Raw genomic sequence first — 60,948 nt, forward strand, 5'->3', positions numbered from 1 at the left:
CATTACTTTGGACTTTGCTTTCAAACAAGTGATGCACTTGGAGCAATGCCTTTGGACATCTATTCTCATGTGTGGCCAGTAGAATTTAGCTTTTAAAAAGCTTAGGGTTTTATCAACCCCAAAATGGCCCATGAGTCCCCCTTCATGGCTTTCTTTGACCAAAAGCTTCCTAATGGATCCTTGGGGTATACAAAGTTTTCCCATTCTAAAGAGATACCCCTCAAGGAGGTAGAATCCATCAAAAGGCTTTTGGAGACACTTGGCATAAGTGGCTTGGAAATCTCCATCAAGCTCATACAATTCCTTTACATCATCAAAGCCAAGGATATGAGTTCCTAGGGTAGAAAGCAATGTGTGCCTTCTTGAAAGAGCATCAGCTACCACATTGCTCTTCCCCTTCTTATATTTGATGATGTAGGGGAATTGTTCAAGGTATTCCACCCACTTTGCATGTCTCTTGTTCAACTTCCCTTGCCCTCTAAGGTACTTGAGTGACTCATGATCTGTGTGAATGACAAATTCCTTAGTCACTAAGTAGTGCTCCCAAACTTGGAGAGCTCTTATGAGGGCATAGAGTTCTTTGTCATAGGTGGGATAGTTCAAGGTAGCCCCATGGAGTTTTTCACTAAAGTAAGCTATAGGGTGACCACCTTGAAGTAACACAACACCTATGCCAAGCCCAGATGCATCACATTCTAGCTCAAAGGTTTGTTCAAAATTAGGTAGAGCTAGAATGGGTGCATTGGTGAGTTGCTCTTTAAGGGTTTTAAAAGCTTTTTCTTGAGCTTCACCCCAAAGGAAAGGTACATCCTTCTTAACAAGCTCATTAAGAGGGGATGCAAGTGTGGAGAAATCTTTTACAAATCTTCTATAAAAGCTAGCCAAGCCATGAAAGCTTCTAATTTCTCCAACACTCTTTGGGGTGGGCCATTCTTGAATAGCCTTTATTTTCTCAGAGTCAACTTGGACTCCTTCTTTGCCAACAATGAATCCTAAAAACTTCACTTGTTCTTGACAAAATGTACATTTTTCAAGGTTGGCATAAAGGTGGTTGACTCTAAGAATTATTAAGACTCGCCTTAGATGTTCAAGATGTTCATCTAAGGTCTTACTATAGATAAGTATGTCATCAAAGTAGACGACAACAAACTTACCTATACAATCCCTAAGAACATGATTCATTAAACGCATGAATGTACTAGGGGCATTAGTGAGGCCAAAAGGCATCACTAACCATTCATATAAACCAAACTTGGTCTTAAAAGCGGTTTTCCATTCATCACCTTCTCTAATTCGAATTTGGTGATAGCCACTTTTAAGGTCAATTTTGGAAAATACAATTGCCCCATGCAATTCGTCTAACATATCATCTAGCCTAGGGATTGGGTGCCTATATTTTATTGTAATGTTATTGATGGCTCTACAATCAGTGCACATCCTCCATTTGCCATCTTTCTTAGGCACCAAAAGAACGGGGACAGCACAAGGGCTAAGGCTCTTTTGAACCCATCCCTTCTTCAACAAGTCATCAACTTGAGATTCTATCTCTTTGGTCTCTTGGGGATTAGTCCTATAGGCAGGCCTATTAGGAAGACTAGCCCCCGGAATAAGGTCTATTTGATGTTCTATCCCTCTTAAAGGTGGAAGTCCACTTGGAACTTCTTGAGGAAATAGATCATCAAATTCTTTTAGAAGTTGTTGAACCTTAGGAGGTAGAGACTCAAGTTCATGACTAGTGGCAGCAAGTGTCTCTTTGAAGTAGAGAAGGTATAAAGGTTGTTCACATAGAAGGGTTTGTTTAATGTCACTTTTAAGGGAAAAATGACTTCTATGTTCAACTTCCTTAGAGGGGACACTAGCCTCTAAGCTTGATACCTTCTCTTTTCTTTCTTCACTCTTTTGTTTTTGCTTTTGTTTTCTTTTTGTTTTTTCTTCTTCTTCTTTTTTGGCTTTCATTTTGACTTGGTCCTCATTCACTTGTGAAGGTGATAGAGGACACAAGACAATTTTCTTCCCTAGATGATGGAAACTTATCTTATTGGTGAGGCCATCATGGATGGTTTTCTTGTCAAATTGCCAAGGCCTCCCAAGTAAAATATGACTAGCATCCAATGGCACTATATCACATAGAATTTCATCCTTATACTTGCCAATGGAGATAGGTATATTTACTTGTTGGTTAACTACAATCCCTCCTTCCTCATTGATCCATTGCAATTTGTAAGGTTTAGGATGAGGGAGAGTAGTTAAGGCTAACTTGTTAACTAATCTAGAACTACAACAGTTACAACTAGATCCACTATCCACAATGAGAGAACAAGTGTTATCAAAAACTTTACATCTTGTGTGAAACAAGTTTTCTCTTTGGGATTGGTCTAAGTCACTAGATTGGTTACCAAGGAGCCTTCTTACCATTAATAAGTCTCCTTCACATGGGTAAGTTTCTTCCTCGGATGCTAAGACTTCTTCTTCATCACTTGAAGATGAGGAAGTAGCTTCATCAAGGCTACTATAGTGATCTTGACCTCTTAAAATCATGGTTTTCTTGGTGGGACATTGTGAAGCAATGTGCCCACGGCCAAGACACTTGAAGCACTTGATATCACTTGTCTTAGTGTCTTTGGAAGGTGCCTTTTGAGAAGTTTCTTTTTCTTTTTCTTTGGGAAAAGGTTTGGAAGAAAGACCCTCCTTCTTAAAATTCTTGGAATAAGATGGAGTGGAGTTTTTTTGAAAAGATTTTCTTTTTAGTTGATGCTCCACTCTTGAACAAAGTTGAACTAACTCATTCAAATCCCTATAAGGCAAAAGTTCAACTTTGTCCCTTGTTTCAAGGTTTAAACCACTTTGAAATCTAGAAATTGTGGTCTTTTCTTCTTCCCTTATCCCAGCTCTCATCATGAGTAGCTCCATAGAGTGCCTATATTCTTCCACACTTGATGACCCTTGTTTCAATCTTTGGAGTTTATCCATAAGCTCACGGTCATAGTATGGAGGAATATGCCTCCTTCTCAAGGCACTACGAAGCTCATTCCAATATTGAATTGGAGGCTCATGGTTTATTCTTCTTTCCTTTTCTAGGGAAGTCCACCAATACATGGCATGCCCTTGGAAGCTAAGGGTAGCCAAAGAAACTTTTCTCTCTTCTTTCACTCCATGGCAAGAGAATAATTGTTCTACTTTCATTTCCCAATCAAGATAATTTTCAACATTATCTTTGCCATGAAATAGAGGAAGAGTGATGTTGGTTTCTTTGGTGGAAGACTCCCTATGCCTATGGTGCCTAGGTGGTCTTTGATAGTAACCATCATTGTGATGACTACTATAAAAGACATCACTTGGAGGGGAGGTATGGTGCCCCTCCTCTTCGTGAATAGTTGAAGGGACCAAAGCCCCTTTGCCTTTTGAAGACTTAGGAGAAGTGACTCTTGGTTTAGAACCACTAGCCTCTCCTCCCACAACTAACCTAGTTAGCAACCTTCTTATTTCTTCATTATTTCTTTCTTGCTCTTTTTCTTTTCTTCTAATTTCTTCCTCTCTTTTTATATTTTCTTCCTCTTTTCTTCTTAGGTAATCTTTCAATTGCCTAAGCTCATCCCTAACACTAGACCTAGTGCTATGAGAATTATGACCATGTACACTAGAATGCTCACTCATCTTTGATCAAAAGGTTTTCACAAAATTTTCACAAAGAGTTAAAAAGGTTTTCACAAAGATTGAGTGATTAAAAGGTTTTCACAAAAAGTTTTAAAGGTGCAAGATAAGTAGAAAAGGCCTAAGTATACAAATTGAACCTTCAAGGGGAGGTGGACTACAAAGAATCACTTAATAACCAAGCCCTTTTCAAGTAAAAATCACTAAGCCCTTTTTACCTTTCTTACAAAAACAATTTTGACACTACCAAGTGTGTGTGTGCACGCACCCCTAGTAGGCAAAAGAATTAAGCCTTCTAAACGTTTTGGAAGCTAAAGTAAAAATCCTAGACAATTATACTAGTAAAACTATAAAGCATGCAATGGAAAGCAATTTAGAACATACACTAGTCGAGGTCCTAGTGAAGGTTTTCAAATCACCTTCTCTACACGAACTAAAAACCAAGTTGTAGAGGTTTAAAATGGCCAAAATTACAAACCAAAGGGAAGAAATGAATGGCCTAAAACAAAGAGGCCGAAAGCAAGTAAAACAAAGTAAAAGATGAAAGCAAGAAATTTTAAGTCTTCAAAACTCCTTCTCTTTGGCTCCTTCACAAATAGCAAACGTGTTAGCACCTCTCCAAAGTGTTTACTCTCCTTTTGGTTTAGTGAAAACCCTTCCAAAGGCTAGGTTGGGTTTTGGTTCACTCCTCCACTCAATCCACCAAAGGATTGCTACTTTGCTAGTTACGTGCTTCACCTACAAGTCAATGAGAACAACCAAGAGCAAGAGTTCCAAAAATAAAAACTGAAAAGGCTAATTATGAAAGGCTAAACTCAAATTGAATAAGATGAGACAAAACAAAAGAGGTCAAAAGAAAGACAAGCAAAAATTAAGACTCAATCAACAAAAGATAGCACTCAAAAGAATAAACCTAGAATGGCACTAGAATGGGTTTGTGTTTAAGTTTCACTTGTTTAAATCTTTTAGAATTTTCGGTCCAGCCAAGGTATAAGTCCCAAAATAAGTCCAAAATGGTCAAGTTCCAACTCCAATGCTAAGGTATTTGGTCCAAGTCCACAAGTCAAGCAACAAGTCCTTTTTGTCCAAGGTATATATTTTTTTTTGTTCTTGTTCTTTTTGGGTTCACGGCCTTTTGCTTTTAAATTGTCCTTGGGTCCAATTTTTTTTTAATTTTCAGTCCAAATAGTTGCTTAGGTTTTGCACTTGTGGTGGCACAAAAATTAGGTCAAAAATATGTAGCATAGGATCAAGACAAGTGGCGCATCCTTAGAGGTTCTTTAAGGAATATTTTGAGTGGAATTGGTTTTGTACTATTTAGGTCAAGTTGTTTTAGCACAAAAATATCCAGCACCTCTTAGATTCTTTTAGGGTTCTTGGCAAACAATAAATCAACTTAAACAAGTGAAAATGCAAGGGTAAGGTGGGCGGTTTTTTCTAGCATGTGCAAGAAGGTTCACACATGGAAAATCATGGCAACATAGAACATGCTAGAAGCTATTAGCATGCATGAATGACCTAGATAGGAATTCTATATGACACGCCCACTTAAGATGTATGCATCATGGTATTTTTCATGTTTTCATGCAAAGTGTTTGGGCACATATATGGAAAATATGTAAGACAAAATATAGGAAGTAAAAGTGACAAAACAATAGGTAGATTCAAAAAGAAAAATGCATGAACATGTAATATTCAACCTAGCATAGAAATATGACAACCTAACAATGGAACCTAAAACATGGAAGGTTCAAGGAAAACAAGTATGAACCACACAAAAAATATTCGGTCAAGAGAGGAGAAGAAGAGAAATGACCGAATACAAAAAATAGAGAACAAAGAAGACTCAAAGGGAAATAAGGAAGGAAAACATTTACCCTTGAAGAACCATGGCTCTAGATACCACTTGATGGAAGGTGGCTTAGTTCCATACACGCCCTTGATCTTGGTTCAACAAGGAGACTCCAAAATGGTGGTGATGTTGGCGGAAGCACAAATAGACGATGGTGAAGATGGTTTGCTCAAGGTAGTATCATCCAAGTGTAGGATGAGACCTAAGTAGGGTTTTGCTTTTATGGTGGAGATGGGAGGAGGTTAGCCAAAGGCAACCTAGAACTATGGAAAGGTTGGTGTTTAGGGTGGTTGAAGGTGGCGCACAAGGTGAAGGGAAGGTGTTTGGTGGAGGTGATGCTCCTTTTGGCTAGCTCACTTCACTAGGGTGGTGAAGGCCAACCAAGGAAGGCCAAGCTCACTCACTCACGGTGGTTTAGGGAGGAGGAGAAGGGAGGGGCCGTGGAGTTCCTAAGACTAAGGAGAATGACAATGAGGCAAGAATGCACACTCAATATCACTATAATCCAAAGTGTCTACAAGGAGCTAGACTAGGGGAATATATAGGAAGGCTTGCATTTAGGGTTGCATTTAGGGTGAGTGGCCGAATTTCACTAGGGAGAAATGCACCCTAAATGAAATGCCAAATGCAACCCTAGATGCTACTTGGTGGCCAAGTTTGGCATCTTTAAGGGTTTAGGTTGGCTACAACAAGGTGCATGATAAGTCCATGCATCCTTGGCCCTCCAATTGGGCCTAAGCCTACCTAACACCAAAAAAATGACCAAACAACACCACTAAGTGTGCGTCACCTCCTTAATGGATGCACCCTAGCCCAATTAAAATCCTAAGCATCTAAATTACCCCAAAATACAAGGGCAAAATGGGAAATACAAAGAAATAAACCCTAGGACTAAAATGCCCCAAAATACAAGGGTAAAAATGGAAAACAAAATAAATCCTAAACTAATGAAGCTTAGGAGAGTATTAGTACTCTATGATCATGAGGAGAGTGTCCCTTGGTGTGTGAACACCCTCTTCCTCTTCAACCCTCCTAGCCATGGACCTAGTCATGGGGCCCACATGAGTCTTCAAGGATGGTCCTCCATCACCACCAATGGGGGATAGGGAACTACCTGTGCATGGTTTTATTCGTAATGGCACATGGGATGAGAATCGGTTTACACGATACTTACCCTCCCATTTTTCTGCTGAGATCCTGGGCATAAAACCACCTATGGAGGAGCTTGGGTCTGATAGTTTAGTGTGGGATAAATAATTGGATGGCACCTTCTCTACTAAATTTACATTTGAGCTACTAGGTGATTTTGATGAAGAGGTGTGTGACAACTTTTGGAAGCAATTCTAGCTAGAAGGTCCCTTACATTTGAGGGATTCTACCTATATATATCTGGAAGTTACTTAATGATGGTGTACTTACTAATGGCTTTCTTGAATCTCGGGGGATTGTAGATAGTGCAACATGCACGGTCTTCTCTTCTCATGCAGAATCATCCCTACATATGGTGTTGGCTTATGGCTACTTAGATTTGTTTGCAATTGGCTCGTCGAGTGTTTGAATGGTAGAGTTTTGAGGGATTCTTTCTTCTTTGGAAGTTTGGTGGGGGCGTGGCTATAGATATTTGTGGATTGAGAGTGACAACACCTTGGTAATGCAGTTTGTGACTAATGGTGTGAGTGTCATGCACCCATATTTTTCAATGGTCTATGTTCTTACCTGAGATCGATGGGGAGACGATCTTCGGGCAAGATCAGTGAGCCTCTTCTGCTTGGTACGTCAGTTATTCCGAGACGGGGTTGGTACCTGCAAAAGAGACTCCAAAGCTTAAGTTAGTCTTTATGGGTGTGTAAGTCTCATATATATAATGCATGTACCTGGATGCAGATTAGGGTTTTTACTATAAGTGATAATGGAATCGATTATGATTTGATAAGATTAGGATCTTATCAGTTTATCTTATCAATTGGAGAGTGAGCCGACTTGATAAGTCGGTGTGGCCTGACTTCTCTGGTATTGAGGTGGGCCCCGATACCGATGTGGGTAGTACACTAGCCCCCGGAGCTCCGAGTGCTATTAGCCGAGGAGTTAGTGCCGATGTGGGTAATACACTAACCCACCAAGCTTTGAGTGCTATTACCCAAGGAGTTGATGTCGGTTCAGATAGTACACTAGCCCCTCCGAACTCCGAGTGCTATGAGCCGAGGAGTTAATGACAAGGCTAGATGAGGGATCATGGCTTTTCATTTCTGCCTTTAGGTCGAGTGCCACGCGTCGTCAAGGTGTTGCCTCGTTTCACGAAGCGGAGGTGGCTGTAATAAAGGGTGACGGATCATAATGATGGGACGCAACCTGTCATTATGACCCTCTATTTAATTCTCTTGCTTTTTGTCATTTTTTGTAGTCAACGTCAATTTCCCTCTTTATTCCTTATAAACTTTCAAACTTGTCTCTATATTCCTTCGTTTGTGAGTTGAGTTCCTTCGCTCCTTCGTTCTTTCCATCGTCTTCTCCGATAGTAGATTTGCTTTCTATCATCGCCATTTGCGAGTTTTCGGGGTCGTTATCCTAGGAATACCAGGTATTTCCTTCCCTTCATTTCCCTCTTCCCTTTTTCTTAGTCGTTTTGCGAGCGATGGCCGGTGAGGGAGAGTGAGGTTTTGTCCCTCCTGAGGTTACTTTTGGGAAGGCCAAGGGAAAGGCCAACGTGCATAGGGATGCAGTGGCGGCCGCCGGGGAAGTGGCCGTCGCTAGTGATGAGAAAAAGAAGAGGGGGGAACAACCCCAAGGATTCACACCCCACTATCTCCATTCCGGGCTACGAGTGGGTTAGAGGGGATGTGGGGGAATTTGAGAGTAGGTTTAGGACCTTTCTCGAGGTGAAGGCTCTATGGAAGTCGCTGACGATTTGGAAGTCAGCCGTTTCCAAGCTCATCCAGGTTGAGCCTTGCCAACCTGGTGAGCGTGTGTATATGGAGGGTACTTTAAATACTCTGTTCTTTTACATGTATTGATGCTTTTTTAGAGACCTCGGTGTTTGCTTTCCATTCACGGAGTTTGAGTGTGGTTTCTTTTCGTTTGTCAATGTGGCCCCCTGCCAATTGCACCCCAACAGTTGGGGTTTCTTGCGGGCCTTCCAAGTGTTGTGCTCGGCCCTGGGAATAGGTACATCGTTGTCTGTTTTTCTACATTTCTACCAACTTAAGTTGGGTGAACCCCCCTTGGGTTGGGTATCACTCAATGGGAGTAAAGTTGGGGGTTGTTCCAACTATACTCCCAATCATATAAAAAATTTAAGAAGGAATTCTTTCAAGTCCGACCTGTGAATACCGACCCGAGGATTGTCGAGGTCTTCCATCATGAGGGGGAGCCGAGATTCCCTTTCTTCTGGCAGAGAAGCCCAATGAAGTTCAATGGGTCGATCTGCCTTCATCTGTCGAATTTTGACAAAGATGACATCTCAAATTTGGTGGAGTTGTCGCGCCCGTTGGACTGCAAGCTTGTCTTGGCCCTCTCCGATTTGACAAACAAAGAAAAGGGTTTAGAGAGTGAGTATTTTAGCTATCTTACCTTTTGCGCTTGATGAGTGGGTGTTTTCGCCCTAACTATTTTCTTTGTGTCGTTTGTTTTGCAGAATTAATGGGAAGAGCAAGTGGCGTGAGTTGAAGGTGAGGTTTGATATCAAGGAGCTCGAGGTGCCCGATCCCGACGAGGAAGAGGTTGCTCCGTTGGAGACTCGCCGTAAGAGAAAAAGAGCGCGAAAATAGGTCGGCGAGACTTTGAATGCCCCAATTCTGGAGGAGGTGACGTCAACGGTCGTCGACCACGCCGCTACGATCGATCTGATTGAGAGTCCCCGAGCCGGAACGCCACCGAGGGAGCCTATGGTGAAGGCTACTCCAGAGGGAAAGGTTTTAACTTCATCTTTTTCTTTGGAGTTCCTTTTTCGTTGTTTGGGTATTTTGTAAAAAATATTGAGTTTTTAAATTTTTATCGTAGGTGGTTCCGACGCCTAACACGGTTGAGGCTCGTGGGAAGTGTCTAAGCTCCAAGATGCGGACATCGATCCCCTTGACCACAACTTTTCCTGACCCCGGGTGGGCTACTGCTTTGAAGTCAAGGTGCCTTCATCAGTATTTCGACGTAACTCGACCGTTGGCAAGGCTTGATCATGTTAGCATGTCGCTTGATGTCACATTGTTATGGAACCCTTATCTAACTGTCGAGAAGTTTTAAAAGGCGGATCCAACCTATGTGGCCGATAAGGCCATTATATAGAAGGTAGGACCGGTTGAGGGACTGGACTCGGTCAAGGTTTTCATGCAGAGGTTCATTGCCATAGTGGACCATTGGAGATGTCGGTGGCAGAAGCATCAGCCTGAGTTGGGGAAGGCACAGAAGGGTGAGGCCGAGCTGCAAGCTTTAAGGAGAGATTTCGCAAAGACTCAGAAGTCTTTGGAGATTTTTGTGAAGGCCTACGAGGCGTATGCCGCCGGTTGGTGAGTTGTTGGAAGTTTCCAAGTCCGCTAAGGCTAAGGCGGAGGCTGCCCAAGGTCGAGCTCAGACGTTGGAGGAGGAGAACGTTGCCCTGAAGGCCAAGTTGCGGGTGGCCGAGGAGAAACATCTTTGTGATGAAGTGCTTCTTGTTGGCCGAGGCGAGGAGATCAGTGCCTTGAAGATGGACCTCGAGGTGCTGACCTCTTCGAAGAAGGACGTGGAAAAGAGGCTTTATGGGACCGTGGTTGAGCACAAGAGGGGCTTCGCCAAAGCGGCTCGTCAGGCCTAAGCGATCGCGCTCGGAGTGAACTTTTCTGGGATGCACGTGAATAAAGACGTTCGGGATGGGCAGCTGGTGAATGAAGATGACTTATCCGAGAGTTCGAGCGAGAATATCGCTACTTAGTGATGGAGATGAGTAGAAGAAGTGAAACACAAACTCCTCCTAAGCTCCTCCTAGGCTCGGATCTTCTTCAATGGAGATTAAAACACAATTGAAGAACACGTTGAGATGAAGAACACTTGCGTAAATGGAAGAAGGAAGCATCCAAGCTCATGAACTCAAGGGATTGCACACTTCAAAAGGAAGGAAACTAGGTTTTCCTAAGGATTTTGAAGGCATTCTCTTAGGTTTTCTCTCTTGGAATTTTCGGTGACTCTTGAGGGAATTAGCCGAAAAAAATGTTCAAAAATTCTCATATATTCAAAAGTGTTGATACAAGGTGGTAGAAGTCACAATTATAGGAAGAAATTAGGTCAAAGTTGGCGGCAATTCAAACTAGCCATATTGGCGCCAAGTTTGAATTTCAAATTTTGAATTTCAAATTCAAACTTTGGCTTCCAACGTGATTAATTCAGATGCTACCATCATTTAGGTGTCATTTAGGAGTGATTTGAAGTGAATTTGAGCTCACATGGCCGGAACTACTACATGCCATCCATGTGACTCAAATTCAACTCAAATTACTTCTAAATGATGTATAAATGAAGCCTAATTCTCCTATTAATGTATTCTTCATATAATCCTAATCTAATTACCGAAATACATTGGTCTAATGAATACAATGAATAGGAAAAAATATAAGAAGAAGAATGAGCCTAATATTGGGTATCAAAAAGCCCAAAGCTTAAGAAGCCCAAAAATAAGCCCAAGCACAACAACCCTAATCTATGGTCAAAATACAAGACCAAAAATCAAAGTAACTTCCTATACTAAGTAATGCAATAAAACATGGTGTTTAATCAATCAAAGTCCAAGTGAGAAGCACCCTAGGCCCACCAAGCCCATTGGGCCCACTAAGCTCTGAAGCAGTCAAGTCTTCAAGTAATCTCCTGGCCATAGCTCTAGTGTTTGGGCCTTTAGCCCATGCTCTTCCATCATTCCCTCCCTCTTGAGAAGGATTCGTCCTCGAATCTAAAGACTCCTCCTCATCATCACTAGCACCTACAAAAGGTTTAAGATCACTAACATTAAAAGTAGTGCTAACTCCATAATCAGAGGGTAAATCAAGTCTATAAGCGTTATCATTGATACGCTGTAAGACCTGAAAGGGACCATCTCCTCTAGGACTGAGTTTGGACTTCCTTTAATTTGGAAAACGTTCTTTTCTTAAGTAAAGCCAAACCCAATCACCTTCCTCGAAGATCATAGACTTCTTGCCTTTACTTCCTTGTTTTGCATATTTCTCATTTTGATTTTGAATATGAGTTTTAATCCTTTCATGAAGTTTCTTAACAAAATCAGCCCTTGAAGCCCCTTCCTTATGAATGAAGTGCTCAACATTAGGAAGAGGTATCAAGTCCAAAGGAGTTAAAGGATTAAACCCATATACTGCCTCAAAAGGAGAAATATTGGTAGTCTTGTGAACTACCCTATTGTAGGCAAATTCAATATGAGGCAAAAACTCATCCCAAGATTTGTGATTGCCCTTTAGGACTGCCCTAAGCATAGTAGACAGAGACTATTCACTACCTCAGTTTGGCCATCTGTTTGAGGATGACAAGTAGTTGAAAAGAGGAGTTTGGTTCCTAGTCTTGACCATAAGACACGCCAAAAGTGGCTTAGGAACTTTGTATCTCTATCTGAAACTATAGTCCTAGGAAGCCCATGGAGTTTAACCACATCTCTAAAGAAGAGTTTTGCAATGTTGCTTGCATCATCTACTTTGTGGCATGGAATGAAATGAGCCATTTTACTGAAACAGTCCACTACCACAAAGATAGAATCCATTCCCCTTTGGGTTCTAGGTAAACCTAGCACAAAATCCATGCTAATATCTACCCAAGGGGAAGAAGCAACAGGCAAAGGTGTGTATGTTCCATGAGGCATTACTTTAGACTTAGCTTGTAGACAAGCTAAACATCTAAAACAATGCCTTTGGACATCTTTTCGCATATGGGGCCAATAAAATTTTTCTTTTAGCAAACTAAGGGTTTTATCAACACCAAAGTGCCCCATAAGCCCACCTTCATGACTCTCTTTAATTAATAGTTTCCTAATGGATCCTTGAGGTATACACAATCTTCCTTCTTTGTATAAATACCCCTCAGCCATATAGAAACCATCAAAAGCTTTTTGTTGACATTTTTTATAATTATCACCAAATTCAAGATCTTCCTCATACAACTCCCTAATATTATCAAATCCAAGAATTTGAGTTCCTAGAGACACAAGCAAAGTATGTCTCCTAGATAAAGCATCAGCTACAACATTTGATTTTCCCTTCTTGAATTTAATAATATATGGAAATTTTTCAAGGAACTCTAACCATTTGGCATGTCTCTTATTTAATTTACCTTGACCTCTTAAATATTTAAGTGACTCATGGTCACTATGGATGACAAACTCTTTGGACACAAGGTAGTGTTCCCAAGTTTGTAAGGCTCTAACCAAAGCATACAATTCCTTGTCATAGGTAGGGTAATTGAGGGAGGCACCTTTTAGTTTTTCACTAAAATATGCAATGGGGTGTCCTCCTTGCAATAACCCAGCTCCTATGCCAACTCCTGATGCATCACATTCTAGCTCAAAAGTCTTTTCAAAATTTGGTAGAGCTAAAATAGGTGCATTAGTAAGTTGATCCTTAAGAAGTTGAAATGCTTGGTCATGCTTTGAAGTCCAATCAAATAAAATATCTTTTTTGACTAGCTCATTCAAGGGTGAAGCAATGCTAGAGAAGTTAGGCACAAATCTTCTATAAAAACTTGCTAGTCCATGAAAACTCCTAACTTCACTAACATTTTTAGGCTTGGGCCACTCTTGAATGACTTTGATTTTCTCGGGATCCACTTGAACCCCATTTTTGCTTACAATGAACCCTAGGAAAACCACATGATCCACACAAAAAGTACATTTTTCAAGGTTTGCAAATAATTGGTTTTCCCTAAGGATCATCATAACTTCTCTAAGATGTCCTAAATGATCATCTTGAGACCTACTATAGATTAAAATATCATCAAAATAAACAACCACAAACTTACCTATACACTCTCTTAAGACATGATTCATAAGCCTCATGAATGTACTTGGTGCATTAGTTAAACCAAAAGGCATAACTAACCATTCATACAATCCAAATTTGGTCTTAAAAGCAGTTTTCCACTCATCACCCTTTTTGATTCTTATTTGGTGATAACCACTCTTAAGATCAATATTAGAAAATATAGAAGCACCATGTAATTCATCAAGCATATCATCAAGTCTAGGGATTGGGTGCTTGTACTTGATTGTGATATTGTTAATGGCCCTACAATCACAACACATTCTCCATTTCCCATCTTTCTTGGGCACTAACAATACAGGCACAGCACAGGGACTCAAACTCTTTTGTACCCACCCCTTTTCCAAAAGCTCTTGGACTTGATTTTCTATCTCCTTAGTTTCTTGAGGATTTGTCCTATAGGCTGGTCTATTTGGAAGACTAGCCCCAGGCACAAAATCAATTTGATGTTCTATACACCTAAAAGGAGGAAGACCCTTTGGACCTTCACTAGGGAATATATCATCAAATTCTTTTAATAATTGAGAAATTTTAGGAGGTAAAGAACCAAGTTCAAGACTTAAATTATGACACTTAAGCACACCCCTACAAAGAAGAAGGTAAGAAGGTTTTTCAAAAATTAGGGTTTGTTTTAAAGTTTCTTGTTGAATTCCTTCTATAGAAAGAGATTTCTCTTCCTTCTTCTTTGAAGCTTTATGCTTTTTCTCTTTTTTAATTAAGTTTTTTTTTTCTTCTTCTCTTTTCTTTTTCATTTGTACTTGATCCTCTATCACTTGTGAAGGAGACAAAGGATGAAGTACAAATTTCTTCTCTTTATGAGTGAAAGTGATTTCATTGGTAAGGCCATTGTGCATGGTTTTCTTGTCAAATTGCCATGGCCTTCCCAACAAAATATGACAAGCCTCCATTGGAACTATGTCACAAACCACTTGATCTTCATAGTTACCAATAGAGAACTTGACTTTCACTTGCTTATCAACATTGATATCCCCATCTTCATTAATCCAATGAAGTTGATATGGTTTCGGATGGGGAATAATAGTAAGACCAAGCTTCTCCACCAACCTTGTACTACAACAATTACAACAAGACCCACTATCCACAATGAGAGAACAGGCATTATCAAGAATTTTACACCTTGTGTGGAAAATATTCTCTCTTTGTGAAAGGTGAGACTCATGAGGTTGGCTTCCTAGAAGCCTTCTAATCATAAGAAGTTGACCATCACAAGGATATGCACTTTCAATTGGATGGTCTTCCTCACTTGCATCACTATCACTTGAAGTAGTGGAACTAGATTCATCAACACTACTATAAACATCTTGCCCTCTCAAAATTATTACCTTTTTAGTTGGGCATTGAGAAGCTATGTGGCCTCTCCCAAGACATTTAAAGCATTTGATGTCACTAGTCTTACTACTAGAAGTGACAACATTTTTATTTTTCTCTTTTTCATTTTCTTTTTCTTTTTCAAGACCTTTGCCAAATTTCTTAGAGGAATCATATTGACCCTCCCTCTTGTAGTCTTTCTTAACATAAGAGCTAGATTGAGTTTTGCCTTTAAAAGAGCTTTTTCTCAAGTTTTGTTGTTCCACGCTTATACAAAGTTGGACCAAATCATCAAGGTCCCTATAAGGGAGTAACTCAACCTTATCTCTTATGTCAAAATTGAGACCACTTAGAAATCTAGAAATGGTCAATCTTTCTTCCTCCCTTATCCCAGCCCTCATGAGATACAACTCCATCTTTTGCCTATACTCCTCAACACTCATATTCTTTTGTTGGAGTCTTTGGAGCTTATCCATAAGCTCCCTACTATAATAAGAAGGAATGTGCCTTCTTCTCATAGCACTCCTCAATTCATTCCAATAAGTGATAGGAGGATCATTGTGAAGTCTTCTCTCTCTTTCCAAGGATGTCAATACATGGCTTGTCCTTGAAAAGCTAGGGTGTCCAAAGGAACTCTTCTTTCCTCACCTACTTGATGACAAGTGAAGATTTGCTCCACTTTCATCTCCCAATCCAAGTAGGCGTCCACATTTTCTTTTCCATGAAAGTAAGGGAGATCAACCCTTGATTCCCTCACTTTTGTTTCTTTAATGACTCTCCTAGGCCTAGGTTGGTAGAAAGCATCCATATTTAAACTACCATCATATTCTTGGCTTTGAGAGTCATTAGAACTCTTAGTGGAACCTTTTGAGGAACTTTTTTGACTTTTGTTTTTATGTAATTTTTTTAAAATTTTTGCTTCTTGTTGCTTAATCTTTTGAATCTCTTCTTCTAAAGCAAGAAGTTGTACTTCTCTTTCAATCTTATCTTTTTGTTTTTGAAGTACTTCTTCATGCTTCCAAAGTTTTAGTGCTTCAACCTCCTTGACAATTTTTCTAAAACTTTTAGGAGTATCAAAGTCACTACTACTTGGAGAATGATGACTCATGATTAATCAATAAGAATTTGTATGCTATGCAAAAAGGTATAAAAAAAATGTTTTTGGGATTTTCTAGGAATGAAAATAGCACTTGGAAGTCTAAGTGTACAAGTTGCACTATCAAGGGAGGTGAGCTACAAAGAGCCACTTAATAACCAAGCCTTTTCAAGTGGAAATCACTAAACTCCTTTGTGGTACTTCCAATTCCCCAAAACTTTTCACAAAAATTTTGAATGTTTTTTCACAATTGGTTTGTTTTGACACTTAAACTAAGCGTGAACAAATAAAACTACACAATTCTAGACATTTCAAGGCAGCAAAATTAAACAATTAAAGACAACAAACTTAAAGGAAACAATGTAAGCAACTAGTCGGATATCCTAAGTGGAAGCTTGAAACATATGAAATTTCCAAGCCACTTCCACTAGCACTACACGTGAGGATGCTAACAAGGATTTAGATATACCTAACCAGCTTCTTAATACTCCCTCCAAGCTTTACAAATTGCTTTAAAATACAAAAGATTTGGCAAAAATGTAAACTAGCCTAGGAAAGCAATAAAGTGGCGGCTTTGGCTACCAATTAGTGACGGATTGATGTTCAAGTTTTCCAACACTTATTCAAGTGTTTAATCCGCCACTAATCCTTCAATATGATGCTCCTGGACCTGCAAAAGAAACACAACAAAGAGGTTAATGTGGCTGCCTCACAAGGTGAAGGAATTGGTCACTCAAGTGAAGGAACTTTAGGAGGATTTTGGTCACAAAATTAGGTCAAATTTGGTGATTGTAGTGTCCAAAATTTTCCTACTCTTTGTTGAGCAATGCTTGATCCTTGAGCAAGGATTTAAGGCCACTTCCAGCACAGGAAAATTATTGAAAGAAAACTAGACAAGCAATAGAAGCACAATTTGAAAAGCTTATACCAAAAATTAAGAGTAATATGTGTAAGACAAGACTCAAAGAGGTTCAACAATTAAAACTGAAAATTAAGACTCCAAAACAAAGCTAGCACTCAGATAGGAAAGTTCCTAGATAGGTACTAGAATAGATGAACAAAACAAAAAAAAATTGAAAGCAATTGGACAAGTATAGAACAAGTTGTAGTCAAAACAAAAACAAGGAATCAAGTAGGTTTTTCAGCTTGTACACCTCTCGGCTTTTTCCTTTTAAATTGTTTTCTCTATATTTTTTTTTATTATTTCTTTTTCTATATTCAATTTAAGATTCCAGAGAAGGTAAATGCCTTTTGTTTCAAATTTTTTTATGATTCCAAGCTATAGAAACCGAGACTACAAGTTAGGTCCAAATTCAAGTGAAAACAAGGAAACTAGTGCACTAGTTTTAAGGTTTTGTTTTTGGATTCGTTTTGTACTCTTTTTCTTTTGAAATTTGGAACTCTTCTTTTGTTTTAGGCTCTGTATTTCCTCTGTTTTCAGCCTCTTCTTTTTTTAAAATTTGAATCCACCAGAAAAAGTGCACTAGAAGTAGAATTACACTTGAAATTTTGAGTCAAAAATTTTTTATAAGATTTTCAATGGAAAGTGATTTGAAAACTTAAGAACACAATGGAAACCTAACTCTAAAGAAACTTGCTAGGACTAATAGAAAATTATGAACACAATAAGGTAAAAGAAAAAGCACATATAGGTAGGCACAAATTAGAGCAAACCGAGAGCAACATGTAGACACAAAATTCAAAATAAAACTAGGTTAAACATGCTATTCAAGGAATTTGCAACATGTAAGGACTACACATAAACTTCTAAGACAAAACAAAGATTCAAAAACAAAATCTAATGCACATGCATGAGGTCCAATCACGGACACATACAAGGAATGGAGAGACTCAAAATAAAATCAAAATTAGCACAAGCAAAAAGTTCCTAAACAAGTTGATTGAGGAAGAAAATCAAGAACAATCAACAATGGATCTACGAACACAAGAACATCAACAATATAGATCCGAAAATTGAAACTCAAATTAAGACAAAACAAACACAAGAACACAAGAACACGGACACAAAATTTTGAAGAACTTATCTCCTTGAAGAAACCTTGCTCTTGATACCAAAATTGATGGAGATGAGTAGAAGAAGTGAAACACAAACTCCTCCTAAGCTCCTCCTAGGCTCGGATCTTCTTCAATGGAGATTAAAACACAATTGAAGAACACGTTGAGATGAAGAACACTTGCGGAAATGGAAGAAGGAAGCATCCAAGCTCATGAACTCAAGGGATTGCACACTTCAAAGGGAAGGAAACTAGGTTTTCCTAAGGATTTTGAAGGCATTCTCTTAGGTTTTCTCTCTTGGAATTTTCGGTGACTCTTGAGGGAATTAGCTGAAAAAAATGTTCATAAATTCTCATATATTCAAAAGTGTTGACACAAGGTGGTAGAAGTCACAATTATAGGAAGAAATTAGGTCAAACTTGGCGGCAATTCAAACTAGCCATATTGGCGCCAAGTTTGAATTTCAAATTTTGAATTTGAAATTCAAACTTTGGCTTCCAACGTGATTAATTCAGATGCTACCATCATTTAGGTGTCATTTAGGAGTGATTTGAAGTGAATTTGAGCTCACATGGCCGGAACTACTACATGCCATCCATGTGACTCAAATTCAACTCAAATTACTTCTAGATGATGCATAAATGAAGCCTAATTCTCCTATTAATGTATTCTTCATATAATCCTAATCTAATGACCGAAATACATTGGTCTAATGAATAAAATGAATAGGAAAAAATATAAGAAGAAGAATGAGCCTAATATTGGGTATCAAAAAGCCCAAAGCTTAAGAAGCCCAAAAATAAGCCCAAGCACAACAACCCTAATCTATGGTCAAAATACAAGACCAAAAATCAAAGTAACTTCCTATACTAAGTAATGCAATAAAACATGGTGTTTAATCAATCAAAGTCCAAGTGAGAAGCACCCTAGGCCCACCAAGCCCATTGGGCCCACTAAGCTCTGAAGCAGTCAAGTCTTCAAGTAATCTCCTGGCCATAGCTCTAGTGGTTGGGCCTTTAGCCCATGCTCTTCCATCACTTAGGCCTGCATATTTTCCCTGTATTTGTAATAGACTTAGTTTATGTTGTCGCACTCATGGCTTTGTTCCCTTATATTATGTGGGACTCGGTTTGTTTTGAATGAATTTGTGTATTCTGCTATATATCGCTTATAATTTTTTCTTCATCGCTTAAACTTGTTCTCTCGTCATTATTTGGATTTTGAAATTCTAAGGTTCAAGGTCATCCTTTGGAAACTTGAACTTGACCTCTTTTTTTTTTGTTTCCAAGGTTCGAATCCGACCTTGGATTTGGGTTCAAACTTGACCTCTTTTTTTTTCCAAGGTTCAAATTCGACCTTGGATTTGGGTTCAATCTTGACCTCTTTTTTTGTTTCCAAGGTTTAAATTCGACCTTGGATTTGGGTTCAAACTTGACCTCTTTTTTTCTTCTTTTTTTTTCAAGGTTCAAATTCGACCTTGGATTTTAAGTTGAGGTTCAATCTCAATTTTGGTGTTAAAGACTCGGCCTTTCGCGTGTGAGCAATGTAAACCAGAGATATATGGAAGTGAATTCATTTTATTGAAGTTTGGTCGTGCCTCATTAAAACCTTCTCGGCCAAAAATCCCTCATTTTTTCTTCTAGGGACAAAAAAAGTCGGGAAGGAAAAAGAGTACATCGCCCTAAGTTACAATTTAACTAAAGTAAAATTTGAGGTCGGTGGCGTTCCATGTCTGTGGGAGAACCTTGCCCCCGAGCTCCTTGAGTCGGTAGGCACCATTTCCGAGAGTGTCTATAACTTGGAACAGGCCTGCCCAATTGGGTGCGAGCTTGCCTTTAGAGGGTTTTTTCCTTGCGTAGCCCCGGAGTTGCCAGACGAGGTCTCCGACCTAGAATCCACGAGGTCGGACCTTAGTGTTGTATCTTCTAGATGCGCGGGTTTTGCAAGCTTCTTCTTTAATCAAGGCTTCTTCTCGGACCTCATCGACCAGGTCAAGGTTGACAACCAATTCTACATTATTTTGGCTGTTGTCGAAGGTGAGCCTCCGATGTGAGATTTCTCCGACCTCTGGGAGGATTATGGCATCGGACCTGTAAGTTAATCGGTATGGTGTCTCTTGCGTTGTTGATTGTGGAGTGTAGTGGTATGCCCACAAGATGTTGGGGAGCTCTTTTGCCCAAAGGCCCTTTGAGTGCCCCAATCTCTTTTTAAGCTCTTGAAGGAGTACTTTGTTTGCAGCCTCGGCTTGACCGTTAGTCTATGGGTGCTCGATAGACGTGACATGGTGTTTAATGCCAAGTCCATGGAGGAAGTTTTTGAATTTCTGGTTGACAAATTTTCTTCCATTGTTGGTGACGAGTGTGTGCGGTAAGCCATACCTGCATATCATATTTTTCCACATGAACCGTTAGACGTTTTCAGAGGTGACTCGATCCACTTCGTGAAATAGTCGATTGCGATGATTAGGAACTTGACCTGTCTCTTGGTGGGAGGAAAGGGACCGAGCATGTCCATCCCCCATAGTGCGAAGGGCCAGGGTGATTGTATTTAATGCAATACTTCGGGGTGTTGCCGAGGCACGTGGTCGAACTCCTAGCATGCTTTGCATCGTTAGACAAAGGCTTTGCAGTCTGCCTTTAAGGTGGGCTAGTAGTATCCTGCTCAGAAAACTCGGGCAGCCATGGATCGTGCTCCTGAGTGAAAGCCACACATTCCATTGTGGATTTTTGCGAGTACATACCCAACTTGAGATTTGGCGAGGCATTTAAGCAATGGTGCCAAGATGCTTCGTTTAAATAATTCATCTGATTCTATAATGAACCAGGATGAGCGATTCCTGATCTTTCGAGCTTCAGCTTTATCCTCAGGTAAAATTCAATTCTTCAAGTACAGCCATATGTCGGTCATCCATTCTTTTTCAGTGACTTCAGTTGTACAGGCGACCTCGCTTTCTAAGTTTGGGGAGGCAAGGGTTTCCTGGATAATGGTTTTGTGTTGACCGAGACGTTTGGTGCCGGCGAGCTTTGAGAATATCTTTGCCCGGGTGTTATGCTCCTGTGGTACGTGGTGTACAGCGAATTCTTCAAATTTTCATGTCTAGTTGGTGGCTATGAGTAGGTACCGTTGCAGAAGAGGATCTTTAGCTTGGTATGCGCCTGCCATCTATTACACGATTAGCTTCGAGTCGCTGTTGCAAAGGATTTTCCTTGCTCCAACGTCATACGCCAACCTTAGGCCTGCTAGGAGTGCCTCGTACTCGGCCTGATTATTGGTGGCTTGGAAGACGAGCTTGAGAGATTTCTCAATAAGGATGTCGTTGTGCCCTTCGAGTATGATTCATGCCCCTCCTCCCTTGATATTGGAGGAGCCTTCCACATGGAGGACCCATGTTTGCTTTACCTTCGAGGCGCTGGGATTTAATTCCATGATGAAATCGGCTAGGTATTGCGATTTGGGCATTCCTCTACCTTCGTATCGGATGTCGAATTCAGATAGCTCGACTGGCCAGGCGATCATGCGTTCGGCAAGCTCGAGCTTCCTGAGAATTTGGCAAATAGGGTAGTCAGTTTTGACCATGACCTGGTGGCTTTGGAAGTAAGGTCGGAGGCCCCAAGCAGCAGTAACAAGTGTTAGGGCTAACTTCTCGATGGTTTGGTATCTTGTTTCCATGCCCTGGAGGACGTGGTTGATGAAGTATATTGGGTTTTGTTTCTTGTCATCGTCTTGTACGAGGGTTGCGCTGATTGCGTGTTCAGTTACTGCGAGGTACGAGAGTAGATCTCCTTGTGTGCTTGGTCGTGTTAGGATTGGGGGGTGGCGAGGAAATTCTTGAAGCGAGAGAACGTCTCCTCGCACTACTCTATCCAGGCAAACTCCTTTCATTTTCGCAGGAGGTTAAAGATTGTCTTATCCCTTTCTACTAGTCTGGGTATGGAGGCCAGGCGACCTGCTAGCTTTTGCACTTCCTTCAATGTCTGAGGGCTTCTCATGTGTATTATCGCTTCACATTTTTTGGGGTTTGCTTCAATTCCCCTGTGGGTGATCATGAAGCCAAGGAACTTACCTCCATGCACCCCGAATGTGCATTTGTCTAGTTTCATCCTCATGTTATGCTTTCGGACTTGTCCAAACACTTCGACATGGTCGGCTACGTGCGACGTGGCCGACGTGGTTTTTACGACCATGTCCTCAACGTAAATAAACTTCCATGTTTCTCCTAATTTGTTGATGAAAGACCTTGTCCATCAATCTCTGATATGTGGCTCTCGCGTTCTTAAGTCCGAAAGGCATCACACGGTAGCAAAAGTTGGCTTGGTCAGTTATGAAAGTTGTGTGCTCCTGGTCTAGTGGGTACATCATGATCTGGTTGTAACCGAAATAGACGTCAGGGAAGCTGAGGAGAGCATGGTCGGAGGCTCCATCCACCAATCTATCGATGATGGGTAAAGGGTAGGCATCTTTTGGCCTGGCTTTGTTTAAGTCAGTATAGTCAACGCACATGAGCCACTTCCCAGAGCTCTTTCTGACGAGTACCATGTTGGCTAGCCAAGTCGTGTATCGTATTCTTGGATAAATCCCGCTTTCATCAGTTTTCGGGTTTTGGCCGCAATGGCTTCTCGTCGCTCGCCTCTGACTTTCCATTTTCTTTGGGCTACCGGTCTAGCCTCTTTATGAATAGCTAACCTGTGACAAATAAAGTTGGGATTGATACCTAGCATATCGATGCTTTACCATGCAAAGAGGTCGGCGTTTTTTGCAATTTCGGCCATGACTTGCTGCTGTAATTCTAGGACTCAATTGGTTGCTGAACTTCGTGCATTGCCCTGGTAGTGGAAGTCTACAAGGTCGTCAATCAGGCTTGGTCGGCTATCATCAGCCCCCGACCTTGGATCGAGATCGGTTACCTCGTCTTGAGTTATGTGAGCTATGGTGGGAGTGTCTTCATGGCGTCATTCCTCAACTAGGGGTGATACTTTTAGACTTTTCGTGTAGAATTATCAAGCTATTTTTTGGTTTTCTTTAATGGAGATCACCTGTCCATGGCTTCCTGGGAACTTCATTGTCAGGTGTTGGGTAGACACTATGGCTCCGAGTTGATTTAACGTTGGCCTCCCTATGATGATGTTGTATGATGTATTGGCGTCAATGAGGAGATATCAGACCATTATTCTTCTCGTGCTAGGTGGTACCCTGAAGGTCGTTAGCAATTCCACGTAGCCACGAGTGTGGACTCGTTCACCTGCAAATCCCACTAGGTGTTCTGTGTGAGGTTGGATGAGAGTATGGGGGATGTCTAACCTTAGAAATTTTGGCCAGTACAAGACATCGGTCGAGCTTCCCAGATCGATCAATGTCTTGTGAACCTCCCAGTTGGTGACTTCCATGGCGATGACCATAGTGTCATCCTGGTTTGGGCAGATGTTGGCGTAGTCGTCGTCTGTGAAGGTGATGGGTGGTGTGTTGCGCAGTGGGCTTGGTCCGCTAATGTTGACATTGTGGAAGCTGTGCAAGTGTCTTTTTTGCACAGAGTTGCTTGGGCCGCCTCTGGCAAATCCGCCTGCAATTTTATTAATGACTCCCAGTAGGGGAAGCATTTCTGTGTCTTGACTTACCTCTATTTGTCCTGTCGCGCCGACATTTTGTTGGGACCCAAAAGTTTGGTCAGCTCAGAAGTTGGATCCCCGACCTCGTCCCTGGCCTCTACCTTGCCCCTAGTAGCCTCTTCTGTGGGATTGGGTCCTTTGAACGTATTGTCCGAGGATCCCACTTTGAAAGAGTTCTTCAATTCAGTCCTTGAGCGTTCTATATTCTTCCGGGGTGTGGTCATAGTTCCTGTAGTATCGGCAGTGTTTGGACTTATCGACCGTGTTGTGGCTGTGTCCAGGTGGGGGCAGGGTGATCAGCTCTGCGTTGCTAGCTTCTTCTAGGATGTGCACTCGGGACGCGTTCAGGGGGGTGTAAAATTCGTACCTGCCTTCTTTGTTTGGTCTATTTTTTTTTAATTGAGTTTCATGGGAGACTTTCAATTTATCCATGTTGTTGTTTTGGTCTTGTTTCCTCTGTGTTCTGCCGCAAATTTGTTCGTGGAATTCGGTGTTTTCTTCGACTTGGATATATCCAGTAGCTCGAGTGCGAAGCTCGTCCATGTTGAGGGGGGGTCTTCGACAGAGGCTGTCTACAAAAGAGCCTGGCTTTAAAGCCAACAACATCGCATGTAGGGTGACCTCTAGGTTGAGGTTGAGGATCTGAATGGAGACATTGGCGAACCGCTCCATGAATTTTCTTAATGGCTCATTGTCACCTTGCCTGAGGTTTGCGAGAGCGGCGGACGTGAAGTGGTGAGGTTGGCTGGTAGCATGTTGCACGGTGAATCGCTTGACCAATGTGTCGAAACTGTAGACCGATCCTAATGGCAAACTGAGTGTACCAGTTAAGGGCAGCTGCCTTCCGCGAAGTTGGGAAAACGCAGCACATTATAGCGTCGTCATTTGTGTAAAGATTCATCTTCTTGACGTATGCATTGATGTGTTCAACTAGGTCGGTCGAGCCATCATACCGATCGATGTTGAGGGGTTTCCAGCCAGAAGGAAGGGGAACTTCCATGATTCCATCTACAAAAGGATGCCGCTGAACGCCTGCTTGATGTGTGAGGTTATGGGAAGGTGTGCGGCTAACCTCATTAGCAGAATGGTGTGTTGGTGCGGGCGACCAATGTGTAACCGGCAGCGGCGAGGGAGACTGATGCTCTTCCTCGTGGTGATTATTTTGCTGAGGAGGTTGGTTGTGAAGTTAGGTGCGGATGCGCTCGTTCTCTGCGCACAAGGTTGCTAGGTCGGCTTGGTGTTGGGAGCGCATAGCTTCGAGGGCTTCGGCGTTCTGCTGTCTCATTTGGTCGATCTATTCGATCAATCGCTGGAGCGTTACTTCTCCTTCCATTCTGCTATGTGCATTTTGTTCGTCGTTATTTGTTGGTCGTCTATTGTGGCTTTGGGTAAAAACCATCAGCTAGGCCGTAGAGAGGGGATTTCTCTTCGGCCCCACGGTGGGCGCCAAGATGTTCTTACCTGAGATCGGTGGGGAGACGATCTTCAAGAAAGATCAGCGAGCCTCTTTTGCTTGGTATGTCAGCTGTTCCGAGATGGGGTTGGTACCTGCAAAAGAGACTCTAATGCTTAAGTTAGTCTTTGTGGGTGTGTAAGTCTCATATATATAATGCACGTACCTTGATGCAGATTAGGGTTTTTACTATAAGTGATAATGGAATCGGTAATGATTTGATAAGATTAGGATCTTATCAGTTTATCTTATCAATTGGAGAGTGGGCCGACTTGATAAGTCGGTGTGGCCTGACTTCTCTGGTATTGAGGTGGGCCTCGATACCGATGTGGGTAGTACAGTCTATATTATTAGATCTTGGATTCTGCGAGATTGGCATGTTCGTATTATACGTGTGGTCTGGGAAGGAAACACTATTGCAGACTAAATTTCCTCTCGAGCTTTTCAAAGGGATTTTGGGTTGCAAATTTTAGATTCTATTCCTCATAGAGGTTGTTACCTTTATCCGGTAGTGGTCATTTGTAGTTCATTTTTCTTTTGGGCTTTACCTTCCTTTGCATAAAAGAATTTGATAAATATTTATACAATTTTAAAGAGTATGAATACACTGCTACATATACATTTATTAGATTTTGTCCCATTTTAAAAATTACAAAAAAGAAAAAAGAAGAATGAAATCATAATTAAAAGTGAATTAAAATATTGAAAGTTAATTAAATAATTAATATAATAATATTGTTATATCTTGTAACGCTCATCAGATTTGATGTCTCAGCAGCTTCACTTCACGTCACTTCACATGGTGCCACTTCACATAATTTTTCGTTGGTCAAAATTGTTCAACAATTAGAACCCTCCGTAAGAGATCCTTTTTAAGATGTTTGACCGCCTTTAGAATCAACAATTGTCTCTACAAATCAATACAAGATTTTTTTGGCATGTTTTGTTCTCACTCACACACTTTTGGAAAACTTCCTAAAATGTCACTCAACCTTAAATTACTCCAAGCCAAACACGCTTAACTGTGGAGTCCTTATATGGTGAATACCGAAAAATAGGCACATTTTGTTGGTACAGGTACAAATTAATTTCCTTAAATCATTTTCAATGGTACAATCTCACACTTGCACAAATCTATGGATCCCTTTTATTCTAGTGTGTTCGAACTATTACAAGCCCACCAACTTTTGCTTGGTTCATCCCCAAATCACACCATACTACGAGAGAGGACCTACTTTCATACCATTTGTAAAAATTCTCATACTTGATGTCTTAGCAATTCCACTCCACAACACTCACATGATGTCACTTTACACAATTCCTCGTTGGTCTAAACCCTTCACTAGTCATAACCCTCTGTGGAAGGCCCTTTATGAGATGTCTACCCGCCTTTAGGATCAACAATTATTCTCATAAACCAATACAAGATTTTTTAGTGAGTTTTATCCTTACTCTCATGCTTTTTGAGAAAATTTCCAGAAGATAACTCATCCCGAAATTACTCAAAACCAAATATGCTTAATTGTTAAGTTCTTATGTTAAATTCTTAATTGTAAATGCATCTTGTTGGTATTGGTAATATTCGCTTAGACTCATATTGTCTGATGGAGGACCATCCATGAAGACCATTGGACCTTTGACTAGGTCCATGGTTAGGAGGATTGAGGAAGTCACATGAGAGTATACATTTCACAAGCCTATGTTCTTTATGAATATTGAGTATTCTTCCTCTCCTAGTACTTGATCTTTCTATTTGTATGTATCTTAGTATAGGATTGCTTATATTGTTTAGATATATGTATAAGTTATTTGACTTGTATTTTGGTCTAAATAGTATAGGATGCCCTTAGTTTGTAGGGCATGTCCTTATTTTAAGGATAGCTCCTTATGACCTTTCCTTTGTTTTTCTTAGGCCTTGTATTTTGGCCAAATAGAATAAGAAATTTAGTCCTTGTATTATTTTCATTTGAAAGTGTAATTAGTATTTTAGAAGAAGTGTAACTAGTAAAAGTTTATTGTGTGTCTTGTTAGGCTTCCTTGGCCCATATTTACTTGGAAGGATGGTAAGGTTTGGTTTAGGCTATCTTTGGCTATCCAAAATACCTTACCCTCCCTTGTAAATCTCAGCCAAGGTGTGCTAGGAAGCAAGCCACATCAAATGAACCTTGCCTAGTCACACTTTGGACAGTTGTGCCACATGGCACTCTCCTAGTGGCTCTTCTAGATCAAATGTGTCCACCTTGTCTCCTTGTCATCATGGGTTATCCACGTGGCCTTTTCTGAATTGAGAGTTTGGATCTATATGTTGGCACTTAGAGGGACCAATTTGGGCGAGTTGTTCACCTTAGTTAGGTTAAGGTTGTAGCTTGAGTTCAAGCTAACCTACAAGCTTCTAAACCTCTATCTATTTGAATCTCCTTGTATTGTTGCACACTTTTGGCTTATGAGATCAGATTACACACTCAAATTATCTTTACAAAAGTCTTAGTTCTTTAGAAGGAGAAACTTGTCCTTAAGTTCTTTCATCAAGGATTCCTCCTTATGGCAAAAACTCTCACTTGCTCATCTTCAAGCTTTGGAGTGGCACATCCATCTTCTTCTTATTTCCACCTTCTTTGTTCTAAGTTGGAGTCTTGAATCCATGAAAAAGATTGGGAGCTTCAACGGATACTAGAGGAGGAGAAACAACAAGCATCTCCACCACTAGTTTCCATTAGTGTCTTTGAAGAGTGGCAGATCATTTGACCCTTACATCTTTAGTCCCTTCATAAGTTACCCTAATGGCTTAACACACTTCTTTAGCAATCTTGCAGGTGCAGAACTTGTACTCTATTTGAGACAAAGAGCAAGCGAGAATATATCTTGCCTTTGTGTGAGTTGTAAAATGTTGTAGTCTTCCTGCATGTAATCATTCTTTGGTTTGGTTACAAGGACATCAACACCTTCTATGATATTCTATAAATGGTATTGGATGGACTTGATGAACACCTCCATCCCATGATTCCAATATGGGAAGTATTCTCCATTAAATATTTTTGGCTTCGTAAGAGATTTTCCTTTAGCGCGAATAGATGTTCAACCTCATCATAAGCTAAATTATGATATCGAACTATGGAAAGAAAGAGAGTAAAAAAGTGGGGTTGAATAGTGTCAATCAAAAATTCAATTCTTTGTTGAAATAGTGAAGCGGTAGTAAAGATTTTAGAAGTGCAAGCGAAGAGACAAGATCAAAGAACACACAATATATTTATGCCGATTTGTCTCAACCACTAAGACTACATCAAGTTCTTAATCAACTTGATCAAGTTCCACTATCTTTCAGAAAGATACAAGTATTCTTTTACAAGCCACATTTGGCTCAAGCTAAGTATTCTTTAACTTACCTCTTCAAGCAACTATCTGAGTATTCTTTGAAGAATGAAGCCTTTCCAGACTTGAAAAACAAAATATTCTTTATAACAGTCTTTTCAGACTTTAAGCAATAACATAAAGTTAAAGCTAGGAAATCACTTGTTGTTTAGTCTTACTTTTAGGACGTGATACAACAAAATTAAGTATAGAGTTTTTCTTTACGGGAAGAATGAATAAAAGTTTTACTATTTTTGTTCTCTCTTCTTTTTGATTCTTCGGACCTTTTTATACAGATACTTCATAAAGACAACTATTGCAAATCCTTGAGCATCTCTCACATGGTTTCTTCATCTTTCTTATGGAGATAAGTGTTTGCTTGTGCATTAAATACGAGCATTAAATGTATTTCATCAAATTATAACTTCTTATTTGATCGAAAAGACTACATATGACCTTTAAGGTACCAAACAAAAGAAATTGTTACGTGTGTCAATTAGAAATTAATTTTTCTAAGACTTCGCATATTTCAAGGGATTTACTTGTCCTTTCTTTGAGGAAAAGCATGTCTCCATAAGTACAAGTACCAAAGAAGCTTTTATTCCTTTCAATCTGTTAAGGAATATCATAGATAATGATGATTTAATTATTAGGCATCATAAATGGTATATGTTAAATGCATTCTTTTTACATAGAAGAAATGGTCTGTCTGAAAGACTACACGTCATTATAACCAAACGTCTATTCTACTTTGTATTATAATATGATTTGAAAAATATTTCATTGATGAAAATGTCTAAGTATGTTAGCATTAAAACTTATACCCTAAGAAATCCAAGATCGTCTTTTGATCTAACACTTACTCTTGAAAACCCCAACTTTCAACTTAGAAATACAACATCGATTCTCTAGAATGGAGCCACCAATAGGCTAGATAACATCAACAACCACAACTTAAAAATAACTTAAAGAATCAAACAAAAAAATTCACTTGCCTCAATGACTTCACTAAGCAAGAAGTAAGGAAAAAGATGGAAAAACACTGAAACCCTGCATATGACAATTTCTCTCTAAGATGCTCAACTCCTAAGCTTGAATTTCTACCTTGACTACTCGATCTCTATTCTAAGAAAGGATTTAGATGCTCTTGGTAAAGTCAGAAGAAAAATAAGTCTTCCTTGGCTCTAGTGTTTATCTCTCTAAAACGTTTCTTTAGAATTCAAAAAAATGAACTTATGAAGTTCAAATTATCTGAAAACTTTATATACCTTCTCTCATTCTTGATTGACTTTGATCTTGCCTAAACATCTCTAAAAAGGATCTCAAAACCCTATAAAGCAACTAACAAGATAACATAACATCATAAACTAACATATATCCCATCATTATGCAATAAAAAACATTAAAACACAAATGTTAAACATTCTATTGTACAATGATCCATTTGATTTCATATTATCTACTACCAATCCAAACATTGACTTAGAAAAAGAAACAAAAAATACACATCCTTCATTATTTTGTCCTAATAGAATTTGAAAGTAGATCTTGTCATAAATTTATAATAAGTTATTCCTATAAGTTATCTTACAGAGTTCATAAAAATATGTTATGGATCAATCTTAAGATATCAACTCCTATATACTAAATACAAATAACTATTTTGTGAAAAAATATTTTTAGGGATTTTTTTAACTTTTAATTTAATAATTTTTTATTATCATATTTATTTATAAATTAAATTTTAATATTTTAAAAATTAATATTAATTTTATGTTACAATATAAGTTATTTATCTTAAATATAATATATAATTTATGTTTAAAATATATATTTATACAAATTTTAAATATAATTTATATATTCAAATATTATATTTATTTATATATCTGATTTATTATAAAATTTAGTTATATATAATACACATTAAACTTGTGAAATGTAGAAGCTAAAATACTGACTTTTATAATTCCTCTTCAATACTTTCCAAAAACTTAAAACACAAATTTAAATTAATTGTTTATAAGTTCCAAACCAAGTGACAGTGTTGTGAATTAGGAATAAAGGTTTAATTATATAAAATATAAGAAATAAATAAATTATAAAATTCAATAGACAAAGCAACAAATTAAATTGAATTAAAAAAAATTAACGAAAAATTCTAACCGAAACAGCATAAACCTTAATTCCTACATCTTTCCTATTTGAATTAAACTGTTCTTTATGCATTGTTGCATTTTAAAATAAAAAATCCTAAAAATAATTCTTTTTTAGTTTCTCTTAATTCTAATTCTTATTTTTTTTAACTCACTTAATCATAAATTTTTTTATTCTAATAGAATTGTATTTAATAAATTGCAAATTGCCTCTCAATCCTTAAAAATAATAATCACTTTCTTATTATTTTAAATATAGCTTACAACAATTTAGGATCTATGTGATAAAACTAATTTATAAGCTAGCTTAAAACTTATGAGTTAATTGAAAATTTATAAGTTATAAATTAGAGATTAAAAAAGTTAAAGACTATAAAAGTTAACCGATTAAATTTAAAGTGTTTGATAGGATTAAATAAAAAAAATTATTTAATTAATATAAAATGACATTTAATTTATGAAAATGAGAGAATGACATGATAAAAAAAGGGTTTATATATTAAAAAAGTAAAATTGGATTTTAAATAAATTAATGAGGATAAAAAATTAAAAAAAAACTTATTTATCTAAATTAAACTTGCTTAGTATAAAAGCTTGTTTTAAAATCTTATACTTTATTTTTAAAATTTAATTAAAATAGATTATAAGTTAAGAGATTATAAATTGTTCAAATATTTTTACAAACACATTCTTGATATACCTACCTAAGCCCTCATCAATGACATTACCAATAATTTTAACTTAAAAAGTCCAAATGGTTTGTTCCCTAAAATTAAACTTCAAAATACAATTTAAGTAGTTATCAATCCTTAGCATGATCGATAATCAACTCTTATAATTTAAACTCGAATCTTTATTTTATACAAGAATTTTTTTTAATAGTTTTACTTTTTTAAAAAAAATTAACTTATTATATAATTTAATTTTTATTTATCATAATTATTTATGAATTAAATTTTAATATTTTTATTTTACAATTGCTAATCGTTTGTTCCCTAAAATTAAACTTCAAAATATAATTTTAGCAATTATCAATCTTTAACATGATCGATAATCAACTCTTATATGTTAAACCCGAATCTTTATTTTATACGAGAATCCTTTTAATAGTTTTACTTTTTTAAAAAATTAACTTCTTGTATAGTCTAATTTTTATTTATCATAATTATTTATGAATTAAGTTTAATATTTTTAAAATAAATTATCAATAAATAAAAATTATATTCTATCACAATATAAATTCTTTATCATAAATATAAAATATAATTTATATGTTGTCAACAAAATATATAATTTGTTTAAAAATATCTATTTATACAAATTTTAAATATGATTTATACATTAAAGTATAGTATTTATTTATATATAATTAATTATAAATTTTAATTATATATAATATATTTATTTTATACATTTCATACTAAAATACTAGTTATTGAAATGACCGATTAGATTTAGTTAGAGAACACAGTAACGATGGCAGTTTCAGATCAAATTGAGTGATGGTTACTAAATTCGGACTAAATTTATTCAATATTATTAAGGATTAAATTATCTCGTAAATTTGAAAGACTAAAATTAATGTTTTAGTCGTGACAAAGATGAAACGGAAAATATCTTTGTTCAATCTCATTCCATCTTGTGCGATCTAGTTAACATATTACTAGTAAAACTATCAACACAATGAAACACTGGTGTCCAAGCATTTGGAAGCATCATAGCTGGAATTATCCATGCCATGCAATTTTTTTTTTTTTTTGGAATGACTCACTTAACTCATCTCATTGACATTATGAGTTAAGGTAAGAATGAAAACTAAAACTCGGAACAGATTCTATTCATACCGGTTCTAACTGATAGATGATATATAAATTAAATTCAAAGCATAGCATGGATAATTAATTTATGCAGAGTGATCACTGGAACTTTATGAACAAAAGTTAAAGAGGGCCATTAAAACTTGCGTAGGACAAGTTCAAGTAATAGAATAATGAAACTATAGCAACTTGAAGGAAGTGCTCTATCAGAGCCTGCATGCCTACTACCCTGGTACACGTTGAATATATTATAACAGGTGTAACATACATAGCTTGATAATGCTAGTCTAAATATAAAATGCTCAAGCCCTATAGGACTTGATTGTGTAGAAGTGATTCACAACTTCATCGAGTGTTATACTGACCCCTTGAAAAGTGGAGTTGTCTACAACAAATCAATATAAGGTCTACAACAAATCAATATAAGCCAATATTATGTTATTTGATCCCACACACATGTATAGGGCAAATCTAATGAGATCTTAAAAGGTAAGAACAGCTAATCTTGATCATTTCTCTTCAAATTTTCCTATATAAATATTTGCAAGAGAAGAAAATATGAAGAAAACATGTAAGAACTTTTCCCAATTAAAATTAACTTATACATAATATTACATTTTGAAAACATTAATAAAAGCCTTCTATAAATTAATTGATGCATAAGTTAATTTTAAATTATAAAATTCATTTTATAAAATTATATCCAATAAGTAGATCAAAATTGTTCTAGTTACTTGTTTATATATATATATATAGAGAGAGAGAGAAGGGAGGGGGGGGAGACAAGAGTTCACTTACTTCAAAAGTAAATCTTGATAAATTTACTACACTCAATAACCCATGTTTCACATCAAATTTCAACAATTCAACTATTTGTTAAATTAAATTTAAAAATTCTTAATATATAGATTAAGTTTACAAATTTTTTAAAAAGTTAAAAATTATTTGATATTCTATTTTATTTATTCAAATTGATGGATAATTATAAATAAAAAAATCATATATATATATATATTCCTATGATGTCTAGAAGGCAAGAACCTAGAAAAGAACATGAGTTGGCATTGAAGATAGTAGGATCAACATTTCATATACACCCGACATAGCCATATAGCCTATTGATAAAATATTCGTGGTCTAAATGGAATCTGCCTACATGCATGTTCAAGGGTATAGATTTCGTGCCAAAGAAATAGAATCTGGATGCCGTTTTAGTTTCACAATACTAATTGCATTAAAATCATAGGTACACTAAACTAATTGTGACTCTATATTGTTCTGATTTTATTGGCTGTCCTCAAAGGGAAAGTTGAGATGCAATTATTGAACACAATTCTTTCATACTTGCATGTTCGTAATTTTGTTATGTCATTGCATTAGACTTCAAAATATGTTATTAATGTTTCCATAACTGATTCAAAAATGTTATAAGCAAAGAACAAATTACAAGAAAATCAAGTATAAGTAATAATTAGTCATAAAAGAGGTGCAGAAAATCTGTGCAAGTAGAAGTCACCGAGGACCAAACTCGATCTTTTGTAGGCTTGCTCATTACAAAAATAAGCAAGCTGATATTTCTGCAACATACATTATATGATTTTGTCAGAACAAGATTGTACAAACTACCGGTTATGTCTAAACACTTGTGCTGGGAAATATGATTGCATTTAGTTCATGGAAATCCACTATGGTTTTTAAAATCACGCAAGCACCAGGACATTAGCAAGTCGAACATTTAGTATCTAAAGTCAAATGAAGGCCTACCACATACTGCTACAAGTGTAAAAAACTCGCTGCAGATTGTGCAGATAAATTCCATCAAAAGCATTTCCGGTGTACAATAGAAGGCCCAGTTTCATCATAGTCTGCCTTAGTTACATGCTGATTTTGAGGAAAAACTACTTTGGCAAGTATGGCACCTCCCACCCATGCAGAATACATTGTTAAATTTTCTGGCATATATTCCGGAGGCTGCAATGTGCCAGAGATTACCCACCAGAGGAAACATAAATTAGAACATGAATAATAATATAAATTTTATGCACAAAAGTATAGGATAACAATGAAGCAGTAATGATCAACCCACAACTCTTTATCCCCTCAATAAGAGGGGCAGGGGAGTGTTGCAGGAACTACTTATTCTGGTCTGAGCATGTGAATTGCTAAAGAATGAAAAAACAACCAAGAATAGCAAGCATTTGGATCCCATATTTCATTACCATACGCACCAAATTTCAAGAATTAGCGAGTGGCCACAAAAATGGAACTACGATTTTTGGGGCTCCTAGAGCCAAAACAAAAAACTATGGAAAAGGAAGAATCAATCTTTCTTATTATTATTTCAGAAATATTGGAGATACATATATATGCAGGGCTTCCTAATTACATAATAAATATAGAATGAAAAGTAAATAGAAAAGGGGATCAGATCAAATAAGAGACATTTGATTCTGACCCAAAATAACAACCAGATTAGATCAAATCAGAAAAATCTTATCGACATCTTAAGTATTCAATCTTCTAAAATTCAAAAAATAAACTTACAATTGTCAACACTCCCCTCAAGTTGGTGCATAGATGTCTAACATGCCCAACTTGCTTATGAGAAACTCAAAGTTAGGCCTACACAACCCTTTTGTAAGAATATCAGCAACATCTTGTGAAGTAGGAAAAAAAGGCATAATAATTAGGTTGGTGTCCACCTTTTATTAAATGTTATCATTGTTGTCAAAAAACCATTATAACGGTGTTATAACGAAATGACGGAGCAGTTTTGGGTCTCGTCGCGATTCGCCATCCAGGATATGGCATTTTGTGGCACCGTCTGCCATTTCCGCCGTGGCGGACGCCATGGCCGTTTTGACCCGTTACATTATGAAGGGGATGGTGGACGTAACGGATCTAGGGTTTCTAGGGCCAGTTTTGGGCTTCGACCCAGGCCCAATTTGAGTGCCCTAATGGTTTTGGGGTTCAAGAGTGAGAACAGAGCCACAACAGCCACCCACCCAAATCCACTTCTGTGACCTTCAATCTGTCTATGGTGACGTTCCTCCATTGTCGCCCACCACTCGCCAGTCACCTTTCCGGCCAGCTAACCTGAACCGCAATGGTCCAAAACTCCGACAAGCAACCACGATGCCTGAACAAGAGTTATGGAACTCAAAACCGCCCCTAATAACCTTTGTTCACCGTTGCCCACCACTCCTTGGTCCCTTTTCTAGTCGACGACCTGAATCGTGGTGGCCCAACACTCCAACGAGGAACTCTGGCGACCATAGCCAAACTTAAAACTTGACCAGTTTTTTTTTTTTCAATTTTAATCCTCCTTTTTTTTTAGTTTTAATCCTCCTTTTTTTTTCCAGTTTTAATCCTCCTTTTTTTATTATTTTTTTTTTCAGTTTTAATCCTCTTTCTTCTTGTAGTTTTTCCTACTCCTTTGAGTCAGTTCTTAATGAGTTCGTTGCTGCATTTGCAGCAACAATTTTTTTAATCCTAATTCTTCTACCAATTGGTCAATTTAAATTTCTATTTTGTTCTAAATTCTAAACTAACATTGAGTCCCAATTCTTCTACAAGAACATTTTGAGGCTGTCTACCAAGGTATTTGTGAGATTCTTTGGCTTAAAAGGATTCTAGAACTGTTGTAGCTTCCTTTAACCCTTCCAATGAAGTTGTATTGTGATTACAAGGCTGCAATCAGTATCTCTCGAAACCTTGTTCAACATGACTAAACCAAGCATGTTCAAATTGATAGCATTCAAGGTTATCAATAGCGGATAACGGTCTATGGCGATGAGGTCGAAAATCCTTTATAACTCTATGGTGGATGCCATGACGGATATATATATATATATATATACAAACACACACAAAGAAGACAGCAAAACAATAAATAATAAGCAACAAAACTAAATTAAAAGCAACATAATATCAACTTAAATACTTAAATATCATAATAACAATACCATAATTCATTAAGTCTCATAACATAATTGATTAAAACACAACAAAAAACACAGAAAAACAAGAGTACAAGAAACATTTTGCTAATCTAATCATCCTCCTCCTCGTCATCATTCTCCTCCTTTTCCTCAATGTAATCATTCTGATAGACACCAACTGGTATGAGAATAAGGACTGAATTTTATTTAATTTAACTGGTACAGAATACAAATTATATAGGAAATTTAGTAAACTGATTTGAGTACAAAGGTTCCCTCACAAGATGTTCGAGAGGTTGGTCTCTCCCTTCCAAAACCACTCAAAAACTGCCTGCCCTCTGTCCCCCTTCTTCTGCTATTTTTATTCTAATAATAACTGCCTAGAGGCAGTTACGCTTGCCCCCCACTAATAGCATCTAGTCCTAATTAAAACAACAATAACTGCTAAAACAATTACAACAACAACTGCTAAAATAATTAATAACTGCTAAAACAATTCAGTCCTATTATAAAACCTAAGTCTTGGCACTCCTCTTATAATATTTACTTATAAGAGGCCTAACACATTCTTTTCATTGAATGCCAAAGGGGCAAAGCCTTCAACTTCTTCACCATTTGAATTGTCAAAGTTAATATTTGGCAATTCTTCCTCTAACTCCTCACTAATATCTTTTGAATCTTCTTTAACAACTTCAGCCACTTTTCCTTTTCCTTTCCTAGTTGAAGAAGACACTCCTTTGCCTTTTTTAGAAACTTTTTGAGATGATGCTCCTTCCCCACTTGGAGGTTGCTTCCTTTTGTTACACCTAGTATACATTAGAGGTTCTCCAACCCCTGAAACATCATAAACTTGATTCCAAGTAAGTGGATCATTTCCACCAAAAACTCTCATCTAGAGCTTCAACTTCATCATCATCATCATCATCATCCCCATCCATCTCTCCAACTAGCCATTCATTACATTCATCAATATCATTAAGGCTAATGGAATCAACTTCATCCTTAAGGTTGTATCTTCGCATGAGTGCTTGATTATACTTAACATAGACCAAGTCATGTAATTTTTTATGATCAAGCCTATTCCTCCTCTTAGTATAAATCTGCAACATTTAAGTTAAATAATTAAGCAAACATTTTAAAATATTTGGAACTAATAAGACTCTTCAAAAGCAAATTAATTATTTGCTCAAAGACGCTCCAATTATGTTCACAACTAGATGAACTACAAGTCAAGCTCAATATCTTTATGGCTAGTTGTTGTAAATTGGGGGTTGATGAACCATAAAGTCTCCACCATTGAGCTATAAAGTCAAAAGAAAACACGGAACAATTAGTAGAATAGAAGTTTAAAGCTCTTAAAGGTTTAGTTTCTAACCCGGTGAAACCTTTTTCCTCATTGCTATAGCAAGTTAACTCCCAAATAGTTCTCCTGCAACTTTACAAGTGTGTAGCTCCATCATGATTTTTTGCTCCACTTGCAAATCTCCTACCAACTTATTCATGCTTGCATAAAACCCTCTTATAATCTCACTATCAAATTCCATTTGAGGGTTGTCATAAAACATCTCTGGATTCGAAAAATGACTAGCTGCATGTAATGGGCGATGGAGCTGAACATCCCATCTTCTATCAACAATTTCAAACAAGGCTTTATATTTGGTCTCATTGTTATTGAAAGAATTCATAATAGCCTCCTTTGCCTTATCCATAGCTTTATATATATAGCTCATAGTTGGTTTTTTCTCACCATCAACAAGCCTAAGTACTTTTACAAGAGGTGCCATGACTTTAAGTATGTACACTACATTCCTCCAAAAAGAAGGCATTAAAACAATTTTACATGCTTCTCTTTCTTTTGCTTCCTTTAATAACTTGTTTGAATTCCATTCATCCGAAACAAACATCTTTCTTAAATTTGATTTTTCTTGGTGGATCTTTTCCAATGAAAGAAAAGATGATGCAAATCAAGTCACTGCATGCCTCACTAGCTCCCTTTTAACCTTGGTAGGCACTCAATGTTAGTTTAGAATTTAGAAGAAAATAGGAATTTAAATTGACCCAATTGGTAGAAGAATTGGGATTAAAAAAATTTTGCTGCAGATGCAACAATGAATTCATTAAGAAAGGACTCAAAGGAGTAGGAAAAATTAAAAGAAGAATGAGGATTAAAACTGGAAAAAAAAAAAAAAAAAAAAAAGGAGAATTAAAACTGAAAAAATAAAAGGAGGAGGAGGATTAAAACTGGAAAACAAAAAAAAAAGGAGGATTAAAACGGGAAAAAAAAAACCTAGTTTGGCTATGTCGCCGGAGTGTTGGGCCTCCAAGATTCAGGTCGCTAACCAGAAAGGGGACCAAGGGATAGTGAATGGAGGTGATTAGGGGCGGTTTCGACTTTCGTAAGTGTTGTTCGCGCGTCATGGTTGCTCGCCGAAGTGTTGGGCCACCACAGTTCAGATGGTCGGTCGCAAAGGTGACCAAAGAGCAGTGATTGGAGTTGAACGAAGGTGACCAGAAAGGTGTAGGGCAGATTCTGTGTGAGCTCCTCTTCAAGTGCATAACTTTGCAACTATGAGGGAGAAGAGAGACAAGCCAAAAACATAAGGGCTCACTCCATTTGGGCCTGTTTCGAAGCCCAAAAATAGGTTTTTTCAAACAAAAAAAAAAACTGTCATGACCGCCATAAAGCTTCACGGCACCATGACCATGGTGGGCGCCATATCGGAAATGGCGGACACCGCCATAAACCTTCATAAAACGGATGGCGAATGGCGATTTGGACCTGAACCGCGACGTTTTTCCGTTATAACGGATATTTGACAACATTGATGGAGTCATTGACATTTTTTGGTTAAAAAGTTTATTTTGCTGTTCTTTTTGTTCCTTATTGAACAAAGATACTTCAGAGTTGCACTTCCGCTCCACATTTTCGTCATTTGAGGTCTATAACGCCCATACCATCAAAGCTTCGCAGCATGTTCTTCCTCTTGGTTTCCTCCTTCCTAACTTTAGAGAACACTTCCTAGATTGATGGCAGTGATTTTCTACCTAGAATTTTGTTGTGAACTTCATCTAGTGGACCAGTTCTTGGTTGAGAATTGTTAGAAACATGTAAATTCTATCATTCTTTTCTTTTTTCTTGAATTTGGTTGAATCATTTGTTCCCAATCATCCAACACTAGTCCAAACTGCTACCAAAGAGTAACCATGAGATTGTAAAAGGTTGTGAAACCTTGTCTCCTTGTTTGGACTACCACAACCAAGTCTCAAGTTCATGTAACCGAGAAGATTTCTTCAAGTCAGAGTAGAAATCATAAACGGCGCCCCACGCATCTTTTATGGTTGTAGAAATAAGTATGGCTTCCCTATAGAAAGCTCCATTGAGTTGATCAATCATGCAATGATTAGTGAATTTTTTTTACTTCTATTTTGGGAGACAAGTTGATATTTCCTAGTTGAGTGATGTCTCCTATCAAGTAACCCAACATTCAAGGATTGAGCCCACTCAACATAGATTTTACCATTCAACTTTTGAATCAAAAGTTGCAAGTTGGTACACATAGAGAATCGAATACGATCGAGGATGATGCAGTTGCAGTACTGCCAGAAATTGTTCAAAAGACATAGTAGATGAATTTCGTTCCGGTCATGGTAATTTTTTCCATGGTGAACTTCTGCAGGATCAGAGTAGAGGTTCTGATCATGTGATTTTAGGGTCTACTAGGGTGGGAAAAAAAAATACAGAAGAGGAAGAATCAATCTTATTATTTCATAAATAATAGAGATACATATAAAGATAGGGTTCAATAATTACATAAGAAATGCAAAATAGAAAGTGAATAAAATGGGGATCAAATCAAAGAGATTTGATTCTGGCCCAAAATAACTAGATTAGATCAAATAGAATACTCCAATCTTGATCTTGATTATTCAATCTTCTAGAATTAAAATATATATAGTTGTTGGTTGAACTAGAAAAAATTTCTATCAATATTTACATATTCAAGTTAAAATAGGCTTAAATCTACTTTTGGTCCCTATAATTTCACGAATGTGCAATTTAGGTCCTCCAAAATATTTATGACAAATTTGGTCCCCCATAGTTTTCAAAATTAAGCAAGGTTGATTCATCTATTAACATGTTATCCAAAATTATACAAAAGAAGGTGACATGTTTGTAAATGATACTATCGGGTGGTTACTTAGACACGTAGGAAAATAATAGTATCAAAAAATTTTAAAAAGTTGTTTAATAGATTATAAATTTTAGTTGAAATAAAAAATAAACGTAACATATATGAAGTAAAAAGCAATGTCCTTTACATAGAAGCCAACAAGGCTAAGTAACTGTTAAACAGTGTCATTCATGTGAACATTAGTATTTCCTGATTAATTTTGGATGACATGACTGGACCAACATTGCTTAATTTTAAAAACTAGAGGGACCAAATTTGCACTAAAAAAATTTTGGTAACCAAAATTGCACAATTGTAAAATTATAAGGATCAAAAATGGATTTAAGCCTCATCATAAATATAATGCCTATGAATCATATCTGTTACATTATTTACTATACTTTGACAACAAGATTACCTTTACTAGGGTAGGTCGAATAGCAGATGAACTTAGGCTAGATTCCTTTTGAAACCTCTCTTCAAAGCCTGCAATAAAAAGCAACGTTGGCAAGTTAGATTATTGTGAGTAACTTGCATCTGATCACAAACAATCTGAATAAATTTATGACTTACAGACTTACACAACATAGGTCTTACACAACATAAGTTAGCAATGTTGTTAAATAGCCACTATAGTGGCACGATAGTGCTATTGCATTGCGGTTGTTAGATTAACTTATTAAGGAAGCCCCTTTATATTGTATTTTTTTTTGTCATATATATCCTATTGTGATGTGATGTCATAGACATTTTAGCCCCATTGTATCTGGTTACTTTTGCTTAGTGTGTGTGTCTATATATATATGAGAAGAGACCCATTTACTCCAGGAGTAAATCTACTTTGACTTACTTTATTCAATAACTCATATTTTACATCAAATTTCAATGATCTAACCGTTGAATTTAAAGTTCTTAATGCATAGATCATGTCTACAATTTTTTAAAAAATTTGAAAATTATTTGATACTTTATTTCATTAATTCAAATTGACAAAATCATAAAATCATTTTATTTGTTTATTTGAATTATGAAACGAAGTATCAAATGATTTTCAAATTTTTTAAAAATTTACAGACGTAATCTATATTAAGAACTTAAAATTCAACAGTTTGATCATTAAAATTTGATTTAGAACATGAGTTATTGAGGTAGACTTACTCCATAATGTAAACAGACCCCACCTTTATATTTATATATATATATATATATATATATATATATATATATGTATGTATGTATCAATAGAGAAGTAACTCACTGACTTTTCCCTAAAATTCTCTCTCGCAATATTCAAGTTGGTAGCAGAGCACGTACAATCCCGCTCTGCTTATATATCATAGTTCGTCACCATTCGCCACCGACCCTTTTCTCCAACAAACCTAGGGTTTGGTGCGCTCATCAAGCACAATCTATCCTTGCAAACATCAAAGTCATCGGAGTTACGACACACTCCCACACGTTCTCTTTCTCTGTTCTATCAAGCGTGTGTTGGTCCAAAAAAAGGATTAGCAAAAAAAAAAGGCACCTTGTGGAAATTGCATACACCTCACCTCGAGTCTTTGGGTGTACATGTTTTGTCCATGATGTTTCTTTCTCCTAGACTAGATAAGCAATCTACTAGAGCCATTGGGATATTCTTGTCTTCGAAAAGGTTACAAGTGTTACTCCCCAAGGACCAAAATATACTACATGTATGTCACCTTCTTTGAAGAGACTCCATTTTTCTCATTCTCCACAAGGGATTCTATATCAATACAAGTTCTACCTATTTCTTCTCATCTTTCCATACCATCTCAAATTTCAACCCATGTCACTCCCAATTTGATATACTTTACCTACTCTTATTACATATCAGCAACGTAAACAACACACCGATCCAACGTCCCTTGAAGAGTCACTAGATTCATGTCTTTCACCATCAGACCCTCCTACTACAAATCCTAGTGATGATAACTCTAATTGGGCTCCTACTCTTCAAAAAGGTATTTAGTCTACTCAAAAAGTTCATCCTATTTATAGTGTTTTGAGTTATTATAGGTTATCCCCTTTGTATTTCTCCTTTGTCTCATCTATATTTACTCTTACTATTCCTACAAATATTCACAAGGTACTTAATCATCTTGGATGGGGACAAGCCATAATTGTTGAGATGCAAGCTCTTGAGCGTAGTGGAATATAGGAATTAGTTCCTCTTCCTCCTAGAAAAACACCAATTGAATGTAGATAGGTCTATGCCATTAAAGTTGGCCCTTATAGTGCACTTGATTGACTCAAGGCTAGGTTGGTGGCTAAGGGATACACTCAATTTTAAGGTCTTGATTATGTTGATACCTTCTCTCACGTGGCCAAAATCTCTATAGTTTGGCTCTTTCTTGCCATGGTAGCTATTCGCCACTGGCCTCTCCACCAATTTGACATTTAAAATGCTTTTCTCCATGGTGAGTTGGAGGAGGAGATCTACATGGCCCCCTGAGTTTGTTGCTCAGGGAGAGTCTGGTTTAGTTTGCAAGCTAAAGATGTCTCTTTATAGTCTTAAACAATCTCTATGAGCTTGGTTTAGAAAATTGAGTAATGTGGTGCAAGAATTTGGGTTGAAGAGAAGTGAAGCAGACCATTCAATTTTCCATTGTTATACATCTCCTGGAAAGTGTATTTATTTGATTGTTTAGATTGATAACACGGTAATTACAGGGAACGATGCAGCTAATATTTCATAGCTGAAGAAATGCATATTTACTCATTTTTAAACAAAAGATCTTGGCTATGTAAAATACTTTTTGGGTATTAAGGTAGCCCAATTGAAGGAAGGCATTGTCATTTCACAAAGGGAATATGCTCTACATCTTAGAGGAAACAGGCTTGACTAATTGTAGGCCCATTGACAATCTTAAGGATACTAATTTGAAGCAAATGGCTAGTCAAGGTGAACCCTTCACAAGCCTGGAGAGATATAGGAGATTGATTGATAAACTTATTTATCTTACAATTACAAGACCTGATCTTTCTTTTGCAATAGGAATTGTTGGTCAATTCATGCATGCTCCCCAAATTGATCATTGGGATGTTGTTGTATGCATTCCTAGATACATCAAAAAGGCTCCGGGACAAAGATTATTGTATGAGGACAAAGGAGACAGCTAAGTGCTTGGGTATTGTGATGCTGATTGGGCAAGATGTCCCATAGATTGACGTTCTACTATTGAATATCGTGTATTCATTGATGTAAATCTCATCTCTTGGAAAATTAAGAAATAGAATGTTGTTGCTCAATCTAGTGCTAAAGCAGAATATCGATCAATAGCTTTGGTTACCTGTGAACTTGTATGTATTAAACAACTTCATCACAAGTTAAAATTTTGTGAAGTTCAACCAATGAAGTAGTATTGTGATAATCAAGTTGCCCTTCCCATTGCCAACAATCCAATATTTCACGAGAGAACTAAACACAAAGATTGATTTCCATTTTGTTAGATAGAAGTTGTTGTCCAAGGAGATTGTTATTGAATTTATCACCTCTAGTGATCAACTTGCATATCTTATGACTAAATCTTTGAGGGTGTCAAAACCGTGATTGGCGTTGTGTATTTTAGGAAGTTTTATATTTGCTATGCTGTATTTCTGTAACAGTCTTATGCTGCCATTATTAGATTTATTTATGCAAGATTAATCCCGTAATCATAGGGATTTGTCTCCTTAGAATTAACTGTCCATATTTCCTAAAATAGGCTGCAGATTCATGTATATATATAGAGGTTTAATAACCTCATAAATCAATAAGAGAGAATATTATTTCTTCTAAATTTGAGATGGTATCAGAGCTCCCGATCCTTGGGAGTCTCTGACCGTGCCTTTAAACCTAAGTCGCAGCCTTCATTGCTGCGCTATCTTTAACCTAAGCTGCAGTCTTCATTGCTGCGCTACCTTTAAGCCTTGTTGCAGCCTTCATTGCAGCGCAACCCTCTCTACCTTGATTATACCTGGTTATGGCTGAGGTCGTGAATCTGGAAACTGGGGACAGACCCCAGACTGCTGGAGAATTGCAGAATGTTCATTCCGCTTATCGGTTAAATGGGAAGAATTACCTCAAATGGTCTCAACTCATTAGGACCATCTTGAAAGGAAAAGGAAAGATCAGTCACCTGACTGGTAATGCACCTGATGAAACAGATCCCAAATTCAAATCATGGGATGAAGAAGACTCCATGATCATGGCGTGGCTGTGGAATTCGATGGTCCCAGAAATCAGTGATACCTGCATGTTCCTTAAATCAGCAAAAGAAATCTGGGAGGCAGTCGAACAAACTTACTCTAAGGCCAAGGATGCTGCTCAAATTTATGATGTAAAGGTGAAAACCGTGGCTGCCAAACAAGGAAATAGATCAGTTACAGAATATGCCAATCAACTCAAGTCTCTATGGATGGAATTGGATCACTATCGAGTTATAAAAGCAAAGTGTTCAGAAGACTCAGCAATTCTAAAAGAATATATTGAACAAGATAGGGTCTATGATTTTTTGGTAGGCCTAAATCCTGAATATGACCAGGTCCGAATCCAAATCCTAGGAAAAGAGAAAGTCCCAGGGCTTAATGAAGTGGTAGCCATTATCCGAAGTGAAGAAAGCAGGAGAGGGTTGATGCTGGAAACCTCAACCACTGAAAGCTCGGCAATGATAGCTGAAGGAGGAACAATCATGGTTGCTAACCAGAGGAAAAACTGGGTTCCCAGTATGGAGAAAAAAACATGAGGAGGTTTGGTGTACCCACTGTAACAAGCCGCGCCACACAAGGGAAAAGTGCTGGAAATTACATGGAAAGCCCCCAAGCCGAGAATGGGGGCTAAAAGATGGAAAAACCTCAAGCCGAGAATGGGGGCCGAAAGGAGGTCCTCCCAAAAAAGGAGGGCAAGGGCAAGCATTCATTGCTAATGGACAAGGTGAAGAATCTGTCCAGCTGAACCATGAAGAGATAGAACGGGTAAGATCCATCCTCAGTAAATTGGAGAAGCCCACAGGTACATGCTCCTTAACATATTCTGGTATGTTTCCACTTTCTTTTGGGCTTAATGTTTCAGATACACCATTTACACATTACTGGATATTAGACTCTGGAGCCACCGACCATATGACCCCTCTACCCAAATACTTCTCCACATATTCCCCATGTCCTAGCAACAAGAAAATTTCCACAGCAGATGGAACTCTTATAACTGCAGCTGGACAAGGAGAGGTCCAAATAAGCCCATCCATGACATTAAAAAATGTCCTTCATGTCCCTAAACTCTCCACCAACCTGATTTCTATACAAAAACTCACAAAAGATCTTTCATGTAATGTTGTTTTTTATAGCAACTCTTGTATATTGCAGGACAAGAACTCGGGGAGGACGATTGGACATGCTAGAGAATGGAATGGCCTATACTACATGGAGGACCCTAATCTGCCTACCAAGAGTCTCATCTCTCTATCCACCATGACCAACAAAGAGAAAGCTCAACTATACCATTGTCGGCTAGGACATCCTTCATTTCGAGTTATAAAAGTGCTTTTCCCTTCTTTGTTTAAAAATTTAAATGTGGAGAGTCTCCATTGTGAGGTGTGTGAGTTTGCAAAACACAAGCGTGTACCTTTTCCCATTAGCAATAAGATGAGTTCTTTCCCTTTTTTTCTTGTTCACACTGATGTATGGGGTCCTGCTCATGTTCCTAATATCTCAGGTGCTAAATGGTTTTTAACCTTCATTGATGATTGTACCCGGGTGACTTGGGTTTTTTTATTGAAACAAAAATCTGAAGTTAGCTCCGTGTTTGTTCAGTTTATCTCAATGATTAAAAATCAATTTGGGGTCGGTATTAAAAGAATTAGGTCTGACAATGCCAAGGACTACTTTAATCTTGTACTAAACTCTTTTTGCCAAAAAGAAAGGATAATCCATGAGTCCTCATGTGTGAATACACCCCAACAGAATGGGATTGCAGAAAGGAAGAATGGGCACCTATTAGATCAAACTAGAGCTCTACTTTTTCAAAACCATGTTCCTAAGAGATTTTGGGGAGAAGCCCTCCTTACTGCCACCTACCTAATCAATAGGTTACCCATAGTAGTCAATCCCGGATAGCGGCGCGGAGCGGCCGACCCTAAAACTGGGATAGCGGGATGACGCGGAGCGGGATAACCGCTATTTAAATATTAATTTATATATATTAAATAATTAATAATATATATATAAAAGCTAAAAAACAAAAATAATTAATAATATATATATATAGAATCAGAAATTAAAAAAAATATGCTGCTGAAATAGAAATAGAATTTTCTGAAATTAAAAATAAAATTTTCTGAATTAAATTTAATCAGAAATTAAAAATAAAATTTGCTGAATTAAATTTAATCAGAAATTAAAAATAAAATTTTCTGAATTAAATTTAATCAGAAATTAAAAATAAATTTTTCTGAATTAAATTTAATTAGAAATTAAAAATTAAATTTGCAGAATTAAATTTAATCAGAATTTAAAAATAAAATTTGTTGAATTAAATTTAATCAGAATTTAAAAATAAATTTTGTTCAATTAAATTAAATCAGAAATTAAAAAAAAATCAGTTGAAATAATTTAATAAATAATTAAAAAAAAATATGTTGCATGTTGCATAAAAGGCATCCTCGAAGGAGAATAGAAGGAGAATAGAAGACAAACGCGCGTCGGAGCTTTCGGCCACGTCGGAGCTGCGTCGGACCTGGAGGCGCGTCGGAGTCCGAGGTGCGTCGGCGATGGAGGTGCGTCGGAGCCGGAGTTCGTCGGAGCTGCACGCTGCACGCACGATAGCCAGAGAAGAAGAAAGGGAGAGACAAAAGGAGGGGTTTGGTTTGGATGAGTCTGAAATCGCGAGAGGGAAAGGGAGGATTAGGGCAAAAAAACCCCATTGAAAAGACCGACTTACCCTTAATGAAGGGTAAGTCTGAAATCGCGCCACGATTCCGCGATTTGGGCCGCTCCGCTCCGCCTCCGACGCGGCCGCTCCAGCCACTACACAAATCCGCTCCGCTCCAGTAGCCAGATTGCGGGGTGAGGCCGCTCCGCTCCGGAGCGCCGCGATAGCGGCCACTCCGGCCGCTATTGACTACTATGAGGTTACCCACTAAAATCTTAAACTTAAAAAGCCCCATGGAAGTTCTATCCTCATTCTACCCACACTTACATCCTACAAATAAACTCCAACCTAGAATATTTGGGTGTGTATCCTTTGTGCATGTTCATAGTAATGAAAGGGGAAAATTGGACCCTAGGGCTGTCAAATGTGTTTTCTTAGGGTACTCTACCACACAAAAGGGATACAAATGTTTTCACCCCATTTCAAAAAGATTCTATGTGTCAAGAGATGTCACCTTCAACGAACAAGAGAGCTACTTCAAACAGCCTCATCTTCAGGGGGAGAATGTAAGAGAGGAAGATGAGACTCTCATGTTTCCAAATATGACATTTGGGCCTGAAATTGGGACTAATGGCATTGCTGTCCCTGAAATTGAGGGAAGAACAGAACCTGCACCTGAACCAGCGCCTCCAGCACCTAATGGCGGAAAATTTGGAAAAAAATCTGGTATATTCAAGGAGAGAAAAGGCCATTCTAGAATCTGGCAATGTCCAAGAATCCAACCCACCATCATTGCATGAGGTAACACCTTCGAACCCTATAAACTCCAATGATTCTAATGAGTTTGTTTCTGAAAATCTAGAAGCACAGGTGGACCAAACTCTTGATCTACCCATTGCCCTTAGAAAGGGAACTAGAACATGTACCCAACAACCACTTTACCCACTATCAAATTTCTTATCCTTTGAAAAATTCTCACCTACCCATAAAACTTTTCTCACTAATCTCAACTCCACACAAACATCTTCCTCTGTATCTGAAGCATTATCTGACAGCAAATGGAAACATGCCATGGATGTGGAAATGGAGGCGTTAAACAAAAATAGGACCTGGGAACTTGTCACTCTACCTCCTGGAAAAAAACCAGTAGGATGTAAGTGGGTATATGCAGTAAAGTACAGGGCTAATGGGACCATCGAACGTTACAAGGCAAGGTTAGTGGCCAAAGGCTTCACTCAAACCTATGGAGTTGATTACTTAGAGACATTTGCCCCGGTTGCTAAGATGAACACGGTCAGAGTAATATTGTCATTAGCAGCAAGTTATGATTGGGATCTGCAGCAGTTTGATGTGAAGAATGCATTTTTGCATGGAGACCTTGAAGAAGAAATATACATGGAGTTGCCCCCTGGATACAATGGATAGGTTGCTGCTGGAACTGTTTGCAAATTAAGAAAGGCTCTATATGGGCTGAAACAATCCCCAAGAGCATGGTTTGGAAGATTCACCAAAGTTATGACAAGTCTGGGCTACAAACAGAGCCAAGGAGATCACACATTATTTATCAAACATTCAGTTTCAGGGGGAGTAACAATTCTATTAGTGTATGTAGATGATATTATAGTAAGTGGGGATGACAAAAGGGAACAACAATTGTTAAGTGAATGCCTTGCCACGGAATTTGAGATCAAGACACTAGGGAGGCTTAAATATTTTTTAGGAATTGAAGTGGCTCACTCCAAGAAAGGAATCTTCATATCTCAACAAAAGTATATTACTGACTTGCTTAAAGAAACAGGGAAGACAGGCTGCAGACCAGCAAGTACTCCAGTTGACCCAAATATAAAGTTGGGAAGTATGGAGGAGGATATTGCCGTGGACAAGGAAATGTATCAAAGACTTGTGGGCAGGCTTATTTACTTATCTCACACTAGACCAGACATTGCTTTTGTTGTGAGTCTAGTCAGCCAGTTTATGCATCAACCAAAGGAAGCACATTTACAAGCTGCTCTTAGAATTGTCCAGTACTTGAAAGGGACCCCCGGAAGAGGGATTTTGTTCAAACGAAATAAGAGTGTAAGTCTTGAAGCATATACGGATGCGGACTATGCAAGGTCAGTGGTAGATAGGAGATCAACTACTGGATACTGCACCTTCCTTGGTGGAAACTTAGTGACTTGGAAGAGTAAAAAACAGAGTGTAGTGGCTAGATCAAGTGCTGAAGCAGAATTTCGAGCAATGGCCCACGGAATATGTGAACTTCTATGGCTGAAGATTATATTGGAAGATTTGAAGATAAAGTGGGATGAACCTATGAGGTTATATTGTGACAATAAATCTGCAATTAGCATAGCCCACAACCCGGTGCAGCATGATAGAACTAAACATATCGAGGTTGACAGACACTTTATCAAGGAAAAACTTGACAGTGGCATGATTTGCACACCATATGTATCCACTCAGAATCAACTTGCAGACATACTCACCAAGGGGCTGAACTGCACTCACTTTGAAAGAATTATATCCAAGCTGGGAATGGAAAACACCTATTCACCAGCTTGAGGGGGAGTGTCAAAACCGTGATTGGCGTTGTGTATTTTAGGAAGTTTTATATTTGTTATGCTGTATTTCTGTAACAGTCTTATGCTGCCATTATTAGATTTATTTATGCAAGATTAATCCCGTAATCATAGGGATTTGTCTCCTTAGAATTAACTGTCCATATTTCCTAAAATAGGCTGCAGATTCATGTATATATATAGAGGTTTAATAACCTCATAAATCAATAAGAGAGAATATTATTTCTTCTAAATTTGAGAGAGGGGACCTTGGATCCAGTTTTTATGTTCTAAGCTTGATGCATACAATTTGAATGCTCTAACTTGAGGAGTGTTGAAATACCCTATTAAGGAAGCCTTTTTATATTGTATTTTATTTTTCTTTCTAATATATAGCCTACTATGATGCTATGTGATGTCAGGATTTTAGCCCCTCTTTGCATTTGGTTACTTTTGCTTATTATTATTATTATTATTATTATTATTATTATCATTATTATTATCATTATTATTATTAGTATTATTATTATTATCATTATTATTATTATTATTATTATTATTATTATTATTATTATTATATATAGATCAGTACAGAAGTAACTCACTGATTTTTCCCAAAAATTCTCTCTTGCATTATTCAAGTGCGGTATTTCTTGAATCTGCAATCATGACTCTATTCGTTGAAGTGGCCTCTATGGTATCATGTTTGCAACATGTATCTAAGTATCTTACAGTCATCTTCATCGAGTCTCCAAATAATTGAACTTTTGAGTTAATATTATGCCAATTTTTATGCATTTTATTTTTATTTGCACACAACTAACATTTGTATACATATATAACTGATTTGTCATCTATTTTAACTGCTATGCAACTTCCACTATTTGTCTGAAACACTATCCGCTATATTATATAGCATATTATTGGCTTTCTACCCTTTTCTACAATTTACAATTGATGACACAGTTAGTTAGTTAGTTACTAATTGTCCTTCCCCTCCCGTGAACCATTTCTATTTCTATGACATTAACTAGGATTGGGCATGTTATCAACATCAAAAAATTTGCTCATGTTAAAAGCCTCGTTAGTTTATATCCAAGAAATAGGAAATATAATAACCCAATATTGAGTTCTATGCACTCCAATTAATGAAAAAACATAGGATTCCATAAATTAGATTCACCAGAACTAATGAAATAATGGTTTACCAGTCATAGAAGAAGCGCCACCACAAACCACAGTATTTTCAAGAAGTTGCCGATGATTATCAGATGACACAGTTGAAATAGTACGAACAAGCTGCTCAACAATGCCATGAGCCTCTAAACCCAATAGACATGGCTGGAATAAAGCTTCGCCAATTGTATATCTTTCTCTTCCAATTGTTATGACCTACACATAATTCAAAAATTATGGTTAGATCCAGTCATAAAATATAGAGGGTCCAAAGAATGAGAGAGAACACACTTGAGGTAGCGAATTAATAACCAGTATTGCAGTCATAGGTACTACAGGGGGCAAAATACACCAGAAACAACCAAATTGCTAAACTGAACCAAAAAAGACTGTATGTGGCACACCAATTTCATATCATTCCAGCTCTTCTTTTGCAATGAAATGATTCAATTCAATTATCCACAGTTAATGATATAGCCCATAGTTCAAAGTCTGACATGGACAAGGAGGGATTTTTGGTAGGGCAGCAACAAGAAAGACCTGCTCTATTGAGAGTTTATTCTAGAATAGGCTGGGCAGGGAGGGGGGTAGTTAGTTAGAGGTGGTGTTCACATGAATAGCATGACAAGGGGGTATGTACATAGAGACAGAGGGATTTATTTGTGTCGCTCATTTGCTTGCGAAAAGAGAATTTATTTTCTGATGAGCTGTTGCCCAGGTTATTGACTTGTATTTGCACTTATGCTCTTTGTTTCTCAATTTTCATTCAATAATACTTATTGATATTGAAGGTTAGACTCCTCATTCCGGTCTCTATCAGTTAACCACACAATTCAGTTTAATATTTCAAAAAACATATCTTCCTACATTTAACTCAAATAGCCCCTAACTTTAAACTCTTCTCATATTCTGAGTGTAAGAACTGAGAAAGCTTCTGCTAAATGGCTTGAAGAAATTGTTCACGTTCAAAGGTGCCACCATCACATTCAACTGTTTGAAGCCCCTACCCTACCTCAATCGGTTCAATAGTTCAAAGCCTCCACTGCCATTGTTCAAACCATTTAAAGATTTCGTCACTGCAATTCAACTGTTGAAAGTTTCCATCATGGGCTTAGGCTCAGGCTTGCATTTCGTTGAGCCATGCAGGGTTATTGTTCATCCTTGCATTCTTGAGTTGTATTGCATCACCATCGATCACTACTATTCCACCTTGCGTCTTTGTTCAGCCATTCAGCCTTTACATGGAACACATCAACTGTACTTTTATAGTCATATATGGGAAACGGTGTTTTCACAGCATTTTAACAAGTTGAAATGCATTTTTGTTGATTGATGAGGTTCAAACTATTATCTACTCTAGAAAGTAACTATATCCACATCTTATAGGTTAAATTAGTTAAACAAACCAAAATAAACTGGATAACTATTATGTCTTATATCTGAATGGGAATTTTTTTCAGATTATTTAAATTTGGTTCAGCTTTTTCATCTAAACCATTCCATGCCCTCCCTGAGTCCCTGGTCAAAGGTTCATGGCCTTTCTGACCACCTCTATGATCATAACATTCAACAAGAAACCAATAACTCCCTATACTTGCTCAAAGAAAAAAATATATAGATGTTTCCAGTCTCATTCACCACATCTTTCCTTCGGAAAATGGATATGATGACAACAAATTCTTATAATTTGAGCTTGGAACTTAATTCAACCATACAAAACCGGCTTAAGAGATAGACTATCAAAACTTTATAAGCTTTACTTAAGCAAACATATCTTCAGTCAATGTGCGACTAAACCACCACCCTTGAGGTTACAATTAAGGCAGCCCCCAAAAAAGGCTGCAGCTAACATAGGCTAGGGGTGACAACAATTAAGGCAACTTTCCAACACAAATCTCTTAGAACCATTCATGTCTCTATTAAAAAAGATATAATGTATGCATCCATATTTGATTACTTTAATCTAAATATAAAATAATACACTAAGACACGTAATAATCTTCAATTTAAATTATTCAATGATAATCTCCTATACTCTTATTGACATAATCCGGTAAACAACGTTGTGACTAGTGAATTGCAAGAGTTTCAGACTTCAACCAACTAAAGTAGAAGCTAAACAACTTTAGTCAATTAATTCTAACGTTCATAAATAAGCCCATTTTAGAAAATGAAAGTATGTTGATTATCACAATACTCAATACAAGAAGATGCAACTATTTATGTGGTTGCTAAAGAATACAATAGAAGCTACTCTACAAGCTTGACACCCATCAGTCAGAAACAAATCTAACAAAACAGCATCACTCTATTAACAATGACTAAGAACAGATTCTAACAAACTCAAACAGCTAACCAACTAACTACAACAGTAGGAATATTTACGTATACACAAAGAAGGAAGAAAGAAATACAGAGTGAAAGTTTATATTCCAATACCCCCCCAGCAAGCTCGGCAAGGGGAAATGTGTGCACTGTGCACATTTATCACTCTGAGCTTGGACCTCAAATGCTGAAACCGAGTGGGGGGAAGAGCCTTAGTGAGAATATCTACATACTGATCAGATGCAGGAACATAGAGAACTTCTAGATGTTTATTCAGAACCTTTTCTCGGGCAAAAAATAGGTCAAACTCCATATGTTTGGTATGAGCATGGAGAATAGGATTGTGCGCAAGAGAGATCATGCTCAAGTTATCACAAAGAACTTGAGGAGTAGAATGAGAGACACATAGTTCCTAAAGAAGAGGTGGCAAGAGCTAGGCTTTCGTATTCAGCCCCATTACTTGATCTAGCAACAACAATTTGCTTCTTAGACCACCAAGATATACAAGGTTAGGCCCAAGAAATAAAGCAACACCTGAAGTGGTTCTCCTATCATTTGGGTCAGAAACCTAATTTGCATCACAATATGCTTGCAAAAGCAAAGGAGAGTTGAGAGGAGTAGGACTTATACAAAGTCCCTAGGAAATTGTTCCTTTAAGATATCGTAGGAAACATTTTACTACAAGCCAATGTTGTTCAAGGGGTTGAGCCATAAATTGGCAAACCTTATTCATCGAATAACCAATTTCAGGGCAAGTGATTGAGGCATACTGCAAAGCACCAACAACAGATTTGTAATATGTGGGATCATTGAAATAATTTGATCCTATTTTTGTAAGTTTGCAATCACCAACTATGGGTGAAGAAATAGGATTTGCATCATGCATTTAGGTCCTATTGAGAAGATCTTGAATGTATTTACTCTATGTGAGAGTCAAAGAGCCATTTAAGCGACGTTTGACTTCAATTCCAAGAAAGTAATCAAGATTTCCAAGATCTTTGAGAGAAAAGACAAAATTGAGTTTATTAATAAGATTCTTAATAAACCTACAATTGTTGCCAGTTATAATTATGTCATCCACATAAACAAAAATGTAAACAATAGTCATATCATATGTGCAGAATAGACAAATAATGATGGATCAAACTTGCTGCCTTGAAAACCAAATTGTAGAAGAGGTTGTTTCAGTCTATCAAACCAAGCCCGAGGTGCCTGTTTTAAACCATAGATAGCTTTGTTGAGTCTACAAACCAGTTTCTTATCATTGGATTCAAACCCTAGAGGTTGAGCCATGTAAACTTGTTCTTCAAGTAACCTATTAGGAAAGGCATTATTGATGTCAAGTTGTTTAATCAGCCAATTTATTCGACACAGCAAGGGTTAAAATAATACGAACAGTTACTGGTTTAATAACAGGGGAGAAGGTTGCATTAAAGTCAGATCCAGGGGTTTGATGAAACCCTTTAGCAACCAATCTAGCTTTATATTTATTTATAGAACCATCAGAGTTTTCTTTAACTCTAAAAACCCATTTGCATCCGATAATATTTCTATTGGAAGGTGGTGAAACCAAGGTCCAGGTATTGTTTATTAACAAGGCTTCATATTCAACTTTAATAGCATTAAATCAAACAAGATTGGCTAAGGCTTGATTTGTTGAAGTTGGTTCAATTTGAGTTTAAGAGTTGTAATAGTATTTTTGGACAAGATATTCTAGATTTAGATCTGGTCTACATAGGATGAGTGTTGGAAGGAAGACGAGTTGAGCAAGTGTGTGATGATACATGGTCAATGACAGTATTTTGATCTGTGTTGAATGAGATGTGTTTCAAACCGAAAGTCAGAAATAAGAGGAATAGATGTGGTGGCTGGTAGGGGTGAAGAGGAAGGATTAAAAGCTTGGGCTTGAGTAAGGGTAAGAGGCACAGAAACAGATGTAGTTTCTTGTGGATAAGATGTAGGTGCAATTTGAGATTGATAAGGAAATTTTTGCTCATTAAACACAACATCTCTAGATATATAGACCTTGCCATCATTAGACAAACATTTGTAACCTCTGAGTAGTAGAATATCCTAAGAAGACATATTCTTGAGATATATTGAAGTTTACTTCTATTATATGGTCTGATAAAAGGAAAGCAAGCACAGCCAAAAACTTTAAGTTGTTTAAAATCAGGAAGTTGACCAAAAAGTTTGTTATAAGGTATATCAAATTGTAAAGAAGATGTGGGAAGTCTATTGATGAGAAAGACACTAGTAGCAAAAACATGACCCCAAAACTTGAGAGGAGGGGATGCTTGAGCTAAGAGAGTAAGGCCAACTTCGACAATATGCCTATGCTTTCTCTCAACAACACCATTTTGGTGATGTGTGTGAGGACATATAATCCTGTGTTGAATATGATGTGCAGAGAGATAATTGGAAAAAGGCCTATACTCCCTACCCCAAATCAGTTTGAAAAGCTTTAATAGGAGTTTGAAATTGTTTTTCAACAAGAAGCTGAAACCATTTGAAGACATGCATAGTTTTAGATTTTTGCTTTAGAAAATATAGCCAAGTAAATCTAGTACACACATCAACAAAGGCAACATAGTAAGTGTATCCTCCCATGGTCGTAAATGGAGCAGGGCCCCAAAGATCAAGGTACCAGTTTCCATTACTGCACGGTAAAGTGTTTGTGAGCATAGCTTAAGGAGGTAGTGTACTGGCTAGATGAGGTGATGATGAAGGATTTGAGGTGGTCGTATATACTGGAGGGAGGTAGGGTTTGACCTTTGATAGTGGTGTTCCAAGAAGGATAGAACCATGGCTATAGTGGACACTGAGGAAATCCATAACAAGGTTCGACCCATGAGCCTTTTCTCTCCTTTTCTTTTCCTCCTCCTTCCTCTCCTCCGCACTTTGCTATGATGAATTCTTCATCGGTGATAACATTTTCGCATTCCATTTCGGAGAAATTGGACTCCAAGAACTACTTGCTATGGTGTCGACAAGCGAAATCGGTGATCAAAGGCCATCAGTTGCAACGTTTTCTCATCAAATTCCACAGAAATATCAATCGGTTGAAGATCATAATGAAGATTGTGTCACGGAAGAATATCTTGCATGGGAGCAACAAGATTAACTTCTCTTGTCTTGGCTCCAGTCATCTATGTTGAAGAAGATGCTTATTGGATGCAAATCATCTTGGAAACTATGGGACAAAATTCACAATTATTTTCACTCGCACACCAATGCGAAAGCGCAACAACTTAGATCAGAGCTTTGGAATGTGTCACTTGAAAATCACACTATCTCTAATTATCTTCTTCAAATTCAAGCATCAATCAATTCACCAATTGCGATTGGTGACACTGTTTCCATTCATTAACACCTTGATATTATCATTGAAGGTCTTCTAGAAGAATACAAGTCCTCTATTTCTCTCATCAACAAGATTCATTCATTGTCAATTGATGAAATCGAAACTATTCTTCTTACTCATGAAGCACGTCTTGAAAAGTTCAAGAGATTGATAGCCTCAGTGAATCTCATTGACGACTCTAATACTATTTTAGAAAATGAAAGTATATTGATTATCACAATACTCGGTACAAGAAGATGCAATTATTTATATAGTTGCTAAAGAGTACAATAGAAGTTGCTCTACAAGCTTGACACCTATCAGTTAGAGACAAATCTAACTAACAAAACAACATACCTGTCACTCTGTTAACGATGATTGAGAACAGATTCTAACAAACTCAAACAGCCAACCAACTAACTACAACAGTAGCAATATTTACAAATACTCAAAGAAAGAAGAAAGAAACAAAGAGTAAAAGTTTATACTCTAATAGTCGAACATAATATGGCCTTGTATTCTAAAGCCTCCTATACTGACAACCTAGCTAGCTTCAATACCATATACGAAAAGTACTACTACATTGCCTTCTATTGGAAAATATTCTTTCTGGTGCAAAGCTTGAAGAGAACATGAATAAGGGTTCAAGAAAATATCCAGTTCATGAACATCACAATGAAAGAAAACTCTTCGCGACCAGCCAGATCAAATTTGACATTGTTATGGAATTAAAATAGAATGTACTCCAAGGTAACAAATGTCAGTCACCTTCTCCCTTTTGCTCGTAAGCTTTGCTTAAATTAAGATTTAAGAACAAGTGAACAACAATCTAAAGTAAGCCCCAGGCTCTCCTTACCAATTCTTCAACTCACTCTCCCTTTCGTTTTTGTTTGTTTTCCATTAGTTTGACTAGTGTTAATTCACACTTAGATTGTCAGATCTACATTAAAACAAACTTGAATATAACATTAGGAACAAGTAAATGAGCAAGATTCAAGTGATAATTGTTAGCTAGAGGAACTAAGAGGCATACCTGCCCATCTGGAAGAGTATGTGTCTCCATAGGGCAAGAATCTCGAGTCTTCTGATAAGCTAATTCATCTTCAGCACAACATGAGTATAGTTGTTTTATTTTCTCAACATCATAGACGTTGATATTAACTAGCGGATTGGATTTGCCAAGTTCTTGAGCCAGGAAATTAGTTAGATCAACACCTCCAAACTCAAATCTTCTTGAGGCAATGTGGTTAACAGCACCCTCAATCACTGGTGCAATATCTGATTAAGCAAGCCAAATAGATCAAGTTGTGCACATCATCCAATCTAGGTTGCATCATCCAATCTTTTCAGTTAGCTATGTAGATAACAACACACACACACATATATATATATATAATATTGAAAGAAGATGGCATGTAGAATAGGCAAGGTAAAATGAATATACAATTGCAAGCAGTCTAATTTTAAGTCATCCTTTTGACTCTTTTACACTTACAAGGGCTGATGGCAAAGTCTCTGGTAATTTTTTTTATTACCAACACATGATAAAGCAACTTAATATTATTTTTATTTTACTCCATTGCAATAATGATTGTTGAAAAGTCACCTTAATTGTAATCACCACTAGCCTACCTTAGTTGCGGCCTCTTTGGGGGTTGTCTTAATTGCAGCCTCAAGGATGGTGGTCTAATCTCACGAATAAAGATATGGCTTAAGTAAAGCTTATAAAGTTTGGACAGTCATCACCTTATAAGTTAGTTTATGGAATTCAGTTAGGCCCTAAACTAAATTCTAAGATAGCTATTTAACTACAACAGGTGTCTAGTCACCTATAGAGCCCTTGGTGCACAAGTATCACATGAATATGTGACAGAGATAACATATACACTCCACATTCAAATTAGACAACTTGACAAACAGCAAGCAAATCTTGAATTCCTGTTCCTTCAGATATGGATAGTTGGATACCTATTTTTCCATGACCAATATCAACTGTGCATCCAGAGATACGTCCTACAGCATATAGTGACAAGACTGCTTGCTCAGAGGCATAAAACCCTGATATGTTGAATGTTTCAAACATCAGTTGCACCAACTGTTCCTTGTTAGCCTGGAAAACAATAATATATACATCTGTTAAAGAAAAGTTGAATAATAATGCATGTTGAAAGAATACTACAAACTTGTTACCCCCAATTTTGTTTTCAAGGAAAGGCTGATGGATTATATCAGACAGACAGCTTATTATGGAGTTGAATAAAATCATAAACAGGAAACAAAAATTTTCCCTAGACGAAAACATAATAAATAATACAAATGCACAAAATAGATGGCATCAAAAGTAACACAGGAGGCAAATGGATGACAACACAAGAAAACACATACACTCCAGCGACGCATTACCCTATTAGGATTAAAAGAATACATTAGTACTTATTCAAATAAAGCTTCTTAAATAATCTGTACTGTCATGCCTATTACAGGCCTAAAAATAAGCCGAATAGGAATAGTTGCTTCAAGAAATGCTAATGTAGGAATGCAGTTCGGACAATTCAATAAAGTCAAAGAAATTATCATAGAAACAGCTACCACAGAGAATTGTTTTCACAAGCTTTATTTCTTAAGTCACCAAAAATAAGATCATCCAAACAGAGCTAAACTAATTAACAAGTTATCATTGCAGCATATAAGCCCAAACAAGCTGAAAATAGGGTCAACAAAACAGCACATTTTAAATATAGTAAATTATTTTTCCTAATGACAACTAAAAGTATAAACTTGTAAGCTCAAACCTTTGGAGTACAAAGTGGATCCGTGAAAAGTATTTGCCCTTCATTGCCAATTTCCCATCCAAGGCCAGTATACAACACATAATGCAGCAAATCCTCCATGGCATCCCAATCTCTGACATAACCCCGGCACACCGGATCGACGGCAACCTCATCGACGGCCGGGTTATCGGTCACCAACCCATCATCGAGCATTCGCTTCATCTGGGTGGGAATTATCTGAATCAAAAGAAGCACAATTAGGGACACACATTGCTGTATTTAACACAGATTATGTTATTTTGAGAAATGAAAATTGGAAGCAAAGGGAGAAAGGGATTTTGGGGCGAGAATCGATGTGATACCATGGCGGGAGATTGATCGGGAATCGCAAAACCGGCTTTGAGGAGGCTGGAACCAGGGTCGACCACTGCGGCTTCCATGGCTCTGCACCAAAACGAAAACCCTAACCCTAATTCTAGGTTTCGGTTTTCCTAAAGGAGCTCTGGCTTCTACTATGGGCACTGAACTGAGTAGCGAGAAGCTGCAGCGGAAGAAAACGAAGAAGCGAATACAGTTATTAGCGGGTTTTAATTTGAATATGTACGCTGCTGCTGTTTGGTGGTTACCTTTGTATTTTTTTTTTTTTCCTAGCGGAAATAGAAAAACTTGTCTTGGGTATTTTTTTATTGGATTAAATATGTTTTTTTTGTCCTACAAATAATGGATTCAATTTGGTTTTCATTCTTAAAAAAAATCTTAATTTTAATCTTTTAAATTTATATAATATTTATTTTAATTTTTTTAAAAATATCGTTAATTTTTGTTGTTAAAATAAGTTATATCACAGGGATAGGGGTTGATCCACACTTAAGCAAAGTTAGGGATTCGAATCTTGCCTTGTGTATGCAGCTGTATTAAATCTTGGGGCCATCTATCTCACCCTTTAAAGTGTCTCCAACGTAGTGAGGAGATTAGTCACTGCTATCGGCCCTAGATACTCTAGGGACGAAAATAAGTTATATCAGTATTCAAATCACTATTAGTTCTACTAACATAAAACTTGTTAATTTAAAATAAATCATTTTATGATTAAATAAGATTTAAGATAAAAATTAATTTTACACTTAAAACTTTTCTTTATTCACTCTTAAACCTAGATATGGAGGTTCTAGAAGTGTTCTATTTTACTTTTTATTTCTCTATTTTGCTTTCGTCCTTAGTGCCAAAGAAGTCAAGGGTCTCTTGTTTCTAAAAGGTACCATCTTGAAGGTTGAGGAGGGAGAAGAATGAGTATTGTTTAAAGTAATTAGCAGGTTGAGATTTAGGATGAAATAATGTTGTCAAAAATTGGAAATTTAAAACTTAAAGGGTTGCAAATGAAGACGCGTAACTAAACATGTATGGATACCATGATGGCGATGGAGGAAAAAAATTCTTGCTTTGAGTTTGTGAGAAGATTTTAGTATAGTTTGGTGAGAG

General features: G+C 37.4%; 1 protein-coding gene and 1 long non-coding RNA gene across 3 annotated transcripts; one reads left to right on the forward strand and one right to left on the reverse strand.

The window, feature by feature from the left end:
* Nucleotides 1-33,758: 33,758 nt before the first annotated feature.
* Nucleotides 33,759-60,080, reverse strand: LOC109798013 (actin-related protein 7). Of its 2 annotated transcripts, XR_014430350.1 has the most exons (8): nucleotides 59,832-60,080; nucleotides 59,491-59,706; nucleotides 58,667-58,808; nucleotides 57,732-57,976; nucleotides 51,063-51,246; nucleotides 40,847-40,914; nucleotides 34,080-34,286; nucleotides 33,759-33,892 (listed from the first exon to the last, which is right to left on the reverse strand). XR_014430350.1 is itself a non-coding variant. In XM_083065916.1 (7 exons), the coding sequence occupies exons 1-7, from the start codon at nucleotides 59,907-59,909 to the stop codon at nucleotides 34,134-34,136; spliced, it is 1,086 nt and encodes a 361-aa protein (XP_082922042.1). In that variant the 5' UTR covers nucleotides 59,910-60,079; the 3' UTR covers nucleotides 33,814-34,133. The 2 variants fall into 2 exon arrangements, 1 of the variants encoding a protein (XP_082922042.1); XM_083065916.1 differs by having other exon boundaries at nucleotides 33,814-34,286; nucleotides 59,832-60,079.
* On the forward strand, nucleotides 45,052-46,100 carry LOC145952857 (uncharacterized). The gene is made up of 2 exons (XR_014430351.1): nucleotides 45,052-45,439; nucleotides 45,793-46,100. It is a non-coding gene; the product is annotated as an uncharacterized LOC145952857 (long non-coding RNA).
* Nucleotides 60,081-60,948: the final 868 nt, after the last annotated feature.

The sequence above is a fragment of the Cajanus cajan genome, chromosome 10, assembly GCF_000230855.2.
Source record: "Cajanus cajan strain Asha chromosome 10, NIPB_CcT2T_4, whole genome shotgun sequence".
In the NCBI taxonomy this organism is placed as follows: Eukaryota; Viridiplantae; Streptophyta; class Magnoliopsida; order Fabales; family Fabaceae; genus Cajanus; species Cajanus cajan.

Coding starts and splice junctions, on each gene's coding strand:
- LOC109798013 (XM_083065916.1), bottom strand. CDS start 59,909: ATGGAAGCCGCAGTGGTCGACCCTGGTTCCAGCCTCCTCAAAGCCGGT. Junction 51,247..57,731: donor ATACTCTTCCAGATGGGCAG/GTATGCCTCTTA, acceptor AATTATGTGTAG/GTCATAACAATTGGAAGAGA. Junction 40,915..51,062: donor TGGCGCTTCTTCTATGACTG/GTAAACCATTAT, acceptor TTTTTATTGCAG/GCTTTGAAGAGAGGTTTCAA.